We start from the raw sequence: 72,089 nt of genomic DNA on the forward strand, positions 1-72,089 counted from the left end.
TGATGACAGGATGACATTCACAATAAATGACGTGCATATTCCACTGTACTGCTTCATCTGAGGTTTACTATGACCTTCAGAGTAATGAGTCGTAGCCACTTCAATCAATCAAAGTTTACTTTCTTAAACTGACTTCCATCCAGGAACATTAACACCCAGAATTATAAAGACTGTAGACTGTTTACTGTACATTCAGCTTCATTTTCATACTCAACAATTCCAGTTTTTAGTCACAACACTTACGCTTTGTAATGTGTATATTTTTAAGTTATATCACAGCTTACATCCCTTTTGAACAAATGGTGTATAATGGTTGTAAAACTACATTTCCTGTGTCTTACTGTCAAGTGTATAAAGTGTCATCCTCAATATCACGCACAGCCGGCATTAAGAAGCTCTTAATGGCGTGAAAATGCACTCTAAAGAGGACATCACATGTACATTTCCAGGTCTGTATCTATATTCTGGGGCTCTACTGAAATATCTTTGCATGATATACAGTTAAAAACTCCTTATTTATCTTATACTGGTCCTTTATGCAGCCCCTCAGTTCAGCCTCTGTCTGAAAGAGGCCATTTTAGCTCCTGTTTCTGTAAGGCCCCCCCTCACAATGACCCACTCTGTACTGATTGGTCAGCTTCAAAGGCTACGTAAACAAACAACAGTAGTCAGATTTCACTTATTTGTCTCCTTCTTTACTCAAAATGGAAACTCCTCAAATATTGGAGCCTGAATCCGATCCAGAACAGGAGAGTGGACGATGTGAATAACCTTAGCAACAGAGATTACAGAACAGATGGCCAATTATGGACAAGTAAAAAATAACTTTGCAAACGGAGCATTCAGAGCAGGCTGAAGCCCTGGATTTTGTCTTACAGGGAGCATTTTTGACATACATACACCTCAAGATTTGAAACTGACATCACAACAGTATGTAAATGACAGGAAATCACAAAAAGCATAATATCTCCCCTTTAAACTGACTTCCACCAATTCAAATCAGAGTAGAAAACATTTATTTGCGTCGTTTACAACACTTACACTTTGTGATGTATATATTTTTAGTTTATATCACCAACATTAAGAAGCCTTTAACGTTGTGAACATGTACTTGCTCTGAAGAAATGTGTGTAGAAATTTAGGGTTAGGGGTTAGGGTTAATGTGGGTGAGCAAGAAGACAACTTTTTATGGGGGGTGAACCCTAATTTCTATGTTTTACATCTGCATTTGCTTGTAGATGCTCTGGTACATATGCAAAACAGAAAAAATTCATAACTTCGTAGATCGACTGAACCTCAAACTCAAGCCATCAAGGTTGTGAATGGACAGATGAAAATAGCAGCATCACAGCAAATCAACACTGTCGTGATCATGTGCCTAAATAACATCATGAGCTTTGGATTGATCTATTTTGGATCTATTATGAGATTACTCAGTGATGCAAATGAAAGCGACACAGCAGCATGTTGTAAAGCAGCGTCTGGTTACTTTCTGTCTGATTACTTGACATCATAGTGCCCTTCCCAATCAAGGCTTTTGTTCTACGACAAGAACCATGATCCATCTCAGGACAGATACATGCCCATTAGAGGAAGTGAAGAGGCAAACCAGACATTTAAACATCACTTTATTGAACTTGCTGACATTGGTATTGTGTTATAAGCAATATTGCTGTCATATTTTATAAAACTCTATGTCAACAAAATTACATTTAGTCAGTCTGTTACAACAGATCCTCCCGTTCAATGATGTAAAATATTTTTTTTGTCATTTACAAAAATCTAAGACAATAAACAAGCTTCATCACAAATAAGTTCATCTATTTTTGTGCAAGATGGTTTGATGAACCAGTTTTGAACAGCTCGACTTCCTGGTAATGACCAAACAAATGTGACTCCACCACCACAGACAGGGAGCAAACTTAACATGTTCCATGTTTTCCATATAAACTCTGGTGACTTCTCTCAAAATAAGGGACATTCCTGTTGTCATCCCCATGATCCCTGTTTATTTACTGTCAGCAGTGACTACACTTTAAACTTTACATTAAGAAAATGGTGAGTAAAAGGTCATGTTACTGGAGGAATAAGATGCAGAGACCTTTTTTAAAAAAAAAAAAAAAAAAGTAACATACACATACATAAGGAGTTTGCCCAGTTGTCATGGAATAGTTCGAGCACTTGCAAGACTTTTAGTCCATGTCGGCTTAGAAGTTGAGATTCAAAGTTCAGTCTTGATCTTGGTAACAGCAGTTGACTACACAATCTCACCACAAGGTCTATAAAGTATATCGTAGAAAAACAAGTTTTCACCCACTGAACTATGCATCTTATATTGTTTTAACTCAAGTCTACAGAAACCTTACTCTGAATATTACAATAACCTTATAAAGAATTTATGTATTTCAAATAATGTGCTTCTATTATGTTACAGTGTTTGACACTCCAATCAGTATCTATATTTTATATCTTGTATTTTGTGCATCAAATACTCATCTCTTTTAGGCTTAAAATGTTTGTAGTTTCATCATTCAAGGACTACAGCTGGAGGTCAGTTTAAATCCATGTCACTTATGGTGGATTTCAATAGTGACCAAGGAGAAAAGTATCAAACCACTCCAGCGGTATGATCCACTTCTCTGTCCCTCTGTAAGCTCAGTATGTTCATAGCACTCATGTTTACACCAATATATGGCTAAATACACTCTCACACAGTCCTGCCAAGCTTGTAAGCATGGCTTCCTTACATACAGTATATTGGTCCTGTAATAGTTTACAGATTGGCTCTCAAGTACGTCGCTCTAGTACTTCCCCAATAAGTTCTCCTGACCAGTGAAAGAGCAGCAGGTTGGTGCTCAACCAAACCATAGTTGTATTAATAGAGCTGGCTATTGAGCGTCACGCCAGCATTGCTACCAATTTATGGTATTACCATAAAAAAGTACCCATTATTACTCCTTGTATTATTAATTTTAAGCAGCCATAGCAGACCAGGGAGACAAAAGATGATTGATGTAGCATAGGGAGACTGTTGAGGGACCGCTACAACCTCCAGGCAATGGTCACATGACACATGAAGGCAGCAGAAGTCATCTGTAGGCTACACATGTTAGCACTCTTGCTAGTTGAGCTTACATGTACTGTAAAGCCTGTACTGTACACAGTTAAGGATTCCTTCAATAGCCCACATGTAGCTGGATGAGCAGCTTTCATTGGAATAAATGGGCACCATCTTTCAAGCCTACAAGGGTTGAGTGTTTGATACTAAAAAAGACAAATTTCAGATGGAATGATACTTTAAACAAATGTTTAAAAAAAACAGACAGAACTTTAAATCTTCTTACAGTAAATAGGATTCAGTAGCATCTTTAATATTTCTTTTTGCCTGTTCTTACATTTCTGTACTTGTGAGATCATTTGGCAGAGTCAAAGTGTCTTGATGTTTGTCTTCTTGAGCTGTTGAAATGGTTGGTTCAGGTTGGCTGTCGTTCACGAGTTCCACCATTACTTTTGGAGGTTTCAGAAAATTTTCATGATTTTGCCGATGTGACCTCGGAGAGAGCCGTGGAGTACCGTGAGGCGAATGTCGTGGGGAATGTCGAGGGGAGGGCCGCAGCTGCTTCTTGTGTTCGTACTCCTCAGCGCTCACCTCGGGCACCAGCACCTTCGCAGTTTGATTGAACAGGATGTAATCCACCCTGTAGTGCCTCCTGCTGACCCTGATCATCTCCTGGAACAGCTGACCCCAGAGGATTTCAGCTGGAGTGTATGAGGTGCGGGTCTGATGCAGTATACCTGTGCTGTCATCTGTGTACGTGAACGAAACCACCAGCTCAAAGTCTGCTTTCCGCAGATCTACCAAACTCATTTTGTACAGAGGGCTGCCGGGCTCGATCCTGTGGCAGATGGTGGTAGGTGTAACCAGGATGATGTCCCTCTGCTGGATGACCAGGTCTTCATAGGTCACATCCATTTTTCCCGTGGCGTGCGCGGTTGAACGGACTATCTGAGCACGAGCCATTCCCTCCACCAGGTGGTGTCTGCGGAAGTCACCGACTCTCCAGGAAAGACACAGGTAATCATCGCGAAGGTTGATGACAGCACAGTTACTGAAGCCCACTGTCTGCGCCCTCTTTCTAGCAGATGCCATCTTGGCGACGGCAATTCCAATCACAAAGGTATCGATGACGCAGCTCATGACATCTTGGATGGTGACGATGATGATGGCAATCATGCAGTTCTCGGACATTCCCCTGAAACCGTAACCAATGGTGGTTTGAGTTTCAAGTGAGAAGAGGAAAGCGGCTGTGAAGCTGCGCACCTCGTACACGCAGGGGTCAGTTGTGTGGTCTTTGATGTCACCGTGAGCGAGAGCAATGACCCAGAAGAGGATGCCGAAGAAGAGCCAGGACAGGATGTAAGACAGGGCAAAGATCAGAAACATCACCCTCCATCTGATCTCCACCAAGGTGGTGAATATGTCATTCACAAAGAGCAGCCACTCCTCGGGAACATGGCGGAACACAACGTCACAGGTGCCTTCTTTACGCACATATCGGTGTTTCCTTGGTTGATGTCCATTCTCAGTCGTCACAGCTGTGATGTCATCGGTGGGGCTCACAGATTTATATTGTTTATGCATCTTGTAGAGTCTGTAGGGAAGACAATAAATAATGTTTAACCATTTTATTCATCAGTGTGGTATGTTGAGTATCACACATTATCAACACACTGACTCTGTGCCTTTCCCGTTAAAGACACAGAAACAAAAACGTCTGCCACAGCTTCTTTTTTTGTACCAGCACTAGGGGGTACCAGAGTTGGAAATTTTTTAATTCCTCACATGGTAGCTTTACTTGAGAAAAATAACCTCACTGTATAGTGGACATAGGAACAGTCAACACTCACATTGTCTTTGTATTTCAGAGATTTTGGTTTGGTGAGTTTGATGGAGTGAATGGGAACCATTATTATTGGTTGATTAATTAATTAAATATGATAATCCTGAATCATTTTTTAAGCAAAAACTACAAAAAAAAAAAATCATTGTTTTCAGCCATTCATATTGAATGTTTGTAAGTTTTATTAGTCTTTTGTGATGGTAAACTGAATATCTTTAGGTTTTGGATGGTTTGGACAAAACAAGCTGTTTAAAGTTTCTCTCTATTCTCTCTATTTTTGGACATTATACAAACTAAACAATTGGGAAAATAATCAGCAAATTATTCAATAATAAAAATAATTGTTAGTTGCAGCTTTAGGAACCAGAACACTGAAGCAATGAAAATATTCTCTACACATTTTCCTAACTATTTTGGAGAACCAGATGTAGTTTTCAATCTCAGGACTCAGATTTCTGGGTCGATGTCTATACATCTGTGTAATTTGTTGAAATTTAACTGCATTTACTTTTCAACCAAGGTGTAAACCAACCCCTGACCAGAGTCCTAAATCTGCAACTTTCTAACATTTGTCAATTTGGACTGAGTAGTTTGTTGCTGTCTCGTTCAACTGACCCAAAACTGAGAGGTCACTAGAGTAATGCAGGTCATGACAGCAGGAGCAGACAGACAATACCACCAACAATACCAAACAGCTACTAAAAGCTGTCTGATCTCTGACCCACATGGGACTGTAGGAGTCCACAACAACAACACAACACAAAAACACAAATCTAACATGGTAATCTGGATTTGTTATGTCCATAATTAGGCCATGGCACCATATTAGAGGAGTGCTGTAGAAACACAAGTTCTATCACTCCTGCTGCAAAAATTAAAATTGCTAAAATTGCAGATTAGCTGTAGCATTTGACACAAATTAATTCATGGTATTGTTTTGCAGAATCAGTACTTACAGTTCTACTTCAGTGACCCTAGTCCTGATTTTTGATTGATAACCTGTGTCTGCATGTTTACAAATGAAAATTTGTGACCAAAGCAAACAGTAGAAATGATGCAAATCTCAATATATGTGACAATATATAAAGATTTTAATGAAAATTGTGTTTAGCTCTTGCCTTGATGCTGCAACTTGTCATATCTTTCAAAATATTCCTAAAAGGCTGTCCCTGTTGTTCTGTGAGAGAAACCAGTCCACACAGTCATTCACCTAAACCAGTCTTCCCCATTTTCTGACTTTTTTGCCCTCAGTCGCTGTTGTAGGAGGAAACAATTAATAATGGAGTCTTCCATGTATAAAAAACATTGGCTGATCACTTGAAAGCTCCAACCTCTTGCTTACCCTCCTGTAACATCTAATATAAAGACTTTATGAGGAGCACTGTGTTGACAATAAGAACAGTAAGACAGGACTTAAAAAGTCTTGTTGTATTGCCTGTTTTTATCTTTTGTTTGTTTTTTCCATCATGGGTTATCCTTATAATTTCATTCACATGTTTTCTTTCATATTTTGTCTCCTATTTGTTTTTTTTTTCATCTGTGCTTTGATTGCTCTGGGATCTATTTATAAGATAGCAATCTGGGAATGTTTACCATGTATGATTCTGTTTTTCCTGCCTCTTTGTACTGTGTCAATACATTTAATCATAATGGGGCAGTTGCCTGGAGATACAAAACTCATCGTAACAGACCTCGTTTGGGCTGCTACTTTGGCTTCGAAGTTTTTGGATAAACTTGTAAACCGAGGATACCTAATGTGCTGCAAATACTTGTGGAAATATCTCTACTCTTCATTTAATGCATCTCTGCTGATGGATTTTACAAAATTCTTTTTTTGGCAGTGGTCACAATGGAATAAGCACATTAAAAGTCATACTTTATTTGTTTTGTCAGCATTGGACAGCTAAAATTATGGAAATGCGTCAAACAGTTCAGGTACAGAAGACATTTTGCACTTGAATTCTGCTTTAAATATCAGTTTAATGATGAGCGGTCTGTTGTTGAATCACAGTAGGATGGCTTTTGCCCCAGTAACTCTCTGTAAACATGCAATAATGTTTCCATGCAAAGGTTTGCTGTTGTCCACAGCAATGGCCCAAGACCTTTTTTTCTGGGTGGGGTCCAAAGAATTGTCAGAGGGCCAATAATGGAAGCACCACAGGACCGAACTGGTCTAAGTTAGCGGGGGAAAAATGAATGTGGAAACTGGAATAGTGTCATGGTGCGATCACGGGCAGAGGAATGATCAATCACAGCCAAACCACTGAGAGCATCCTCTACGCCCAAAACAAATGGGGTTTGAATCACCGCTATCTGACTGAGTGAACTGGGCTCCAGTCACAGACTCCACTTCCTCCTGGCTAGAGCTATCTGCCATGCTGCCAGATTTTGGAGCTCACTCCATGAGGTCATAGAAATAACGTCCTATTAGCTTCCCATAATCCCCTCCTAAATACCCTGATATGAACGAAAGGAGAAAAACACAACATCCCACTGGAAAATTAAAAGATGCTGAGTTACTGTAGCAGTCATAGGTTATCAGTCTGAAAGCTGCCATGCAGATATCACGTTTTAGAGGAATCAGTAGCAAAATCAGGCATGGCAAAAAGTTGCCGTTGAGACATTTAAGCAGGCAGAATACTACACCACTGATGTTTATGGAACAGAGCATAAAGTTGTGATTTAACTTATTCCTACTTTTTCCTGCAGTTTTACGACTTTGGCTGGTTGTGTAACTTTCAGTTTCAGTAAAGCTGCTGATTAGTCGATGGACAGAAAATGAATTGGCAACTATTTTCAGTATTGATCAATTATTTTCAGTCATTTTTAGCTAAAGCTAGGCTCCAGGGATGGCAATATGTGCATTTCCATCTACCAGTTTTTATTAGCATTTTCAATTTGTGCTTAAAAAAACTGAGTGGAAATGCTGAAAATTCGAAAAAAAAATCTAATCTTTTTACGCTGGGCTGAGGCGGAAAAGTCGGCATATCTACAACAGCAAAATGCAACAATGTGCAGTTGAAACAGATAGCAAATCATCCCCCTGAGGATGACTCCTACTCTTCTTCCGTGATACCCTGCTTTAACCTTTATTGCCACCTGCAGATCAGTGTTTTCACTTATTCAGTGAAAGATCTCAACCTTTGCATAATGCATTTGCACCAAATTTTGATATACATTGCAGGTTCCTTGATGATGAATTTTAATTGATGATGAATTTGGTGACCACTTGACTTTTCCTATAGTGCCACTGTGAGGTGAAAGTTTTGAGTGAGATGTCTCAACAACTATTGGACGGATTGCCATAAATTTTGGTACATACAATAGTAGATTGTAATCATTTTGATGATACCTTAATACTCATCATCAGGTCAAAAATTTCCATGCAAAACTAATGACATTCCCATCAGCCTCAGCTCTACTTCTTTTTGGTTGGACCACAGGGACCAGCCCTAGAAATGGAATTGTCGGTCACTGACTGAGTGACGAAGTTACACCATTGGTCAGACTGTCAAGTGTTGGAGTTTCTCCATTGGCCACTGCTCTTTCAAAAATGCGTGAACAGTTTTTTATTATGTCATCAGGGGGTGTTTGCAGCACTTCCTGCCCACAGGCACTCAGCCTCTCAGCGGGACAGAATGCAGCCCAAGCAGGTCGCTCTGGGTCTGAAGTGAAGCCAACATGTGTGCCCTAAGCCTGCATTCTTTCTAATGGCCAGCAGAGGGCGACTCTACTTGCTCCAAAAAGAAGTCTGATTGAATGAGAAAATGACCCTTCTTCTCACGTGATTTATTATCTCAGTAAACAGTTTCCTAATGAGTTTATGGTTTCAATCGCTAGTTTCAAGTTTTCTGCAAAACAGCATGATGTTCATTTTGTAAGTTATGGTTCCATTTAGAGTAAAATATATGATAAAGCAGGGTATGCATTAGGGTGTGGCTACCTTGTGACTGACAAGTCACTACCACGGCGACAACGTTAGTAACGTAACGTAACCATGGTGTAACCCCAGATTCACAGAGTATAGACATAACTGCTGCTATTTTACAGTGTGTTTTCAGTTCATGAAAGTTAATTGTAACATTTTGGTCACCTAAAAAAGTCTTGTTCAGCGCTTGGTTGAACTAAAAGACCATCTATGGAGTTGTCTGTTCAGGTTTTCCAGTAAGTACATTTTGTTTTAATGGTTTTAAGCCTGTTTTTTGCTGGCAAAAATTAGCATTAGCAATCCAAGATGGCAACAGTCAAATCGCCGAACTCAAGGCTTCAAAACGGTAGTCCGCAAACCATATTTTTTTTACAGTCTATGGTGCAGCCCTGACCGCAGCTCACTCCCTGCAAGACTGAGAGTGAGTGCGGCCTCGAAATAAGTTTTAAAAACACGTATTTACTGACTGAGAGCGCTAACCTGCACAGTCACGTTTCACATGTTCTTATTAGTAAACAGGGTGCTGTAGGACTGTTAATATGTCACTTAATTAAGTTTTAATATTTTTCAGGCAAGAAAGTAACCATTTAGATTCCCAGTATGTGGTCAGTTTATCCAAATAATGCCTGTTTGTGTCGTGTGACATTTACGTGAGAACTGAGGATCTGTGCATCGTCTTACTGTCAAGACGACTGTTGCCGCATGTTACATGTGGCTAGTGTCCTTTCAAAATGAAGCACTTCCATGTTCATGGCAAAGAAATTAAAAGCAATATAATAAATACATTTATGAATGCAAACTTTATAAACATGAAAAACACTGTATTTACACTTAGCATTAATGATTAACTTGCTACAATAACCATGTCTGATGGTAACCAGGCAACGTACTAATTAAAGCCCTCTAGCATTTCATACATGGTCCAGCTATACACTAGGTTATAACTTAGTCTTATTCAGTATTAATTAGCAAATGTTAACATGCTAACATGCTAAATTAAGATGGTGAACATGGTAAACATTATTCCCGCTATACAGCACATCAGAATGTTAGCATGGTCACTGTGAGCATGTTAACATGCTGATGTTAGCAGTTAGCATTTAAGTCCAGCTTCTGCACTGTGAGGATTTTCTGCTTTTCTTTGTCATGTGTGATCTCATATTTCACAACTCTTTGATGGAGCTACTGTGCAGACAGTCTTGCTGTGATAAAGGCTATAATTTTATCTTCATGCATGGGGGAGTCAGGAGTCACATGACATAATGAAGACAAATGCTCTGGCAGTTCATGAAGACTTTGTCACTCCAAAAAAGAAAGTGAAATAAATGTCTAAAAAAAAAAAAAGAAAGAAAGAATCTCAAGTATCTTAACACTGGCAGGAAATTTAAATTTGAATACTCCCATCTTGTTTCATGTGGTAAGCTCAGAAACTCAACTTCAAAGACACAATTAATCCACTATTAATTCTGCATTTTTCAGCTTGATGTGACTGTTGTCAGAGTGATTTTGATCATATTAGCATCTGGAGTATCAGGCCTTGAAAAGACGTTTTAATCAGAACTGAACGTCTTTTAAGTAGTTCAAGATACTGCAGAGGAATTTATACCACATGCAGTCTACTGTATGCACTGAAATATATGGGTTTTTCTGTCTTACAGCCATGATGCTCAAGCATTATAGAGGTTTGATAAATTAGTAATTTGCATTTTTATTGTATCATGTGTCTTCACTTCCTGAGCAGTACATATCACACAGCAGCCCCTCTGTGTTGTTGACCCACTAGGTTGAGCTGTTTTCTCCACATTCTCTCTTCCCATTTTTGGAGCTTATGACCTGAAACAAGCAGCTCTGTGTACAAAACAAGACATCACACTGAACAACCACTTACAACCAAAACACATCCTGACCTTTGGCATAAAGTTTCCACTGCACCCTTTATGAACAAAACAAAACTTTACTTCCTTGGGTATGAAACTTTATATTTTTGAGGTTTCTACAACAGCAATTTATAAAAGTGTCCTTTTGTATTCAAAATGGTTCATCATCCATTGCCAATAATAGGATTCATGGGATGAACTCTGGAAACAACTTAGGCAATTGGCTTATTTCCTCTCCTGCTCGGGGCACTTACAACTCCATTACATGCTCACTTACTGCAAATGACATTGTGCCACCCATCTGTTGTTCACTAGAACAGAACCGTGTACATGGGTGGCTAGTCTTAGCTCTGCCCCGAGGGTTTCTGCCACCTCTAATGACCTTCAAAACCTCAATGCTGCAACATATTTCCATCTTAACAAGTCACTTAGACTCACACTCAGTGCGTCAAATGAACCGTGTGCCAGCGGTGGTGAGATCACAACAGTTGTTTCAGGAGTTGTTTCAGACAAATCTGTTGACACCGATCTAATGTCCAGTGGCAGAGTTTTTTAAAACGCAGTTTAAATGCCAGAAGACATTTTTACAGAAAGTCAGGAGTTGTTCTTACATTTAAGCAGTCGGTTCCTGGAGGTTAATGGTTTATCCAAGCTTCAAAGTGCTAAGTGGACCAGAGCATGTGTTTGGTTTTGTTTTGCTTCATCAGAAATAGCTTAACGTTGCACTTGAATCCAGACGCAGGATTTACTTCTTAGTCAAGGATTTCGAAACATTTCTATCACAGATTCAGAGTCTATTTCTGTGTGTATCAGCGTCTTCAGTTTTCTCTCTCTGACTGTAGAAAGTGAATTTAAATGAGTCATTTGTTAGTCTAAAGCAGTGTCTGGTCATCAGGTTTTGATTATCATTTGCGTCTACAGCAGTGTGGTTTTTCTTCAGAACCAACATGACCTTCAGAGTCTCCATTCTTGCGTGCTTCACTGTTTAAAAGATCAATAGACGCATATTTATGAAACAGTCGGCCCTGTTATGTCAGCAGTGATACCACCTCTCACATTCACATCATCTTTTTTATAGTGTTCCTTGTCTTTCTTTATCAAACTGCATTAAACATATTCATAATTTTGAGTATTTTTTAAAAAAAAAATCATCCAATTTGTTATTTGCAAAAGATGGCTCTGTATTTGATCAGATTTAGTATTTTAGTGTTTTTATTTGCACAAAAGGTTACAATAAAAATATTTCACGGTAAAAATTATATTAAATTGTGCAGGAGAGGAAGGAAACCCAGAGGGCTTTTACAAAGTCTTCCCCTTTGTTTCAACAATTCATAAAAACATACACTCATAAAACAATATAACATCAAATAGACAATAGATTTCACTGTGAAACATGATCACAAACATTACTTATCACCTTGACCACATCTTGTTTTGTTTTTTAACCATTCAGGCATTGTGTTACTGCTCTTAATACTGTATCTCAGATTACTGATTGTTCTCCTGTCCACAACCTTTACTTACTTGTTGCCTCTGATTTTTTCATTTTTTCAGGGTTTTTTTGTCCTCAGTGTTGAAACTTTAACTGAATTGACAACGTGTCACTTTAAAAAGGACGATTAATATTTGATGTAGTTTTACATGCATTTTTATGAGCATGCAGTTCATATCATTTTCCAGATAATTTTTTTGAGTAGAAAGTAAAATTAGCACCTTTCTTAGTTTCTAAATGCTCGTATGAGACCACTAAACTTTCCCTACATGTAGATTTCAGAGCATTTTTAGATCTTCTCTGGATTTGACATTGAAAAAAACAGTCTGACATTGTAATTTCTGATCTGCATAAGTGTAACAGCTGAAATAAAAGCATAGTTTACAGATCAACTGATACCTATTTGTAAAAATAAATGCTCAGTAAGTTGTATTAATGTCTGTACCTGAGTTGGAAGTCTCTCCGAGGGGCTGTACAGTAGCACAACAGTCACCTGCTGGAATGAGCCAGCCCACTTGTCACTGCAAAAACTAAAGATTAACACCTCCCTGCAGGATCACATGGTATCATGCAGGCAGGTGAGTTTTTGTTTTTTTCTGAATGTGTGTCTGTGCATGGAAACATGAATATGCAAGAGTGTGTGTTGTTGGTGTTCATGCATACATGCAGGTGTTTTATTTGGGGCTTTGGTGCATGATTGCATTCGATACTACTTCAGTATTTACTATAGGAATAAACACTGACCACCTTCATATCATTTTTACATTTGAAGATAAACTGATGGATTACATGATTATTTATATCCTGAGAAAATTCTTCTACCTCATACGTTTATAGACACTTTCATAACCCAGTGTCTGTCCATCCAAATGATTTAAAACAAATATATTTTATGACTCACCTCAAGTCATGCACATAATCGTGGTTTTTTTATCCATGCTGAGATATAATAATAATCTTTATTTATAGAGCACTTTTCAAAATCCTTGTTACAAAGTGCTTCACAAAGGCTGCATAGATTTTTTTTCCCTTTATTTATTCAGGGGTGTTTCTCTGAGAGCAATGCTCTCTTTTGCAGGAACACGCTGATAACATTCACACAGTCACACATTCACAGTGGCTGCATAGTACAGCCACAGTCTGATCTGTCAGCCACTGAGCAGCTCCCCTGGAGCAGTTGGGGTCAAGGGCATTGCTCAAGCGCACCTCAGTGGTGCGCTTGAGCAATGCGCACCACTGAGATGAGGGAAGGGCAAGCCATGGGCAGTGGTGGCCTAAATATACAGTATGTATATACAGACAGGTGATAAATTAAAGGAAAAACTAACATAAAGTGTCTTAGTAAGGTGTTGGGCCACCACATGCCACCAGAACAGCTTCAGTGCACCTTGGCATTGATTCTACAAGTCTGAACTCTTCTGGAGGGATGAACACCATTCTTCCAAAAGATATTCCCTCATGTGGTGTTTTGATGATGGTGGTGGAGAGCGCTGTCTAACATGTTGGTCCAAATTCTCCCATAGGGTTGAGATCTGGTGACTGCAAAGGCCATAGCATATGATTCACATCATTTTCATACTCATCCAGCCATTCAGTGACCCCTCGTTCCCTATGGATGGGGGCATTGTCATCCTGGAAGAGACCACTCCCATCAAGATAGAAATGTTTCATCATAGGATAAAGGTGATCACTCAGGACAACTTTGTATTGATTTTCAGTGATTGATTTCCAGCAAAATGCCCCCCACAGCATAATAGAGCCACCAGATTCCCTCACTGTAGGGGTCAAGCATGAGGGCCTGTACCTGTTTTTCCTTTAATTTGTCACATTTACAGTATGTCTATGAGATTTCCGTCTCCACCCCAGTACAACGAAGGTGAATGGGATTTTGCTTTTGGTGCTCACCACTTTGAAAAAATGACTTTCAAAAACCTCAACTTCATCTCGTCTTCCCAGAAAGTATTCCTTATGAGATTTTGTTCAGTTATTATAACACAAATTTAATCCCATATCCCTGTTGCTCTGGATGACCCATGGACCTCACTGTGAAGAGATCTCAAAGGGACTATGTCTTTTGAAAGTGTAGTTCCAATGAAAACTTTTCACAGTGGGTTCTAGAGTAACCAGGACATTGTTTCTGAATTTTGTAATTGACATTTTTCAATTCAATGAGCAGACCACAAATTAAATTCTATTTCTGGCAGCAGAAATATGAGGGTGGATATCTTAAAACCTCAACAAATAAAACCAAAAATATCTGCATGGCAATTTAATGATGTCAGCTGGGGTTTCAGGAAATGGTGATAGGCATTTTTCACTATTTTCTTAGATTTTATCAATCATTTAATTGAGAAAATAATTGTCAGAAGTGCATTTCCACTCATTTTAATATGCATCTCCAATTAAGCATTTAAAAACCTGAGTGGAAACACCAAGCAATTCAAAAACAATCTTGAAACATTGCAAAACCATTTGGCACTGAGGTGGCTGAGGTGGAAAAGTTGGTGCATCAATAAAAGCAAAATGCAACAAAGTGCAATGTAAACAGACTTGATGAATAAATCATTACATACATGAAGCATGTGACTTCACTGATGAGACAAAAACATCAGATCAGCATGGAGTGATGAGGAGACTGTACCTTCCTCTAATTAATACATGAAACAAGTAGAAAATGCCATATTCCCATCATATTTTCTAGATTGTTTTTCCCAGTTTGTGGTTTGACTGTCGCTCTTTTAATGACATGATCTTGTTGTCTCCTCTATCGTCTGCAATGGTTTAATGGCACCGACTGGAGAATTAGCGCTACCAACTGTTTATCTTGATAAGCAAACTCCTAATAATCATATAACAGTAGTGGCTGGAAATGTGCATTAAGTCACATTTTCTTTTCCGTTTTCTGCAAATTTGCACTACATTCGTGTGTAAACCTTGCCAATGAAAATAATCGTTAGTTGCAGCCCTAGTAGTTACAGCCTCATGTTACTAGGGGTGTAACGGTTTGTGTATTCATCCTGAACTGTCACAGTATGCACATTACGGTTCAGTGCATGCAGTCGTGCAAAGAATACGCTCCGTGACCCAAACAATTACTGTCAAAATAGTTAAATAATCCTTTTACTCCATTGCAGAACAATAATTCTAGAGCGCTAGTTCCACCTGGAGCATTTTGGCAGCGCGCCATTAGCATGCTCATGGGTATGTTACCCGGTTTAGCCAAGGTAGCCTGGATTACCCTGCTGTCAGAATGACAAATGAGACCTATAACACTGACCAAGTGCAACAGTATGATTGTAATATGCTCTGTTATCTCCTTAGTGAAATGATACCATGTCTCCCCATCCCCCTCCCGTCTCTGTGATGGTTGGTTTTTCATTCCACCTTTGAGTGAAGCCATTCAGAAAAACCATTTGATTTCTGATGTGGTCAGACAGCACGTCGTAAGAACCAGTTCTGGAGAAAAAAATGTAGTTAAAAAATATGAAAGTAAAAGTAGTGGTTTGATTCCTCTGAGTGATGTATTATTTTATATGACATCATTAGATTATTAATACTGGAGCATCAGTGTGAAAGCAGCATGTTACTGTTGTACCTGCTGGAGGTGGAGCTAGTTTCAACTACTTTATATACAGTTAGACCATAAATCAGCACAAAACAGCTGTCAGCAGGTGTCCTGACTCCTTCCAAGAAACAGAAAGGTTGTTTTCTTTTTCCACTGCAGCACAACTAAACTGTTTCAGTAATAGTTACGACCAATGAGCCATAGATGGATGTTTACATTTTTACAAAATGAAAGACCAAAATGTTATTTTCTACCTTTATTTATTTATTTTCTTCCTGCTGTACTGAAATTGTACTGAACCATGACCCAGAAACTGTGGTACACCAAGTTCACGGTTCGGTACCATGAACTTGGTGTACCGTTACACCCCTACTTGTTACCATTCCTTTAATCCCATCAGTTGTTCACAAGGAACATTTTAAATTTAAAAAGAAAAAAGAGATACAGTTTCTGTATCAGAAGAGATGAAAGTAGGATTCCTAAAAACAAGCTAGTTATTGAAAAGTTTTAAAGATAGGTGACCTTGCTGTTACTCTGTTAAGTAATCTGTTCAAACATCAGTTTAAACAATAAATAAACAATAATCCTTTTACACCTTCAGCTCATACACCTGAGTTCACAGCAGCAAATTACAAGTTGGCGAACACTCTCCCTCCTTTGTACTTCTCTTTTTTGTACCATGTGACTGAAAATCCTTTATTCCCAGCCCGAAACTCCTTAGAGAGCTTAACTCAAATATCTCTGCCTCTCTCATTTAATAACTGCTTTGCAACCAAACTCTTTTCATTGTCTCAAGCCAAAACACCTAACTCAGGTTTCAAACATGGAAACCTATTGGCTGTCAGCCTGTATGCAGTGTGGAGAAAAGACTCACAGGTCATACATATTGTGATAACATGGGCTGTCTTTCTTATGTACCTACAAACAGATCTGGGACGATGGAAATGGGAGACTGCTGTCAGGTCAACGTGACTTTTCAATCCTGGTAGTGCTAATGTTTATTGTATGAATAGTGTGTAAATGACTGTTATGTGCTTTCAACTCTACTTGTCATAAAAGACGGAGACAGATATAGAGAAAAGGTAGTGTGGAGTTTTGGTACTGCAGACCTTTTTATTGTCTGACAATGGAAAATACAACTTGGTTTAATTTAAATGTGGGTGTATGTATATGTAAAAGAGGCTTTAGTTTTTATACACCAGAAAAAACTAATTGTTTGATAGATGAACATTACTAAGTCTACAGCCATGCTAGTGACTCTGAGGTTCTATTTAGGCATAGAGGTGCTTTGAGCTGAATGCTACAGCTGTCAGTTGCCATTTGGGTGTCCTAAGCATAATTGCTTTGTGTTTTGTGGTTAGTTGTTGTTTTAGTTAACCTCATCCTGTTTTTTGTTAGATGACTAAAAGTCTGGGCATTTTAGTCTTATCTTAGTCAAAGAAAACCATAAATGTTTTAGTCAAGAAAACTTTAGTCTTTCTTTGCCATTAGATTACATTGAACATTTCAGTCAATCTAATCAGCTCCAGTCAAACTTATTTCTGTCATGAATGATGACAGAACAGTCACATGGAGGACCCAAATGCAGACTCTCAAGCCAGGCAGGTGAAATGGAAAAGGAAAAGGAAATTTAATGCAAAAAAGCGAAAAAAACAGGCTTACAGATAGCAAAGGGAGGCAATCCACAACAGGTAACCAGTTCAAAGGGGCAACGGGTAATAAACAGGCAAAAGGGATCAAACCACAGGAACGACAAGAACAGGTAAAGTCCAGGATCAGACCGGGTCAGGATGGCTGGAATGTGAGAGTCCATAGAAGCAACATTGACGAACTGGAAGAGAACAAAGGAAATGGACCAGTATAAGTAGTGAAGAGCTGATGAGGGAATGGGCCGCAGGTGCAGACAATTACTGAGTGGAAACAGGTGTGTAGGTGGGAAGAGGAGGGAAAATCTGAGGGCATCTGGTGGACCACTTGAGAATGGCAGGTCTGTGGAGGTGGAAAAGAGGACATGGCTGGGGAAAAGAAATGCAGACAACTGGGGATGAGAGTGTGGCTGAAGAGAGGGACTGAGGAGCAGACGGTAACAGAACCCCCCCTCAAGGGACAGATGACATCCCACCAAGCTGATTAGGAACACTGAGCAAGGTGGGTGAAGGGGGGGTTCAGAGGCAAGTGGCCTGAGGGCAGGACTGATGGGTGTAGTCGCTCAGGAGGGTGACTGGGGGCAGGAAAGATGGGCAGAGACGCTTGGGAGGGTGACCGCAAGGCAGGACAGATGGCCGTCATTGTTCCAGAGGGCAACCAGGAGGATGAACAGACCAGAAGATCTGGCAGGGCATTGGTTGCCAACTGCTGAAGGTCTGGCAGGAGATCGGTGGAGATGGGTTACTGCTGAACATCTAGCAGGTGGTTGATAGAGTTGGCTGACTGCTGTGGGTCTGGCAGGGTGTAGACAGGTATGGCGACAACTGGGGGTCTGGCAGGGCGTTGGCAGGTGTGACCGACGGCTGGGGGTCTGACAGCGAAGCAGGCTGTGTCAGCTGGGAGACTTGCAGGTAAGCTGGAGGAGCCAGGGAAACCAGAGGCTGCTAAAGCACAGCCACAGGAGACTGCTGCAGCACAGGAACAGAGGACTGCTACAGCACAGGACATAGGAACGGTTGCAGCTTGGAAACAGGGGACTGTTGAGGCTCAAAAATAGGGGAATGTAGCAGCTCAGGAACAGGAGATTGCTGCAGCCCAGCAAGGACAAGAGATTTCTGCAATCCAGCTGGGACAGGAGATTGCTGCAGATCAGCAGGGAGAAGAGATTATTGCAGCATGGAAACTGAAGGCCGCTGCAGCACAGGAAAGGGCTGGGCCCAATAGCGGCACTGGGCAGTGGAGACTCTGTGGCATTGAGCTGCTGAGAGAGCCAGGGGCATCAGGAGCCTTGGGGACCATGCCTCCTTTTTGAGACTCCACAGTAGCCCGTGAAAATGGCAAGGCAAGTCCCTTCAAAGGGTGACCACTGGACATCAGGGTGGCTCCATCAATGATGCTGATCAATACGGCTGATCAATATTCAGCTCCTGAGGTTCAGGGAAGGCAGGATCAGAACAGGGGGATAGACTGGAGGCAGGCTAGCCTTTCCAGAACAGGCAGGCTGTAGGCTCACAAACCCAAACCTAACGGAGAGCAGGCTGGTTGTGAGCAGTCCAGGGTGCAGGCTGAAGGCTAGCAGACCCAAAGCTAGCAAATTGGGAGACAGGCTGGTGGCTAGCAGGACCATAGATAGCAGACTAGAAGACAGGCTGGAATGCAGGCCAAGATGCAGGTTGAGGTGCAGGCCGAGGTGTGTGCTGGGATTCATGAGTGCTGAAAAAGTCCCCTACCCACCCAGGTAGTGAGTTCCTTAAACAAAGTCTTGAAGTCGCCTCCCTGCATGCCAGGTAAGGCTGCCTCTCTGTCCTCACTACTGCTCTGCTTAGGGTTTCAAATGATATTTTAATGCACGCTGATTTCTTATCACTGCTATGCAGATGATACACAGCTATACTTTTCTTTCAATTCAAATCACCTTAGCAAACTCTCCACCTTACAGGACAATCTAACAGCTATCAAGGACTGGATGCAACTTCTTCCAACTTAACCCTGACAAACTAGAATTCCTTATAGACCCAGAGAGTATTTCTGAGAAAACAGCAGTGTATTGGTCCTTTTAGAAGCAATTGTTAAGTGAGCCTCAAAAAACCTAGGAGTTTTCTTTGACCAACACATGAATTTTGAGTGGCACATAAAGAAAGTGGTCCAATCCTGTTTCTTCCGACAAAGAAAAAATGTGAAAGCTATACTATCCTCTCAAGATCTGGAAAAAATCATTAATGGTTTTGTCTCCTCCCATAATGCGACCACCAGACTGTTCAGTAATACATAACGTCGGTCACACATCACACCAGTGTTGGTCAATATACATTGGTTACCCATAGAATGTAGAATTGATTATAAAATAAATTATTTTAATTACCTATAAAGCACCACATGAGCTGGCCCCACTTTATATTTCCAAATTATTGTGTCCCCTGGCCACGGTGGGATCACTGAGGTTTACTGACCAATGTCTTCTGGCTCTCCTGAAATCTAGGCTTAAAACCAAAGGTGACTATGCTTTTGCAGTTGTGGCCCCCACCCTCTGGAACCCTCTTCTCCTAGTTATAAGAAATGCTGAGTCGGTCAGTAGTTTTAAGAAGCTATTAAAAACTCACTTGTTTTGTCCTGTAATGTGTGACTGCCTTCTCTGTAGCTTTTATTGTTTGAATATCTGACCACTGTGTTTGCCCTCTGTGTAGTTTTATGGTTTTTAATATTGATATTTCCTGTTTTTAACTTTCTATTTTTTTCTCTCAATTGTTTACATTGTGCAGCACCTTGTAACTCAGGTTTTGAAAGGCTCTTTATAAATAATGTTTACTTACTTACTTACTACTGGAAGCGTACTTCCAGTCATTGTGAAAGCACAACAGATTAAAAGTAACCTTGTGAAGTTTGTCTGCTATGCCCATGACTTGCCAGTTGGTACTTTCACAAATAGGGACACGAAAGACAGGTAGCAAAGGGAGGCAGTCCACAACAGATAACCAGTTCAAAGGGGTAAGGCAGGTAGGCAGGCAGGCAGGCAGGTAATAAACAGGCAAAAAGGTTCAAACCACAGGAACGACAAGAAAAGGTAAAGTCCAGGATCACGATGGTTGGAACGTGACAGTCCATAGAAGCACATTGACAAACTGGCATAGAACAAAGGAAATGGACCGGTATATGAAGAGATGAGCTGATGATGGAATGGGCAGCAGGTGTAGAGAATTACTGAGTGGAAGCAGGTGTGTAGATAGGAAGAGGAGAAAGTCTGAGGGCATCTGGTGGACAACTTGAGAATGGCAGGTCTGGGGACTTGGAAGAGAACTGGCTTCAGAGAGGGACTGAAGAGCAGATCATGACTTATCTGATGAAAAACATAGGTTGAATGATTAAGAATGCAGCTTTGAAGAAAGTGTCTGGTCTGATGATATCAATTTAAGAAATACATCTAGACATGGAATATGTTTTGATTTCCATATTTATTTTGAACCAACACAATTCAACAACTGGGGCCCAATACTCTCTTTAAAACTATTATAAAACAATGAGAGCCCAACAGACAATAAAACGTTTTGAAACTAATTTTTCGGTTGCCCAGAACTTTCTGTTCTGAACAATAGACATAAAAGTAGTTAACCTAATAAAATTAAAAAGAATACTGTACATGCACCAATTGCAATCTGCTTATATTAAAAAAATAAAAATAAGTGAACCTGAGGTCATTAATTTAGATGCGCTGATGATGTTTACATTAGCACTTTAGCATCTTAGTTTAACATGTCAGCATGCCACCATTTGTTAATGGGAATGTCATTAGTTCCAGGTATTTGGTCATAAACCACAGTATTGGACAAATTAAAATTTTGAAGAGATGATGGCGCTAGATGAAAACTCAGGAGATCACCAAAGTTATTACAATTCATCCTGTGGAGAACATGACTGCGTGACTGTCTTAGATTTCATGGGAATTCATCCAACAGTGGTGGAGAGATTTAATTCTGAACCAAACCAAACCAAATCTGCTGGTAGCAGGAGAAATCATCAATGGGAAACCATGAATGTCTGTACCAAATGTTGTACCAAACCATCCAGTACATGCCAAGATATTTCACTGAATAAAACTCTGACCTCATTGGCACTACAGAAAGGCCATTGGATTGACAAAGTCACTAGACTTCATTCTCTAGGGACATTAAATATCTGAACAAAATTTCATAGTAACCAATCCAACAGTTGCTGAGATATTTTAGTCTGAACCAAAGTGGTGGAGAGACTAAGTGACACTGCCATCCTTAGAGCCACGCTGCATGCATGGCTTACCAATAGTGTGGCTAAAATACTGACCTAAAGGTGGCGTCAGATAAACAGCTATGTTGTTCCCTAAATTAAAAGGGTTTATCTTATGTACGGTGGCCGTTTTTAGATGGACATCTCAGACTCAGCTTGTCAGGTTCAGTTCTACACTGTCAGCTTTCATTAGTCTAAGCTTTGCCTCATCTTGCTTTAATTGCTCAATATAATCAGTTATAACATTTTATGAGGCTGAAACATCTGTGCTTGTTATTTTTCTTTACTGTAAATGAATAACTATGCAATGAAATAGAACTCTAAGATTTACAAGCTTTCATTTTTAGGTGCGCACCAGTTAGCTTCTGTTTGGACATACTTCAACCCTTATGCTAACATTAGCACAGAAACGTGACAGTGCTTTTTACTGTTTGGTAGCACATGTGAAAACATTTGTCTTGTAACATTTAGCATGCTAGCTGACAGGAATTCTGAGAGGTATCCCATCAAGAACCGAAGTGTTGGACAAGTTTGACCTGTTGGTAATGCAAGATGAATTTGAATGTAATCACTGGTGTATAAATGTCCATATCACATTTCATGGCTATAGTTGTAGGGATTTCACTCTGGACCAAAATGTTGGACTGAATCATAATCTACCATAGCAACTAGTGTGGCTAAAATCAGCTGTATATAGAGGCAGCTTTAACCACCAAGTATGTTTCAGAGTTTGATGAGATTTTGTGGGCCACTGAGTCATGAACCTTTTCCTTTCAGTGTTTTGCTGTGACAGCACTAAACTCACTGGCTCTTGCAGCAGGAAAACATAGTAATGCAAGCTATTTGACACCTTTTTAAAATCTGCGGAGAAAGAGGGCAAATGACTCAATGGTTTTATTTTTCTAGTTGGAGCGCAGTGGGGGGTCCTCACAGTAAATTCCTCTGGGTGTCTAAGAGTATGTCTGTGAAAGAACGCCAGTTTTTATGTTTATGAACCTGACTACATTTTTTAAAAGTGAACGAATTTGTGTGTGTACATGTGTGTCCTTGTATCCATGTGTGTCTGTGTGCATGCGTGTGTTTCGTGTGCACACAGTTGGTGGGTTAACAGGGGTCTCAGCAAAAAGTGGACCCATAACAAATCACCTCATTTCCAGGAAAAAAGAAATAATTTGTTCCCAATAAAAATGATCCACAAAAATACATGAGCACAATGTTGTACACAGAGCTCTGATCAAACGTTCAAATACAAAGCCAAGGCACAAAATTAAAGAGGCCAGAAAGATTTCAGGGTGTGAGGTGCAGACACTGGCCCCTTTCTAAGTGCTCATTCTTCCAAAATTTCAAGAAAAGAGGAAGACGTTTTAAAATAACAACAACAAACTTTAAACATACAGATGAGTAGAATCACAGGGAAGGTGAACTGGAGTAGTGATCGTTATCTGTTTCAATGTATTGTAAGAAAATCCTTATTTTTAAGTAAGGCACAGCTGTCTTTGCCAAAAAATAGTTGCATGTGCTTGAAATATATAGCATGATTTTCAACTTTTTAATTTATTGATTGTACAATTTCACATCACATGTTTGTTTCATCCACAACTCAAATATTTGCTTGTGAAATGTATTTAAAGCAACTGGATTATTTGCTTTTTGACCCTTTTCTATAACCCAACAGTGGACTGTCGCGGGTTGGGACAGTTTTTTAAAAACCGTAACTACGATCATCCCCTAACCTTAACCCCATAGTTATTATTGTAGCCCTGATGGTGAAAGTCACCAAGCTTTAAGAAAGTAGTAACTTCAACCCACACCACATGTTTCTCTAACCTTAAAGTGATCATTTTAATCCAAACCATGATATTTCCCTAAACCTAACCAGGTGGTTTTTGTGCCTAAACCTAACCAGACCTTCACCACAGCGTTGTCACATCATAAAACATCATTATTTTTTAGCAGTGATCTGTAATAGTTTTGGAAAGCACAGACAAATGCTATTGTCCTGCACAATGCAAATAGAGGCGCCACATTAGAAATTGTTCCTATGTGTCATTCTGGAGTCACAAGGTCAAACAAAGAATTTGGTTGTTTAATTGGAGGACCTGTATTTGTACCATCTACTCCTGTCCCTTGATTGACTGCAGACCATGCCATACGTCTTTGTAGAGGTGTTAATTGTCCAGCAGAGAAAGGTCATATAAAATGGGATGGTGCTATCTCTAGTTGTGTCAGTTCCCTCAAACATCAGCACTGTCAAAGCGGTTTGCAACAGGTCAACTGCATTAATTTGCATGTCAAAGGTCACCAAGTTGGACTCACATTTACTGTAAACAAATCAACTGATCATGGAACTCCCGTTGAAATTAAATGATCTTTTTGAATTGGTTGATTTTGCATTTAGATAGAAAGCAGAGAGAAAAATTTGCACATATGTAACCGCTGGTGTTTATTCTCCCCCAAACAATCAATGTACTAACTGTACACAGACTGTGCTTGGGAGTGGCTCTGTGTGTGTGTTAGTGTTCAGCTCAGCCTCAGAAACTCAATTTCTTTCTAGTATTTCTCCTTTCTCTTCTTGATTCATAATGGCCTTGGAATTGCTTGAATTCTTTGACTTTCGTGCGAGCGGACACATACATTTTTATCTGTTTATCTGTGTAAAAAAATCCTATTAAACACCGACTCTTCGTATAGCAGCCTTATTAAACAATGAAGCAAATGCAGGTCAAATTACTTTTACTCTTCAGGTTTTTGAGTAATATGCAACTAAAATATACATTATGGGGTGTTCTGTGTTGCATAATTGCCATTTGTACCAACACCTGTTAGTAGACACACTTTCTCAGAATAGTTTTGACCTTTTTTTTTCCTTTTTCGGATATAGTATGCCTGGGCTCACTTCCATGCCCCTGGGTGTCCACTCAGGAAACTGGTGATAAATCCGGCCGTGTCCCAGTCCCACATTTGTTTTCTGTGTGTGCGTGAGCATGTGTGTGTCTATCTCTTGGCCATCTGCGCAGCGTGTGTGTATATGTGCTAGGGGAAGCGTGTGTGTGAGCGATTGCATGCACATAGACTGTATGTCTGTATTAGCGAGTTTAATGTGGTTGGCATGAAATGATTCAGACTGCATCTTCTCCTAAAAGGAAGAACAAGCAAACAAACAGCTTTGCAGTAGGAAGCTTGTCGGCTGTTTAACAGCTGCTGAGGTTTGGTTCACTGCAGTTCAGCTGCCTGATAATGACTCTTAACAGAGCAGGGAAACACTGTACTGTACATCCTGCCTCTAGTTTCACCTTGTATAGGCCGACCTGCCTTTCATGTTCATTACACAGTCCACACTTCAGCACAGGATACAGCCGCTCCCCTTGACTCCCTTCTCAGTGCTCAGCACAAAGGTGGGAAAAAATCTAAAACATTTCTGAAGGTTTTCTCAACCTGTAGAGAAGCACCTGAAAGTATTTTATGACTTTATTGGAGAGTAGACAGTAGAGGCAGACAGGAATATAAGGGAAGACAGTGATGGGGAACCAGGGATATTGTGATTACATAGTCAGCGCCATAAACCGCAAGGCCATCAGGGAGCCCCGGGATGCAAGGTTTTTTTTGACCTCACAGGGTGGAAATTTGTGGGTTTTTATTATGTCTTTATTTTCTGTTTCGGGGGATTTTCACAAAAGTTTTCACAGTTACTGAATTCTCTGTTTTGGCAGGCACAAAAAGATTCACATTCAAGAATAAAATAATTAAATCTATAAGCAAAATCAATCCTTCAAATGATCTGACAGCTTGGTGATATGATACAGTTTTCACATGCAAAACAAAACTCTAAGTTTGTAATGGTTACTTTTAAATTTGGATACCTGAGTACACTTTACTGCTATTTGTTTTGAATGCAGGACTTGTAATTAAGTCTATTTACAATGTGATACTGATTCTTAATGAGCAGCTTTTACTGTTTTGTTATGTCTTGATGGAGAGCATGATGGGGTTGGAATGAGCTGTTGCCTTGTGCGGCATGGAGCAGACGGCAATAGCCAGGTTTCCATCGGATGCAGCTCAAATTATAACTGAATTTCCAGAAAATCGACAAAAGAAAAATTGTGAATTAATTCACATTCCCATCCACTACTGTTATGTGAATATTGGAGTTGGTTCATAATAAACAATTGTTGGCACTAATTCTCCAGTCTGTGCCATTAAACCATTGCAGACGAAGAGGACGTCACGACATGATGTAATTAAAAGAGTGGCAGTCAAACTTCAAACAAAAATGTGGAAAACATGATGGAAATATGACATTTATATTTGTTTGGTGTATTAAATTGAGGAACATTACTGTCCTCATCGCCCTCACAGATCTTCCGCTTATTTCTTTTCAGTGGACGTTTAAGTCTCATGTGCCTCATATATGTCATGATTTTATTTGCAAAGTCTGTTTTTCATTGCATTTTTGTCGCAAAAAAGGTTGTTTTTGAGTTTATTGATACATTAACGTTTCCCAGACAAGCGCTAAAAGTATTTTTTGCACAATTTCATGTTTCTTTTTTTTTTTTAACTTTCCACGTTACCACTTGTTTTTCTATGCACAAATTGAAAATGTGCATAAAAACAGGTGGTTGGAAATGCACTTATAGTTGTAGACTTTCCCTGGAAAAAGGCAAAGACCTGTAGATGCAATGAATGCCAGACATCAGTCAACAGTTTATTTTACTTTTACCTAAAGATGATATGGAGCCCAGGACCCAATGCCCTTCCATTTCTTTACTTAAAAGATTTGAGTAGTTTCATACACACTCTCTGTAGTTGGTTATGTTTGGAGCCAGAGGTATACTTGACACCCGGCTTTGTTCTCTTCATTCCCTTCATCACTTACAGTATCTAGGCAGCACAGAGTTTGTTCATCTGTGTGTGTTCATGTTTGTTCAGGCCGTCTTTGGATTCCAGAAGATTTAGCTTAGCCCTTGTTACTCGACTGAATGGGAAACAGCTGAATTTTCAAAATGCTGTTGTTTAAATCTCAATACTCTTAAATAACAGCACACACACACATGCACATACACACACACGCTGTCATGTACAGACCAAAAAAGCGATCAATCAATCAGGAGGGAATTTCAGGCTCTCTGCGCTGGCTGGGGATCCATGAGGTTCCAGTAATTTCACTGTGTCTCCTGTTTCATTCAGAAGCAACTGCTATGTGTTGCGTGTGTGAGTTTCATAAGCATTCTTATGTCACGGCTCATGAGGCTGTGATGTGACGCTAATCTAGCCCAGCACCATCAGGGGAAACAGCTACTTTATACTGGCTCTCAACCACACCGGACCATTTGGCAAACTTTGCAGGTTTCCATCTTCACTTGTTATCCTTCTCTCACTGCTTCTCAGTTCCTTAGTGTCTCTCCCTAATTTCTCTTACTTTCAATATTGCTGATTTATACACAAGAAGAAATAAAACAACAGGTTATCGGTCATGATAATAACAGGGCATCGTTGTGACAATGACGCTTAAATGTCCTGTCATTGTGACATCCATGTACCCAATAGTCCCCATTAAAATAAAGGGCACAAATCAGTTTTGTCACCTGGCTTCTCATTTTTACATGTTAGCAGCTGTATCAACAGTCATTTTGTCAGCTGACTCAGCTACATAATGAAAGTGTTGGCTGTTATCTTGTAAATATGCATCACAAGTTGGTGGCCAAAGATGGTTTGTCACAGAAAGAAGAGTCATTTTGTCATGTTTTGACACTTAAAACTATAGCAAGGACTGCATCTTTTTACTGTTCATTAAAGAAAAACAAAGTGGGGAGTCTGTCTCTACGTAAGTCTTGCATTAGTTTCCTGTGAAGGTCATTTTACAGCCTCATACCTCCTAGCTTAGATAGCAGTTGAGTACCGACCAAACGGCTAATGCTAGTGCAAGAGTAAGAATATCACATCTATAATTTAATCATCTTCATTTGGACATTTGGAGCGTTCAAGACTGAGAAGCAGCTACTCCTGTCAGTCTGTGAAACTATAACATTAGCTAACGTAACATTAGCTCAGCAACCAAAGTCAGACGATAATATCTTCTATGACCTCAACACTTGAGCTACTTTGACCTTTTAGCACTTAGTACTTCTTATGCACTTTTCTACTTCCAGCTGTTTCTTACTTTAATAATAATTTTAAAACAACAACAAAAACTTCTGTCTGCTTTAGAATTAGTCTCTTTCTGAGTCACTGTCCTCTAACGCTTGATTGTCTTGTCTCTCTTGCAAGTTGCTTTAGATAAAAACATCTGCCAAATGACAAAATGTAAATATCTTCACCTTTAATTGTGAGAGGTGACTTTCCAGTTTGTCATTATTACCAGAACTACATACAGTAGAAGTAAATATAATGTCACTTTTGATTTTAATAGTTTTAAACATGAAAATGTATCTGTAAGTAGTGTAAGTTATCATCAATTAATATACAACAAATGGTCCGGTTTTCTGGATACATATGAAATTTAGGATTGTTTGAAGTCGACTTACAGGTAAAATATTTGCACAGTGATGAAAGAAGTGTACTTTCTCAATCACTGTATTTTTCATTCATATAATTCTATCATTTCTTTAAAATTCTGATTTCTTATGTCTACTACCAATTCATATATCATTTTAATATAATTTTCTACAGTATAACGGTGTTGTTTATCCTCCTTGGATGAAGCAGTGACCCACTAGAAAAGTACTAAAGTGCCCATTTGACCACCTCCCAGACAATACTGGCTCAAACACTGCAACAATCATTTCTCTGCAGTTCATCACAGCATATGCAGCCTAAGCCTCATTATAAAGCTATTATTGCTTTAAGGCATTCATTTGATCAAACTGAATCATTAGTATTAAAATCTATTAACTTATTTGGTTTTAATCACCGATTAAATGGTCTATAAATCCTGTTTTATGGTACCATACTTAGAGTTTGGATCTATAAAATTAAGGTGTCTGAAATTTACCAACAAAAAAACGATTTCCTTCGTACTTTTGTGCTATTAACTGGCTATTATACAGGCAGTGTAAACAGCCCCTTGGTACCTCAATAAAAACAGGCCTGTGTTTACTCAGCTCACACTATATTGTCAAGAACGGAGCCTGCATTCAATAGTTACATCATCTTCACTGCTGACTTTGTTCTGATTTGGTGTTTCTTTTGCAACGCATCTGATCCGTTACTTGCACAATTATGTCATTTCTTTTTAAGTTCATGAAACACGATCACTGAGTTAATATGTTGATCTGCCAAAGTTCATGTCTTTGTACTGGATAAAATGATTCAACCTCTTAGAATCTCTTGGAAATATTTTTGTTGAAACAATCGAATTCCAGCTGCGCTAAAAATACCGACTTCCAGTGTTGTCTTGCGGCTTGGGCTACACGAGTTTTGGTTTGAACATCAACTCCAAAGTTTCCAATCAGATTGACAGCGTTGTACAGGGCGAGTGTTCAGATCTTAGCATGAGGTCGAAATTCAATGATTTGACTACAGCTTGCTTATTTAGCTCCTAATTCAACCACAATCTCCATCAAGAAAATCTTGGCTTTGTTATACAGTGAACTATGTGCTAAAGTAAAAATAGTCTTTAACACGTCCAAAGAGTTTACAGTCAGGAAAACTGCATTGTTTAGATAGCTTAATGAGACCTGAAGCTCATTCACAAACTGATTTTTAAACTGATGCTAAGAGAGGGCAATCAGTAAACCACAAATGTATTTTCTTATCTTTCTGAGACAACATCACTTAGTTGTACAATAATGTGTGTGAGGCAATCACTAACTTTTACGAGGTGTTCAACTATGGAAAAACAGGCACTGTGACGACGCTCAAGGTTTGTCCTCAAATTTTACTATTAAAAGCTAACGCCAGAAATGAAATCCTATCAAACTAATAGCTAAATTCTTGGCTTGCAGTTCATCACGCTTGTGAGTGTTGTCTTACTTCTAAAAACATATGGTATGAGCCTGGACACTCTCATTGCACATTAAACAGCACTTCAGAAATGACTGACTCAATGGCATGTGGGAACAAAGTCCCAACTGACCGCAGAGTCCTCAATAAACTGTTTTTGTAATCATTTGTTTTTTAAAACTACTGTCAGTTTAGCACAAAGATCACATGGAAATATTGCTGTGAAAACAGCCTCTAGCAGCCCTGAAAGATCTGCCAGCTAGTTCAACTTTGTACCAGGTTCTGGCTGAACAAGTTGTGGAAAATATTTAATTGTGATTTGTCTGACTAATATTGTGATTGCAATTTAAATTCTGACTATTTTCTATAAACTTAGCTGCAGGCCTGCAGTCTATTAAAATGAATAGAATGAGATAAAACAATGCAGCTGTTTGTTATTGAGGGGTTTTTTCAACCAGTCAGTCAGAGAAAAGATGTGAAGATGACGTAAACGTGGCTAATTTTCTATTGAAAAATTGACCAGTTTAGACTGAATTTTTAAAGATATATTACATTCAAATATAATCATGACATTCAAAAGTGGTGATATATCTATTGATAACAGCTGCATTGTTGCTAACATATGTTGATAATGATAAACTGCTGTTAAATCACGTCTGATCATGTCTTCATTGAGGACACTGTATCTGTATGTATGTAAGACACTGTTTCTGTTTTAGCTAATGTTAGTGTTAGCTTCCCAGACTGACAGGACAGAATTACTCATGTAGCTCTTACATTCTGGTGGTTCAGATTCAGATTTTTTAAGGTTGTAATGAGTCTGAAATGACGATATGATGTGCTTAGTAGTTTAACTGGGAGATTCAGACCTGCCAACACTCACGTTTTCCCCGAGTTTCTCCCACATTTTCCCCCAAAAATCAACAACAAGTTACTATTAAATCTTCTCTTAAATCTCTTGCAATTTAAAAATTGGACTTTAAAAATGTGATTTCAGTGTAAAAAAATGTTAATCATCAGCCCGAATGGGTACCATGATGGCTCTTCTCATCGCATGCAGCACTTACACGTGTTCTCGTAGAGTCTTTGTCACATCTGCATCACTGCTGCTCATATGTGATAAGGTGCTTTTAAGGTGAATGCTCACAGGAGCTGGGTAACAAAACAGAGCGCTGGATAACCCACTTAACCCCGCGCTATTTTCAGACTTTCTTTTATTGACATTATGCAACACTTTGACCACAGGCTGGATGTAAGGTTTTCCTAATGGAGATTACATTATGAATGATTTCTTTTTTTCTATACCCACATGCCTTCGCTGCCACGGTCCACAGGATTTGTCATGCACCTCTGCAACGATCACACCAGTCGTCTCACAGGAGGTTGTACATGATGTGAATGTAAATGCACATAGCATGAGAAAGACAAATTAAAGGTCAGTTTTTCTTTCCTCCAATCTCCTTCTCTTTCTCTTTTCATTTCTACACAGCTTTGGAAAATTCTCTGGAGTTTATTTGTAGATTGAAACAGTGGAGGAGAATGGCTTGTAAGTGTTTCCAGCCATTTGGGTTTTTCCACGGTTTCCACTCACTTTTTGGTCTAGTCAGCACTTTTAGGACATATACCTTTTTTGGTTGTCAATTGCAGATAGGTTTCTTTGTTTCATTCCCATTATGCAGGCCTTTACTGATCAGATTGTGAAATTGCAAATAATGTCGGCTATAACTAATTGTTGCTTCTCTCAGGCCGCAACGGCGATGACAAATGGAAGGAACTAGGATAAGAAACAGATAATGGTTATTTTTTCTGAGCAGTGCAACATCAAAGGCAGGATTAGGAACTGGGTAGGAGAGGATCTGACAAGAAGCACAGTAAGATGAGAGGTATTGTGGGACTCGAAGCATTAGGCAGCTGGATAACAAGCAAGAGAAACTCTGTGAACCCAGACACTTGAGAGTCTCAGTCAAGTTAAAAACAGAAATAAAGGGAATATATCTTCCCATTTTGGAAACGCTGAAGTGGGTGTTGAGTCATTTGACTGAAGAGAGGATGAGGAAATGTCGAGAAACTGTGCCTGTGTGAATACATGTCCCTCAAGGGAATAGTAATAAAGACTTTGCTGAAAGGCCTCAAGATTTATGGGCCTTGGACAACTGATCGGCACCGAGATGCACAGCTGTAGGAAAGAGTAGAATAAGAAGTGGAAACTAGCTTGTTGCAGCCACTGTCACAGTGGATAAAACCACTGCAGCACTGTCATTGAGTCCCTTGCCAGTGTGTGGTGGTCTGGCAGGAGTCAGCAGGGCTTGACCCAGGGCAAACCGCAAACGACCACCGGAGAGGGTCACAGTGGGAAAAGCAGAGCAGCTTTCAGGCCAGCACAGCACAGTACACCACAGTAAAGACAAGCTGTTTTACAGTCGCTTCCCCTTCATGTCAGTCTTGAACTCTGGTTCTTGGCAGTTCCCTTTTTTTCATGATTTTCTTTCTCTCTCTGCTTTAAAACTGCAGTCTGCTGCACCAAATGGTAGTAAGAGGTAACTGCATGTGTTTTAAGGCTTTTTTTCACTGTTGTTGCTTTGCATTTTTAAGTTGACAGTCCTTTGACCTATATACCAGTCAGCACTAGTTTTTTCTGAACTGTTTTCAGATGACAGGCTGAAAAAAATTCACATCACAGCAGAGCTGATTATGACATTTAAACAACACAATGTCTGTCCAAGTAAAGATTTTTTTTCAGTATCAGTGAATCTATTGATTTGTTTTATTTCTTTAGTCTATAAGACTTGATAAAATAGTGACAAATGCCCATAACAACTGACTAGACACCAGGGTGACATCTTCAAGTTGCTTGTTTAGTTTGACCAACAGTTCAAAACCCAAACAATGACTATACAGTAGGGGAAAGTAGCAAATTCTCTCATTTGACAAGCTTAAATTTGCTGACATTTGCCTTTTTTCTTTGATAAATGATTTAAATGATTGATCAATGATTCATTTTCTGTGGATGATCAACTTATTAATCAGCCAGTTGTTTCAGCACTACCTATTACTTAACAGATGATATAGATGTTCCAACAATAATAATAATAACCCTGCAGTGCATCCCACGTTTATAAAAACTGTCCCACCATGTACGTAATTAGTTGTGGACAAAACATAACAAGATATCTGCAGGTCTTGAAAAGTCTTAAAAAGCATGGAATTTAGCTTCCTAAAAGGGGCCTTAGAAGGTATTAAAAAGTCTTAATAAAAAAAAAAGTTGTGCAGTCATGGTAATATTTTCTCTTGCCTACCATATACACCTATAAACTACAAGTAAGATTGCTTCAATTGTTTCGTTTAAACAGCTTGTTGGAAGCTGTTTAGACCTGCAGCAAACACTGTCACTACTGTTAGCTACAGTAGCTGGGAAGCTCATTGCCTTATAATGGGAAAGTGTTGGTTTTACCAAAAACTTACATAACCTTAAATAAAATTTTTCTCTGGTTAATCCATGTACCCATTTTATGGTGCTTATGCAGTACCGTGGCACATTAATGTAATAAATTGTATCATTAAGAATCATTGTTATTACTGCTGAGAAGTAATGAAAAAAGTGATAAAATAGTAAATTATTCCAAGCCATATCACCCCTACTGGTTTTCTGTCATACTTTTATACTTTGGCGATATACAGGTATTAAATTGCATTCTATGTGGTATTATAAAAGGTCTTTAAAAGTTTTAAATTTGACTTGGTGAACTCTGCAAAAACCCTGATCAGAGAAACACCCTTTAGAAAACTGATAATTTAATTACTCAGTTTATGTTCAGGTGGTTGGTATTTGAGGAGTTACACATTATAGGGGAGGGTGCAGTTGATATATTTTTATGTAGCAGCTGGAAAGTCAAGCAGAAAGTTATTTTTAAAACCACTAACAAGTTATTCCTGACTTTTTTCAGTAAGGCGTCATTGTACAATACTTACATGTAAATATGTCAAGGAGAGGGCCCTCAGGCATGGCCTGGATAGGGCTTCATTCTGAACACTGCTGGTTCCTCCAGCTGGGCCTCCAACCTCAACAGCATCACACACTCTGCCCCACCTGTGACAATAAACAGCTTTATTACCTCCTCCCGTCCACTGACGCCATTTAATGCTTTCTCTGGGATCATCCTGGGGACAGATCCAGCCAGAGATGTAACTACTCTCCCATGCATTTACACCAACCGACTAAAGCTGACCTGGTACTGACAGTGTTATCTCTGCCAGGCGTATGTTTAATGCCATTGACTGCTCTCTTTTATACCACCACTGACTACTGACACCTCAATCATCTTAACTGACTGGTAGGGGCTGCAAGTGATCAACAACTGCTTCAGTTTGGAATCTTGTTTCCACTAGGGACAACCAATCATGCATTGTTGCCACATTGGATCAATCAGTGCTAAATTTCATCAACTTGAGAGCGGGTTGTGTTATGAATTCATTAAGATTTCTGATGAGCCTATTGTAAAGCTTAGACTTTTGTCTTTTCAGCAGCCCTCACCAGTTTATGATATGCGTTATGAAATAGCAAAAAGTATTTCCAACAATTGGCTAGGCTAAAAACAAGGCTTACCTAGTCTGTTGCAGGCCACATTTTGGCCTTTGTCATGGTTCAAAAACTTACATCCATAGAAAAGTTTGGTCTCATCTTGAACTGGAACATCTGCAGATTAATTCCATACCTGATATGTTATGATCCACTAAAGTTAGGCGCAATACTAGATGAATAAATCCCTGTTTTTGTTATCTTTGCCGTCATCTTGACTGTACACACCTGGAGATCTGTACACTACTGAGTTCAGTCCTTTAGTTTCTCAATGGTATGCAATCAAACTGAAATACTTCTACTTTTGGAGACGTTTGCTTGGTTAATTGTATTTATTGGACTTTTTCATTGATACATTTAATATGTTAATTTTACCTCATTTGGTGCCAGTTAACCAAACACCTTTTGACCTATAACCCAAGTTACTACTGCTGAAAGTCAAGTAGCTCTTTGCCACCCTCAGGTAGAGATGATTACTTTTACCTTTTTAATACCACAACACTGAATATCTGCAGATCCTGTTGCCAATCTAGATTTTGTCCTCTGTATACTCAGCTGGTAATAAGACATTTACATGCATTTTGCTTAAAGTTGTCAAACACCCGAATCCCATAGATAAAGAAATAAAGGGTTTGAAGCATGATTTTGCTTTGCATGTTTAAGCTCTACAGTGTATGTGTGTACATGTAGTGTACATGTATGTCTGCTGTAAAGCTCAAAGCTGACAGCCTTTTTGGAAAGGATTTTACTTACAAGCTTGTACAGATGTGGAGCAGCTATATCAGAGATCATTTTGGCAGCATGTAGTGAGATGTTCCAGTATGGAGCACAAAAATGACATAATCATAAATAAATAAAAACATTTTGGTAATGAAAAAGGACAAAATTGAATTAATGTCTTGAATTTATTTCTACATTTCCATACATCAACTTTCATTTAGGATATTTCTGTATTTCTACATTTATTTATTTATTTTACAATCACATGTGTAAATTAATTGTATATAGATTAGTTTGAGCTCAATGTAAGTATATGTGACCTCTGAAAAACAAAAGATAACTAACCTTCCTCTTTTGTACTGTATTATTATTATTGTCCCTTTACAATAAACTTAACTGAAGTTCAGAAAACAATTGTTCTTCACACTGAACAGACGCTTCATCGCTGTCTATCCCTTGACTGTCTAGTTTATATGTTAATTACAAAGCTTTTCTAGCTTAACTATGGCTGGCTGATAATTTCAATATTCACATTAAAATACTATTTTGTGGGTTAAATACTTATTGAGTAAGGTCTTGCCAAATCAAAATCTAGTTTATAAACAAATAAGTGTTGCTCTACCAGGCTGTGAGCTTTACAGTAGGCTAAGGTTAGCTAGCTAGCTAACACAGGTTAGCTGATGACAATGATAAACTTACTGAACAAAAAGCAAAGAAAACCCCTCAGTATATGTAAAAACGGTCATGTAGAACAGAAATTCAAGACATTAATTCAATTATGTCCTTTTTCATTACCAAACTCTATTTATTTTTTAGTTATTTATGTATTTAATCATTTATTTATGCATTTACTTATTTATTTATTTATACTTGTCATTTTTTTGTGCTCCATGCAGTGTTAAAATCAAACAAATTTTCAATCACAGAAAGATTGCTCATTCAACACAATAAATTTGACATTTCAGCTCTGCTTTGTTGCTGCCTGGAGGGAGTTTCTTGCATCTGTTGCTTTGGCAACGCTTCTCTTCATGGTCTGTTTGCTTGTACAACTTAATTTCATATCTCTCCATGATGCTTCTACAAGTGTTTTTCAAGTTTTATCATGCTGAAGCTTCTATAATTGAGGACACCACCTGAAACACTTGTATTGCACACTCTGAAGTCTGTATTTTTCCTCTGTTAGCATACACAGCTGCTGTTGTTATCACATTTTCATGTGTTTCTACTTCTACTTTTCTATTGCTATATCAGCATTTACATTACATTTCAGGGTATATTGTCCATTTCTTTCCGATACCATATACAGGGTTGTTGGGTGCTATTGTACCAGCTAATTTTTGCAAGTTCTGGGTGACAACAATCTACATAAAAGACAGTAAGAAAGTACCTGCACACTGCTATATTGTTCTCAGTTCTTCTTTAATTCCACATAACTGTTTACACCATTTCTTGAGATGAGCTGCTTATTGTTACCCAGCACCTCAGGTCAATCAATCAATTTTTTTTTATATAGCGCCAAATCACAACAAAAGTCATCTCAAGGCACTTTTCACATGTGATATATAGGTGACCTGAGGAAGACCTGTGGTCGAAATATTTGTCATGTTCATGAGGAATTCAGGGAAGACTAAATCAGTGTGCAGCTTTTTTGTTGCTTTATTCAGAGCCAAGCTTCATGATCTTCATCACATAAGATATAGTGAGTGTTCACCATACATCAGGTCCTCCATACAGACACACAGACACACAGACACCCCCTGATATACAGTAGCTTCATCCCCCTTATAGTTCATTGAGAAGTAAATGAACGGTCAGACAGATTAATTGATCTCAGATATGCGAATGGTTCCAGTCCTAGTGAGAAAAGTTAGTTTTAACTCTCTATTTTACAATCAGGGTCTTATTCCTGTATTAATATATTTGTGTTTTTGTGGGACCACATTCTGCCCAGTCCTCATAACTCCTTTAAGTCACACAGACTCATTAAAGTGATTGATTGGCTGCTCAGGGTTTTGCTTTTTCCATCAGTTTATTTACCTGTTTTGGAACGTATTCGAGTATGCACCAGCGTAATGGTAACATGATCTCTTTCTTTTTTCCGTTGAAAATTTTATACGACATATGTCACTGTAGTGTAATTGGAGTTCAATGTTGGCGCTTTTCCGGGGCAGTGTAAAAGACGGCTCTGTAGGTTAAGGAGTGTTAAAGAGCCACACACATGGTTTTCCTAAGTTGTAAATTTTATGGATAATTTCTGATGTGGTTACAGATTTATACCCCACAACTAAGCTCAACAGCTGCAGGTAATTACTTACTCACCCGCCTTACTCTGCCTCTCCTTTTTCTTGTTCACTCGCTGCGTCTCTTCCACTTCGTCTTCCTCTCTGATTCTGTTCACTTTGGCCTTTGATTCATTCAGATGAGCAGAAGGGAAAGTGACACACGTACAACCGCTGACACGGAGATATCAAGCTTGTGAGAGAGAGAGAAAAAATTGTGGTTTAATCGACTGCGAATCAAAGGTGTAGTCTCTAGCTTTGAGGTTCTGGTTCTTACAACATGCAACAAGAGATTTATATGGCTGCCGCTGAGTAAAAATCGTGTGTCTCCAAAATGTCAGTATTTCAGGCTCAATGAGTCAATAAATTCTGGATATTAGATCAAGAGTTTTTGAAACAAGAAACAGTCATCAAATCCACAAAACATGACAGGGTGGAAAATATTGTAAAATTTTATGTTATTTTGTATGTCTACTCTTAAATATTTTTATTAATTCATTATCTGGTTGTATGAGAAAAGCAATCTCTTTTTACAGCCAGTTCCGCCTCCGAATTACAAGGCGACGTCACCTCAACCCCCTTCCTCTGACGTATAAATACAGCAGTCAACTGACTGCAGTGTGGATAGTATAGAGTTAGACAGATTGATGGCATGTAACAGAGTAGCAGTAGTGGAAATACTGCCTCTACTACTTGAAAACTAGTAGATTATCAATGTTAAAAGTTCAGTGGCAAATTTACAACTTCACCATCACACTCATTACTACAATACTCATTCACATCCCCTATTCTGTCACTCTTCACTGCCTATGTCTGCTGTAACCCCTCTAAACTAACGTTAAGCTAGCTGTTCAAATGACTGTTGGCTGTCGAACTGAAGTGACACTAACTGCTTTGAATTTCAGCTGATAAAAAGGCGCTTTCGGTGATGGAGTTATGTATGTAACTACAGTTCTATGAATTCTTGATGAATGCCAGATTGGAAATGTGTTGATTTGACAGCAGGAGCAACGATCTGACAGAGCTTTGAGGGTGTCAGGGTGTGTATCGGTGTTCAGAATGCAGTTTTTGACTTTGTAAAGAGGGTGTGTTCAAGATTAAACGTTTTCTAAACCTCTTTAAAAATCTCCAAAACAGGAGATAGGCAGAAAAACTAAACTCTGAATTCTTCACAAATGCATAATTCTGTTCTGGATATTCAAATACATCTCTACAGTACTGCTAATACCTGTTTTCTTTTACTTGTGTGTGACTTGTAATTGAGTGTTTTTTACACTGGTATCAATAATTAGGTAAAGGATATGAAAACTACCTCCACAGCTGCTTGCAGTCACATCACGGCACCCGTCTCCAAACTCACCCATGTCACTTCTGTCTCGTCAGTCAACAGTTGCCGGCTGATAAATCAGTCAGTTCAGGACCTTGGCAGCCCGTGGCGTTAGGTGCACTCAGTACGCTCTCCCAGGCTGCACTGGGGTGAGGTCCCACCATGCGCTCATGCCCGTAACTCAACGGCAGCCAAACCAACTCATTAGTGAAACAATCCTCACCACGTATGTGTGTGTGTGTCTGAATGAGCAAATGAGAGAGTAAAGGGTGAGATTTCATTTTGTTCTGGAAGATTTGTCATCACAAGCTCAGAATGCATTATATTGTTACAATATCTCTTGTATTCCAACTACCTGTAACATTTTCCGATTTGCTAATATTTTCCATGATATTTTCCCACAATCGCTCAATCACTCCCAACACATTATCCAGTCTTTGCTTGCACAATATTTATTCATGTTACACAATATTCCAAACGAGTGCCCCTATTTAATGTGCTTATTAACCTTTATAAAAACAGACATGTTATGAAAGCGTGTATATAAGCAACACCTCAAAACTGACTGTGAAGACTTTAATGAGGAATGTTAGCACTTCAGTGAACTCTTTGGCAATGCAATCTGGTAATCCATTTTTACACACTTTGCCTTTCAGACGTAGTGGTTAAATCATTAAAACATGTGCATGTTACAACTCTAACACTGTGTGATAAAGTGCTTATTAGCATCCACATGGCCACATGGTCCCATGAGCAAAGCCATGAACAAAAAGATCACAGAAACAGATTGTCAGATCTTTTTATCCCCTACATCAGACAAACAGGGGTTTTATAAAGGGAATTATCTTTCTGACCACTGACAGTGAACAAAAATGTTGTAGCTTGGAAACCCATTTGTTTAGTGTAACCAGATTGTTTGACTCTGGCTATAACCTCAAAATGTAGTACGTAAAGGTGTATAATTATAGAAGAACTAGGGCCTTCCTGAAAATGAATAAGCATTTCCAGCAAACATGAACAAAACATGTTAAAATAAGTGAGTAAGAGACAACTTGCCAAACAGAACTTTGTATTACATTGTACATTGTAAATAACTTTAGTACAAAGTAACATGGTTGTGATATATAGCACGACAAGCTAGCAAAGCTCTGTAAACAAAATCACATCCCTGCACATGCATCTGCCTTACACAGAACTAGTCTCCAGAGATTGAAAACGTGATCGCTATTATTAGTCTTTGAAGCCGTTTCTAAACAAACTAACATGACCAAACCCTTCATAATGAAGGAACATGTCAGCCAATGCAGCAGTGTGGCTCATTGATTTGTTTTTAATAGTTTTTGGACAACAATGAAGGTCTACGGCACAGAGGATTAAGATATATAAGGCTTTGGATACACACACAATACTTGTTAGTAGACCAGTTGGTTTGGTTCTGCACATGAGATTTGTTGACAATAAAAACAATATGGAAAATCACCATATCCTTATGAACTGAAGCCCAGAAAGCCCAGAAAGGTTCACATATATGAGGAAAATGTTTTGAAGTATATACATTAAATTTAGTTCAGGACGATTTTTGGCATTAGGCATGATTTTTATTAGTAGAAGCTTCTCAGGTGAGTCTCAGAATGTCTTCAATGTCTTTTTCTTTGACTCTTAACTACTAGATAACCTCTGACCTGGGTGTCTCACACATACAGTAGATGTGAGTGCCTTAGGGTTCGACAAACTAAGCTTTATAGAACATTGGCACCATTACCTTGGTACCTAATGATTCACCTGATAAGCAGGTAGGGTGGTTAATATAAAACTACATAAAAGGATAACAGTTAAGCATATTCTCCAGATTTTATCCATTTACCACTAATACAACTAATGATGAGACTTCCAACCCCTTGTTCCCATGGGCTTCAATTAGAGGGCTTATCATTAGACGCCAGTGTCCAGCATGCCGTCAGAGCCTTACCTCTCAAAAATCCAATTTATCATCTTTAATTTCTTTTTTTAGCTTTATGGGATGTGAGGTGCAGAACAGTCAGGGCTGAACTTTGAGGGTGTTCCAGTTGTTCTCTTATTAATCTGCAGCTATAAAGGCAATAGCAGAGGAAAATCAAGTCATAACAAGGGTACAGTTCACTTTTCCTGTCCTGTCTACGTGAAGAATTTACTGCTATGACTTTGAACTAACAACCAAATAGTAAATCTTACCCACTAGAACAAAGCAGAGGACCGCTGCAGGCAAGAAAGTAAGTGTTCATCTCATTATAAAGACCTTATTAGCTTGTGTTTCTTGTTAGGCCACAGGCACATTATTGTGTGGAGTAATACTTCGCAAGGGTGCATTTTAATTGAATCCTTGCCTTCTGTTGAAGCTTAATAGCGACTATTCAATGATTATAGATGTTTCAGTGTATAAATCAATTCAGCTTTCTCTCCCTCACTCACACACATAGGGCTGGACTCAATTATTTGGCCCAGTTGGGTTGATTTTGATTGTTGAACAAGCAAATGAGACATGACATGGAAAAACATATCCCTTTTTATATGAACCTGAAACTCCTTTAAGTGTGAGCTGTGCCTGCCCATTTGACTTGATGTATTCTTTGGGAAATTGATACAACCTTTTTATTCTTTTAAAAGTCGTTTGAGCTTCCTCTCCACCCCACTCCCCCCTTTATTCATTGTTATGTATTTCTTGGCATGAACAGAGCTGAACAGCAAATACCTTGCTGATATAGTCACCAGACAAAAGCACACTAACAGAATAATGAAATGATTTCTGGTTATAGTTATAGTCTGCAAAGGCTATGTTCATTGATCTGTTGGGATACTGAGACTCACTTGTAACACATTTAAAAGAATGTGCAGCTGTTCATGTGCACACATTTCACAATTTCATAAGGATTTTGTACGTAGAGTGTATTCTATTATTAGAGAGTTCAGAGAAGAGTCCCAGGTGCGTTGGAGGGATATTGGTGGTGAAAAGCGCACCCTGTGAGTTGTTCTGGGTCTCCTCATCAGCCAATCCAAACACCAGTCAGATGCTGGGACACTTTTAGATTCAGTTTATACAGACTACATGACAACTGACAGCTCTGTTTGGTCAAGCAGTGACCTGACTTCCTCTGCTGTCCTGTAAAGCTGCTATGAGTAATGTTCTTGAACATAAATGTGTCTTTGTCGAGTTAATAGTGATACTTTGGCTTAAGCAAACAAATCCCAGCTAACAGGGCAATTAACAAATTTTACTAAGGGGGAGCAACAGAACACAAGCTAACACCAAACTAATGCAACATTAGCAAGGCTGAAGCTTCATTCACATCATGTAGGATGGATGGTAGCCAACAGATTCCCATGTTTACAAGCAAGCATTCACACCAGCAGACAGCTCAAGATGCCAATTACCAGTGTTGCCAATAACAATAATAAGTGTATTTAGACACCTAAAGAATTATCCACTATTGACTTAGAGTTGTACAATCAGCAGGGTTGGTCAAATTAGCAATGAATTAGGGTATAGTTGGGTATAGTATTCATGTTTGTTTGCTTTTCGGACATGTCTGTATCATTCATGCCCCATTTGCATCACATGGGATGAATGGTACAAACTCAGTCATCTCAAGATGATTGTAAGACTGCAGAGTTGATCCTGAGGGTGGAAAATATTGTGCATTGTCAATATAGCACCACATTCATTCAATTTGGGTTCGATTACCTTGAACAACAGACTCTGGCTGACAGCTATAATCATTGCTTATTCAAGGTCTTCTGTATTATTAAGTGTCAACTCCAATAAGTCATAGTTTTCCCAGTGGTAAGTACGACTTGGATATTGAGAGAAACAATATTTAGACATCAGAGAATGGTATTTACGGTGATGCCATTAGACATGAATGTGGCACATATACACATCACTTGGAGCTTTCTGGAGATTCACTGTTACAATTGACAACTGCATCTTAGATGTTGACGTAAAAAGGTAAATTGGAAACTCATAAATACACTTAATTTTATATCACATTAATAGCATGGACCAGGTCGAGACAACTAGGCACAAAGCTAGCATAAAATAACAGCAGATCAAGATAGGGTAGCATAACATTAGTGAGGCTAAACTACCAGCAATCCAATATCAGCTAATGGTGCCCATACCATGCCAAAGTTACTAGCAGACCAACATACTGTAGGCTACCATAACACATATGGGGCTAATGCTGCATTCAGATTATGTTGGTAGAATTGGAAGAACAGGAAAATCTCTTGTTGTTTCGACTTATATCCCTGTTGCTATACTTGCAATCAAACCAGATAAATGATAATTTTGATAACATGTGCTTTTTAAATCATTATTATTACCTGAATTGATTGTATTACTGTTAAAATTGGATTTTATTTTGATGTAGGCCAAGTGGCCAGTCATAGTGGCTTCACAATTGTTTTGTTTATACTTACGGGGTAGCAGTAGTATTAGTTGTACTTTTCACTAGGTAGGAGATACCGTAGCTGTCAGAAATACATGATATTTCCAACTGAAATATAGCTAGGAGGCTAAAACATATTTTGCCAGTCGGCTGTGAGTAATACAGTCTGAATGGTATGAATGCTGCATATGATATTTGAAACCTAACTAGCAGGGCAAGCTGTCAGCATTTATAACATAACCAAATCAAGCAAATAATTGTAACAAGAGGTGGTGATTTCAGTCTTGGTGTTGCTTTGATGTATACTCTGATGAATCTGACCTAGTGACAGTAGATCTCAGACTCAGCTGGGATAATGCACAACTCTGCTGGTCACTACTTTGTTTGGGCCCGTGCCTCTTGGCAAGTGTTGCCGGGAAGCTCATAATGTGATGGAAATGTGCCAGCATCCAGAGAGAGCTGACATGGAGAAAAATAGAGCAGTAAGTGAATGTTTTCATTTTCTTTTTTACTCACAAAACATCTCAATGTCTTCTGTCTCAGTTAATGGGATATATTGCGTATGATGTATTTAAATGATTGATACATTCTAATTTCTGATTTTGGATTTGAAAAAGTAATCATGGCTCACTTCCTTTCTCTATTGTTTTCTTAATATATCAGTTTGTCCAAGAAGTGGAGATGCTGTGAACAGAATGAAGCAGCTCTTGAGGCTGGGTGCTGTCCAGGCAGAACAAAACTTGTGGTTTTCTATTCGCATGAAGTGGAGCTGGTCCACATTCTGGTGGGTAAATATAATGAGAGGCTGACCGGGACAGAGTGTGCGGTGAAGATGCTGAGGTGAGGAAGGGAGGGGAGCGAGGGAAATAGAAAAGGAGAGAGGGAGTGTGGAAAAGGGAGTGGCAGAAAGGAAAGGACACGGGGTGATAGACCGGCCACACACTCACCATGATGTAAGGAGTGAAGTTGTAGGGAAATGAAAGCAGACGCAGCTAAAGGTGTTATTTTGTGCATGTCAAAATAATGTTTCTACAGGGGTTTCATGGGGTTGTGGACAAGAATTTGACAGAAAATTAATCAACTACTTTACAGATTAAAGGCGTCAATATGCCTCAAACAAAGTCCTTATCAGATCGTCAAACAGCATCTCACACACACACACACACAACTTTCTGACATCAGAATTGGGGCACTGCAATCAGCCGATTCTTACTTTCTTATCCATTCTTCTTTCCGAAACTGACAATCCAACAAGCAGGGCCACTTAACACAAGGATTGGTCAGATGAGAAAGGAGGCAGAATTATTTTAATTTCTCTCGCAACCTCCCTTTTTTCATTCATCACACAAATACTTCCATCACTTTTTCCCATGTATAAACATGTGCAACACAAATAATTCCTTCGAGAAGAGACTGAATGAAAGAATTTAATTTTTTTAGTTAATAATATTTTTGGATGACACTTTGTATGAATTGACTAGTTTGCAGCACACTGAACCGGCATCACACCATAGAAAACCAGAGACAAAGTACACAAACTTGCACTGTAGCTACATGTCATGGGCAGACAGTGTGTTGCTAGTAGTGGTACTGAGTAAGAAACACACCAGCATCTAACGAGACTGAAGTGACATTTGCAGGTATGTTTAGCCTACATGCTGTTTAATGTGCTGCAGCTGAGCAGCTACTTAGCTATTGAGCCTGCTAACTGATGCTAGCGGTGCACTTTTCCCTGGTGAATGTTTGTTTGGTGGCTTGTTCAACAAGCCAAGGTGCAGGACAAGACGTGTATTCATGTTTGTAAGTTAGATAAGAAGTAGACTTAAGCAGGAAAGATAATGTGGGTTGTTGTTCAGAGTCTCTTGTGTTGTGTAGCAGGATGCTATCAGGCTCAGTGTGACCGTCTGCTCTGCCTATGATAGAAGGACATGTTATCGCTTTATGCAAAGATCTCTAATGCAAAACCAGAGGATCATGAAACATTAAGTATTAATTTCTCACTTTTGGTTTTCATTTTTTTTCTCAAAGGAGAACATAGGCCAGCTGATTTACAGAGGAGATATGTATGCTGTAGCATTTTCCAACTATTCTGTGGTTAAAGCTTCTTAAATGTGAGAATTTGCCAATTTGTTTTATATCTTGCAAAGTGATTATCTTTGGGTTTTGTAATGTTAGTCGGACAAAACAAGAAAGTCATCACTTGGGCTTTAAGAAATTATGATGGGAATTTTTCACTATTTTATGACACAGAATCAACAACAATAAATAATAAAAATTATCATTAATAGCAGCCCTAAACACAACAATTACTTTGTCAGCTGCTGAGGTTTTTAGCTTTTAGACCTCATTTTCTGGTGTTTTGGAACAAAACCTCCCGTGACATTTCAAGACACTACAAATCTCCTCCCCGTTATAAATAAATGAAAAACCATTATTATTTTATTTGCATAGTGATGCAGTATCTCTATATTGGGTCTCTATTCTGGAAATGTGGCTTTGCTGTTTGTATTAAGAGATGTGAGGGTCAAGGGGTGTAAGCTGTGCTGGAACTTGAGCCAATAAAGTTTGATAAAGGTCATGAAGTACCTTTAAGAGACTATATAATACAACATAAATGATGAATAAATGTATAGATGACCTGGATAGGAGGGTCAACAAGTCGGCTGCACCTGGACAGCCCAGTGCAGCTCAGTTGTTTACACTAAAGTGTTGGCCTGAACCTCATCCTTCCCTCCTGGCCAGGCCCCTCTGATGTGTAAATGTATCCTACCCCATCGCTGTGCCACAAGCTAACAGCCTTGCTCCCCTGCAGAGGAAGGCTGGACTCCGCATAGTTTCCACTCACTTGTTCACTTACACTTACAAAAATAATTAAAGGGCATGTTTTTAAGGGGCTCCGGAGTGGTCCTGATGTCTTCTTGACGAGACCTGCTGTCTGATCTCAGCTGGGCTCTAATCAAAGGGACCACCGAGTCAGGTCACTAACTGTTAAAGGAACAAACAGTGCTGACCCTGTTGCAATAGAGGCCACTAGTTTAGATCGGACCCTTTTGAGGGAAAAGGTATTAGATTCCAAGATGTTATGAGCAGGAAAACTTCGTCAGATACAGTTTCATGATGATGGGAAAGTCATTTTCTTTGTTTTCATTTTGAATTTTTTTTCATGAGCTTGGAATTGTGATCATAGGGCCCACTGTTTACAAACTGCTGTTAAGTCTCTGCTGTATAATGTGCAGATGTCACAGCACACAGGATTTGTCTGCAGAGCATCATGGCCTAGTTTAAGAACCAATTATACTGCAGATCACCGACTCCCTCACAAATACCTGCACCCATTGGGAACACATTAGGAAGCAATGTGTTCATTCTTTCCGAACAGGGGTGATGCACTCGTCTGGTATGGGCGGTTGTGTTTGGTGGGCGGCCTCGGCCAAACCCTTCTTAGAGGGGAGAGAAAGAGAGCTCTGCTACTAGTTAGCATACATCTGTAGCTCCGGTGGACAAGAGCTGGACCTCAAAGGCCATAGCACGAGCAGATAAATGTTGAAAAATGAAATACATCAGCCACTTACAGACACACACACGCACGTCCAGGCATGCAGACGTACGCCGGCATCCATTTGCGTGTCTGGTTTCTTCTAGTTTCATAAACTTGTGCGAGCGAGCCAAGGCGCGTTGCTGCCATGTGTTATCCCTTCATGCCACACATTAATTAGTGAAGATATCAGGGGCTGGGAGGCCACAAAACTGCGTCTGAGTCACAGAAATGTTTAACCCAGCTAACTTGGCCCCGGCTTGCGTTCCTGCGTCTGTTTACATGTGTTCCTACTGACAGCAGTGAACTCGGTAATTGAATTTTATTCTCCAGTTCAACACATGGGAAAAGACGGCTACTTTACCCACAAATATTTTTTCTGTCTCCCCTGACTGTCTTGTTTTGTAGGCGGACAGTTTTCACTTTAAATTTGTTTTCAGTTCTCTCACGTCTTCCAATTTGCCGTCAAGCACAAACATCGGAGTCATCGCTGCTGAAACATGTTGTGTTGTTCTTTGTCATCTTCTCACCTTGTGTTTTTCCAACGAGGCATGTCTTTATACGAGTGTGGCTTTGATCTATGCGCTCCCTTTAGGATCCTTATATAAGTGAAACTCCCCAGAGAGCCATACAGATGGACAACTTACAGATGTACTTATGTCACAGCACTTCCATGAACCACATTTGGCTCCTCTGTTGTGCACTACCACACACTGTATGACCACACAACCAGGCAGTTCAGTGGGAAATGCTGATCAAATCCAGATGCCTTTGCATGCACATAGAACCTCTATTTCATTCTTTCTGTCTCTATCTCACGTACACTTATACATACTGTACATGCTCTCACACACATCTGTGATAATGTACAGTGTTATATGTTTCCATTTTCCCCCATATTGCTATCTCTTTAGTGCAGCCAGGTGGGGTTTTCTATCAGGCTGCATCATTTCCAGGGTCGGCTTAGATCCTGTCTTGCTTTTGAAGCCATAGTATCTAATATTGTATCAGTCTTTTTGGAATTTCAGTTGAGTAGCATGAGATTGTTTTATCACGAGATATTGAAACAGCTTGATTTTGTCCACCTGTGTTATTCATTTCAAATTAAACCATAAGAAAACTCTATAAGGTTAAGTAAGATAAGTTCTATAAGTTGATATAGGTGCGTTGTGTGCTTGATTTTATATGTTTGTTCGCTGAAGACCAAGAGCTCCTCCTACAGGCTCTGTAACGGAAGTGACGTCAAAGACTAAATTCTGAACTTCCCCTTTTTGTTCTAGTCTTCATTTGTACGAGTTGCATTCAAAACAGACTGAAATGCTGTGCACATTAGTACTCTGACAGTCCATAACATTGTGTGACACAATGTTTTTTAAGCATCAATGAATTTCTGTGTGAACATTCAGCTTTTCTCAAATAGTGCATTACAATATATACTGTTTTCTAAACAGTCCATAAATCGTAGACTCTCATGCTTTGTATCTCAAACAGTTCATCAATGTATATGTGAATATACTCAGCTTTTGAAACAGTCCATGAAATGTGCATGATTATTCTCTGTTCTCGGAACAGTCCATGAAATGTGTGAATGAGTGTAATCTGTTCTGGAAACAGTCCATGAAATGGTGAGTGTGCCAGTATACTCTATTTGAAAAGAGTCCATGAAATGTGTGAATGAGTGTTTTCTGTTTTCTCAAAAGAGTCCATGAAATGTGTGAATATACATTTGCTGTTCTGGAAACAGTCCATGAAATGTACATATGAGTGCTCTGTGATCAGTATCCATATAAGGACACTGGTTGGTGGTGGAAGAACGGCACATTTTTCCTCCACTGAGTCCCTGCCGTTTTGTGTCCATATGCAAAGGCTGTTGCCAGGATGTGTGATGAGCTGGTGGTCCAATGCTGTAACAACCTGGTTTTCCCAGTTCATTGTAGGTGAAGACTTTTGGTGCCCATTTCTCTCTCTCCTCAGCCTCCCAGTCTGCACAGCCTTGTTGTAATTTTCACTTAGACCAGGTGATGAAAGTGCTAGTATGCTGTCCTCCAAAACAACCTCATCTGGAAAGACAGTTTCCACTTGATTTGGTGTACCCCCTGTTGAGTCTATGTTTTCATTTGCCTGAGACTGCATTGCTGGTAGAGGTTGTCCTGGCAAGTAGCGATACCAGTCATCTTCATCGTCACTGCTGCTTTCAGGTTGTGCTGCAATGTTGACTTCTGTGTCTTTCCTGATGCTCTTTTTCATAGATTGGAAGGTTGTTTACTTGACGCACAACTTTGTAGATACAGTCTTCCCAGTGACCACGGAGCTTGCCAAGGATGCCCTCTTGCAACACAGAGCTCCTGACTTTGTAGTCATAATTCCTTTTGCCTCTCTCAGCAGATCTCCTTGCATGCTCTCTGGTATTCTCATATGCTTCCTGCATTCCATTTTCCATTTTTTCATGTATTGCTCATGGTCTGAAGTTCCAGTCTCTGGTGTTAGCCGGAATAGTAAATCAATAGGAAGTCATGGGACTCTCCCGAACAAGAGGTAGAAGGGGGAAAACCCTGTGACCTCACTTCTTGTACAGTTGTATGCATAGTTAAGCTTGTTAAATGACTCCTTCTAGTTAGCTTTCTCCCTCTCTGTGAGCATTTTGCAGGAGTGTCCTGTTGAAATGCTCAATCTGACCATTACCCTCTGGGCGATATTGTGTTGTCCTTGAGCCTGCAGTGCCATAGTTCTTTGCTAGCTGAGCAAACAGCTGATTTTTCAAATTTGCCCCCTTGGTCATGATGTATTCTCAAGGGGAATCCAAACTTCAAGGCATAGTCATTACATATCTTGTCAGCCACTGTCTTGCCTGATTTTGATGTTGTGGCATAGGCTTGTGCGAATTGCGTGAAATGGTCAATTATGACCGATATGTATTCATACCCTCCAGAACATCTGTCCACATGCAGAAAATCAACTGACACCAATTCAAAAGACTGAGTAGTGACGATACTTGTGAGGAGTGCTCTGGTTTCTCTTCTGGGCTTCTTGCTTTTCAGACAGGAGCAGCTCAAAGACACATAATGTTCAATCTCCCTCTGCATCTGCAGCCATAAGAATCTGTCTCTTACCAGTGAAGTTGTTCTTTCTACTCCTTGATGTCCCATCTCATTATGTAATGCTTTTAGCACTGTCCCTATATTTTTCAGGAAGGACAAGTTGTGTTCTTTTGTGATGCAAAATACCATCATCATCCAGAGTCAGTTTTTCCCATTCACACAACAGTCATCTAGACTGAATGATTTCAGCTGTTGACTTCCAGGCTTGGTACCAGACAGCAAACAATCAATCACAGGACCAATACATTGATCCTCTCTCTGAGCCAGACAGATCTCTTCAGGAGGGATGGGTTGATGCTCTGATTCAGTTGTCACTGCACACTGGGCTGACAGGGCCATAGACCATATGATATTAGAGTCCTGCGCCTCAACAGACTGTACTGTGGCTTGCACTGATCGAGATGAAAGTTTCTCTGAACACTTCTCCATCATAGTCTCAATATCAACAGGCATTCTGGAAAGGCTGCCAGCATCTTTATTCTCTCTACCTGGATGGTACTTGATAGTGATATAAAAATCCACGAGCTCAGCTACCCACTGACATCCAGTAGCATTAAGTTTGGCTGTTGATAAAACATAAAATAGCAGATTGTTCTCTGTGTGCATATGCAACAGGAGCCGATTAGATAGTCAGGAACTCCAGTTTTCCAGAATAAAAGTGAGCATATGTGATGCATATGCGACAACTCGCATTTTTCCTGCCTGCTCCTCAAATAAAACTGCACCAAGGCCCTGATTGGAGGCATCTGTGTGTAGAGTTAAAGGTTTACTATAGTCTGGGAATGCAAGGATTGGTGGCTCTACCAGATAGGCTATCAATATTTCGAGTAGCTGTTGGTGGTTTTCAGTCCATGTAATGGGCTGATGAGAGGGAACCCCCTCTTTCATCTGTTTTGTCTTTCCCCCTTGGTTTTCTGACATCTGCGTATCTGGGGAGGCGTTCAGGAGGTTGTAGAGGGGGCCAGCAATGCAGGAGAAATCTCTAATATATTGCCTATAGTGGCTCAGGAGGCCCATGATAGCTCTCAGCTCTGCTACAGTTCTTGGTCTTTTTTCTTTTAGAGCTCTTATTGCAAAGCATTCAGCTGGGTCCACCTTACTGCCCTCTACTGATACAATATGCCCCCACGTAGCGTACTTCCCACCTAGACAACTCAGATTTACTGGGCTTTAGCTTTATGTCATGCTGTCTGAGCCGCTTGAGCACTGTCCTGACATCATCCATGTGAGCTGAAATAACTTGGTGAACACTATTGTGTCATTGAGATATGGCATACATCGCTGGAAGGCAGCTGGCACATTCATCAGGCCAAACAGTATCCTGATCCACTTTTACAAACCCCAGGGGGTCACAAAAGCAGGGGAAAACAGCTGTGCAAAGAGGCACAAATTTCAAGGTGAGACCGACATGAAGGCTTTTAGGCTTATTAGTTTACACTAGACTGCTATTACATCTTTATTATTATGATGATATTAAAATGCATATTTGCTTTTTAGATTAACATTTTGCCACTATGGAAATAAGCTAGCATTAACTTGCAAAGGTGAGCTAACAGTTAGCCAGGTTGCTACCAGCCAATACCGATGAGTATTGCTATCTTTCTTGCTCAAACTAAAACAATCTGAAAGTGATGATGTTGATACCTTTATACTGTGCCTAGTTAAAAAAGAAAAAAAAAGCGCTAAAATTTAGTTAGCTAGCAAACATGAGCTAGCTACAGACTGTGAAAAATATGGACATAGCCACTGTGATGTCACCCACTGGTTTTTGAAGAACGGTTTTGAAGCTCAAAGTGGGCAGCAATTTAAATGGGTGAGTTATAAAAACATTCACCCCCGTACAGTTGTCATGAAAGGGGAAATTAGCTATAGAGGCCAAAACTGTTTCTTGTACCTGTTAACATGTTTATTTCAGCTGTAAAGTTGGGCATTTTTACAGGGCGGTCTATGGGGATTAACTCACGTTTGGAGCCAGCCTCAAGTGGCCATTCAAGGAACTGCAGTTTTTGGCACCTCTGCATTGGCTTCATTTTTCAGCCCTGGAGGTTGCCGCTTGGAGCTAGCTAGCTAGCCACAAAGCCAACACTAACCAAACCCTGAATGTGTACTGTAAATATTAATAATATTTGACTCAATCTTGACTCAAAAAGACATTCACGTCCACATTACTTACTGTGGCGGAAGAGGCAGGGCGAGGCTGTTCAAAGACTGAGGTAGGGTTAACAGCTTGGATTGGTTGTACTGCTCCTATAAATTTTTCTCCCAGCTAGTGCAATATCATGGTCAGTGGGGTTCTGTACATCAAAAATAATGAATGGCTTCACTCTCTTCCTCACTTTTACAAGGGTGTTGCCAAAATCCAACCCCCTTGCCCACTGTGGATTTACATCAGGCTCAAATATGAGAGTTGTGTCTTCTTGGAAGGGGAATGTCTGCACACAGCATTCTACTTTTACAGATATCTGCTTAGGTACATTTAGTTTCTTCTCTCTTTGGTAGTTTTAAGCATTAATTCATATGTCTGTTCGATACTCACTTGTTCCACACAGGCTTGGATAACACTCGTCTCAAAACCAGGAAAAGCTGACATGACAGTCTGGATAAACTGGTGCTTGTCAGTTGTGTTGGAGTGTTTTAACTCAGTGTCAACAGTGAATCCTATTAAATTGGAGCCAAAGATGGGTTGGGCAAGGCTGGCAACTTTCTGACAAGTGTGGGTCATCTGGTGGTGTCATCTGCTGAATAACATTGTTTTGTACCTGATTTGGATGTTGTGAGGGTGAGCACTGGGTTTCTGCATGAACTCCTTAATTTGAGCATCTTCTGCTTTCAGGTAGTTCAGAAGAGCCATGTTGGACTGCATCTCTTTGAGCTCAGACTGAATATCTGGTTGCCTTTTACTGCTATTCTGTTGGATTGATATTTTCTTTAGTCTGAGCAGAATGGATGGCTGCAGACCATTGCAGTGTTAGCATTTTCCTCTTTTCCCATCTCTCACTCTCATAGGCACAGGCAGTGTTGAATTTTTCCCATAACAGTTCATCAGAAACATTTAGCAACTCAAGATATGGTTGTAGGTCATGTTTATGTTATCACACTGCCAGCCAGTCAACACTATGTGGAAGAACATGTTTTGGAAAAGCCCAGGGTCATATTTTAATCCTGACTCTGATTCTTATGAGGCAAATAAGATCTTTTATCTCAAGTCCAATGCATGGATGACAAAATTTTGAGGGGTCTCTTTGGCAACTTGCACCTCAGAACTTTTTTTCTTGATGGTGACACCTGTGAATCCGTCTCAGTGTGGGTAGTGTCAGGTTAGTTTTCCCCTCCAGGTAACTATGGAGTTGTATGCTGGGAGTAATAGCTCTTATCACAGTGTCCACTATCTCCCCCTCTAGGAAGCCTGTGCTTAAACCATGTTCTATGTGGCGTGCTAAGCTGGAAAAAGTAAGGCGCCCAGGCTCACCAATTTTGCCAGATATTTTAAAGTCTTTCCTTCCATGAAGAAGGGGCTTGAGAGGGGGCTAACATCCTGCTGTAAGTGGTGGCTATCTGTGCTCCATTTTCTGATTGTTCACTCTCATTTTGTTTCTGCATCAATGACAATTTAAGGTTCAGGGCCTCAATTTCCTTGGATAATTTTGCCTGTTCCTCATTTTTTTTCTTTTGCTTGACTTTGTTGGCTTTCTTGCTCATTGTTCTGTTTTGCCTATTCATTTTCTTTTTGTAATATGTTAACTTGTTCAGTGGGTTGGGACACATACTCAGTTGGAGGTGACTCACTAACAATCTGACACTCATTTATTTGATCCCTGAAGCAAAAAATTTCAGCCATACCTTTATCCTCCAGTTCCTCTCACTCCTCTCTGCAGGGAGGACTGCCCATTGGTCCAAAGCCCCATACTTCTGAAACCCCAATGGTTTGAAAAATTTCCCATTAGACCAAAAGCCCATAGTCCGATGGCCTGTTATCCCGAAAACAAAAGCCCACGGCTCCAAAGGCCCATTGCTCCAAAAATACACACTCTGGGGTTGTTGGAGTTCAGTGACTGCCGGCCTCACTACCTCCCAAGACTGTTAACAACACAACATATGACTTTGTATGACTCCTAAAGAAAGACTATTCATTTCAGTTGATATTTAAATCTACTGACATACTTGTTGTGAAATTTAACAGAGCTGAGCTTACCAGTAAACATCTACTCCTTCTAAAAGATAATTTATGGTTTCTCACAATTCATAAACAGACACTAACTTATTCAGTGAACATTTAACATAATTCGGTATTCATTTTAGCTCCATGTAAAGTGAATAAACATGTTGTTTCCCAGATAACTGCCTTAACAATGCAGTTTACACATTTTTATAACTGGTGATTTCTTAAATTGGGAGTTCTACTGAGTGAAACATGATGCCGAATTTAGCAGAAGACCTTAACGATATATAAAAAGTCTGTTTTGTCAGGTAATAAACATTATCAGTGTCTGATAACCAATAATGATGTACTGCAATTATTTATGGCTAGGCATTCCAATTAGGCTACCTCTGTCATCTTTTGCCCTTAATATCTTTTGACGTACTTGTTAAAAAATAATTGTGTTTTTTTGGTTGACAACACTGGTTAAGGTCTAGGCCTAGGCACAAAAACCACCTGGTTAGGGAAAGATCATGGTTCGGGTTAAAATGATCATTTGCACGTCAAAGGAGAGTGTGTATTTTAAGAGCAATGGACCTTTAGAGCAGTGGGCTTTTGTTTTCGGGATAACGGGCTGTCGGACTATGGGCTTTCTGGCCAGTGGGAAGTTTTTTGAACTATTAGGGTTTCAGAATAATGGGCCGTCTTCAGGCGGCTACTTATCAGTAAAATAAGTGACATTCTGCTCTTGTTACACAATCAAATTTTGGACCAGCAATCGTCAAAATCAGACAAGTCCACAAGGCACTCCTTTGGCAGAGTGCATAATGCTTGTATCACCTTCAACTGCAGTTTTTCTAGCTGTGATGACTCCATGTTCCACATGATGATGGGGTACCAGTAGGCCATGATAGCGTTAGCTCCAAGTAGCGGCGTTAGCTCCCCTGGTAACTTTGATGTACCTCAGGTCACAGGCAGGCTGTGCTCAGATATCTCGTAGCTCACTGTTGCTACTTTACCACCCATTGTTGCCAATGTTGCCAATTGGGTAATTTATCGGTGACAACTGGGTTCACTTTTGATAAAAGCTATCCCATGTTGCAATCATCCCAGGGGGACTACAAAATGTTACACCCCTGAATGGGGGAAGACATAAATTGAGTAAAAAAACAACAGCGACTGTTCAGCCCTCAAGTCAGTATTTTTAATGACTGAGACACAGACCAAGAGTTCCCCCTACAGGCTGTGTAATGGAAGTGACATCAAAGTTAAATTCTGAACTTCCTCTTTTTGTTCTAGTCAAAATAAAATAAGACAGTAAACACACATAATATCGTATATAACAAAACTCAAGAATACATTAATATATACTTTGTATAGTACCCACTAAATCAGCTGGGAGCTAGTTAGAAAGAGTTAGAGCAGACGCTGGCAGACAGCATGTTAAAAGTCCTTAGAACTCTTGTTAAAAACACATACGCACACACATTTGAACACTCAGAAATAAAGAGACCACACTCCAATGGAGCCAAACTCTGTCTCAGTGGCTAGTGTCTTATTCCCCATCCATCCACTTACGAGAGCTGTTTTAAAAATGTAAAGGCCGACCCTGCCGCTGATGGCAGGATGTTCGAGTCCTGACTGTGATCTATTTCGGCAGCTGGAGCTCCATTTTGATTGGCAAGAGTATTGTTTTCCCTTTTATTGTGAGCAGGCTTATTATAGTGCAGAGAATTTCTCATGAAAGAAAATTAGCCGCTAACTTGCTCAGGTTTCTTTAAATAAATCGAATTTGTGGACTAAATTGAAAAGTACAAGTGAAACCAGGGGATGGGGGGGGGGGGGGGCATAAATGCAGAATTTACTTCCCTGGCTCAGAAATACGCTGTTCATTCTGTTGTAGTTATCTATCAGTGATTACACAGTGAATACCAACAGTAAAGGGAGAAAGTGACAGACAGGTCTACTCCACATTTTGCTCCCACATGGCTCACCTGTGCTCATCTTCGCCAGGTTGGACCACATGTTCAACATCTTGGCGTCGCTCTGCAGCTCTCAGTGCATCTACAGTGTTTACACAGCTGTCAGTGGCTATGTGCACTTGCAACCCCACACGCAGACAATACATGACACACACACTCTAAGCTTCCTGCCAAACTTTCCCAGTATGCACAGCAGAGAGCGGAACTCCAGTGATGAAGGAAAGTAGATGTTCTTTACAGTGTTCATAGTTATGAGTTAGATTTTAATGCTTTAAATATAAGGTGCTCCATTTAACTTAAAATCCTTAATGTTTTTTTCATGAGTATATTGCTCATATATCCATCTGTATGATTAATGAAAATTACTTATTTACCGCATAATTTCATAAATGTGACACTAGATGCTACGTCATCTTTACTGCAGTTTGGTCGTGCAAAAGGTTACAATTCAATCATTCATCAAGGGTTCGGTGTGCTTGAAACAAACTTGCAAAAGTGTTCAAACATTCTAAAAGGACGAAGCAAAAAGAACTGTCATAACTCCCCAAGGCTGCATCCCAATACCTCCTTGATCTCTCTAAAAGAACTCTCTGTAAGTGTCTTTTTTGAGTGTCTTTGTAGTCTCAAAGCAATTGATCATATTCATATTTCTCAGAGCTCAAGGTTGTCATACTCATATTTAAAAAGTTGGAACCGGGGATTGCATTTTTCCTTGACAAATGACTTCAAACACAAACTAACTAGTTTGTACAAAGTGTCCGAACATTTTTAAAGGCAAGTGTTCCAAATGCCCATACTCAAAGGCAGGGTGAAGGAGGTTTCAGACCAGCACTTCCTTTGAAGCATTCTGAGGCCCTTGGGCCAGGTTATGCTAGAAAAGAACCTTCTCGTATGACGCACAATGTCGAAAATTGTTTAAATACAGGGATAACGGCGCACATTTTCAAACAGTCTCTCCTGACAGATAGTATTGCACTTGGTTGTCTACATGATAGTTATAGGAATAGTTGTGTAACAAATGAAAAAAAGAGAACTAGAGCTGCTTGCCAGTCACTGTGTGAAGTGGTTGTGAAGGTCGGATTGTTGGTTTTGGAAAGTCACAGGAATTGTTGGACAAAACCCCCGCAATTCCAACATCAGAAAGGTGTGAGAGGAGGGGGTATCCACAGCTATTCCACTATTTGACAAACAATTCTGATGGAGTATACTGGTGCCTATAGAGCAGATATAATCACATTTTTCACTAATCATGATACCATTGTAATTGTCATTTAGTTTGTATCCTGACTAGTTATGCAATTACAATCTATATCCTCAACATACTGTGCAGTCTGAACAGGTTGAGTGAAAAACACCAAAAGCACCTGATAGCAGATGTGTTGAGGACAGGAAAGTGTTGACCTGTTTGTGTTAAGCTCTAGTACAAGCATGAAGCCACATTCCAGGGAGCGGCCTGGTTTAATTTTGGACCTTTATAAGCAATCTGATTGAGAACAGAACGCGAACGGATGAGGGACATTGTATCCTTCCATGCGAGTTGTATTTGTCACAGTGTTATTTCATGCTCCTGACTGGAATAATCTTGAAAAAGTCTTTGATGTCTTGACCCTGCATTTTCATGGACTGTTATGGCTGGGTGGCCAAAGCCACTCTGTGGGGAAAGTCTTGGTGTAAACACAGTGAATCACAACCACACATTCGACTGTGAAATGTTCTCAAGCACATCCTGAAAAGAATTTGGAAATGCCCTCTTTGATGTCACTCTGGGAAGAGAAAAGGGATTCCAAGTTGTGACATTTACAGCCTCTGCTCCTAGTGTAACTGATGAAGATGAAGATAATAGTATTCGACTGAAAGCCTGCCATCACCTTTGCTTGTAGGTGTGTTTATGTGGCTGCATGTGTGAGTGGGTGTGTGGTATCCAGTATGCATTGTATGCAGGAATAGCTCTGGAATTCAAGCCTCACTCATAGGAATGTGGCTTCAATTAGACCCGTCTGATTTAGTCCACAGTACTGCATGAGTCAGGAGCGTTCGGCCTTCTGATATCCAGCTTCCTATCGTTTTGAACCCAAACCTTTCCTGTGTATTCAGTTAAATGTGGCAATCAGTGAATCTGCAAAATAGAATCTGACAATTAGAGCTTTTCCCGCCAGAGGTAATCTTTACCTGCAATTGAAGTGCAGGAATCTACATCCGAGTTTGGTCACAGGGCCCCAGAAGTGTTCCAGAGTACTTTACCTACCAACCAGAAAACATCTGAGTGGAGTTTACAGTACTGAACATAGCTGAACATAGAGTGGTCAACCACAAACCTTGAGACTGAGAAATTGTTTTGTGGAATTCATTCAGACTGCAAAGAAATACAGTTTGTCACTAGAATCAACATTGGGACTAGGAATAGGAATTTCCTTTTTTAAATTTTTGACATTTACCCATACAACAACACAGACTGACGCAAATTGTTGGGTCAGCATATTTCCCAATTTAGAGATGTGTTGATGCTCAAGAAAAACAACGACTTTGTTACATTTGGTCTTGGGATTGACACATCCCAGCTACTGTACCTCAACTATAAGAGAGTCAAATGAGGCGATGCATTCAAGTCAGAAATAAGAGAAGAAGAAAACTTAACTGTTTTTTAGTTTCGTTGTTTGGAGTTATATAGTAAACCAGAAAGGTTAGCTAGCTACATCTATGAAACAAAAGCATTAGAAAAATGGAGACTAATGTAGATGACACTGACACAGCTGCACAAGTCACTGTAAGTCAGAAATAACAGAATGCTAATAAAATATGCTAAATTAGGATGTTTGTTTGATTGACATGAAATAGGTGGTTAGTTGTTCCATCCAGTTAACAGTCCAAAACCCATTTATATTCACTTTTTTTTTTATCATGTACAGCAAAGAAAAGCATGAAATCAGCTTTAACTTTGAGCATTTTTGCTTAGAAAATGGCAAACAATTACTCAATTATCAAAATAGTTGCCATTTACATGACTGACAGGCCTGGAGTTACTTGGTTTCACCTCCATCAGTCCCCTAATAATACAACCAAATGTCAAAATATGATTTAACCACATTGCCCCTCTCCAATACAATGAACAGTCAATTGCACTGAGACATGAGGGAGTGCTATGAGGGGAAAATGGTCAAATCCACTTCCCTCAGTAAATCCTCACAAAACATTATGTACTGATTTGCAGAATCGATACCACTGGCAGAAGATGATAAAAAAGGAGGAGAGATTTGTCATCCAAAAATTACACTCCATTTACATTTTCTCCATTCAAACATCAACACTGCATGACAGGCCAACGATATGACCAGCCTCTAATGGCAGCGGCCCCAGTGTGGATGCGGAGACCTCTGCATGACCGCACTCTGGGCCCGTCTGCATGCAAAGACCTCAGTCTCTCACCTCAACATAATCCCACACAGCTGAATCCAGTCACCGGGAGACCTCTGATAACACCGGTGCACAGAGCTAAAAATAATTCCAAAGGATTAAATCTGGGCTGTGATAAAATCAAGATGAGTCTGTGACTTTGGGCATGTCTTCAGCTGTCCATTTTTAATTACTGCAATCAAAACAAGCAGTGGTGTGAAGCCGGCTTCAAGAGTGCACTTTCTGACCCTCCTTTCGTGTCTCCTCTTGCCTTGTTTTCCATCATCCAATCTCACTTGATCGGAATAATTTCAGCACTTTTTCCTGTTTCCTGTTTGGATATCTGGCCTGCTGTGTTGACCACTACAATTACTCAAGAGTGTTGTTGAGAATGTATTGGAAAAGCTTTGGGAGGATGAGAACAGGAGGGGGGAATGGCTGATAGCATGACGGAGGTGCGTAAACGGATGATTCTGTTGTTGCCTGGGAAAATACAACAAACAAAGCGGTGGAAAAAGATATTGTTTACACTCACAGACAAAACCCTTTTTTCTTGTCTTTTGTTCAAAATACCAGCAGAAGTGTTATATGACAAAAGGTGTAAAACCTTGGATTGCCTGGTAGAAGGGATATTTGGAAAGTGGACATGGAAAATGGGCCATTTTTTCCGTTCAGCTATCACACCTGATTTATTTGAGATATTCCTGGAAAGTCTTGCCACTGCTGCTGTCTCTGCCTACCCACGCGAAGGCCGGACTTCAGGCTCGCCAGGCGCCCTTAATCACACACCACGCAAACACTTCTGAGTGATCTGAGGCTGCGGGAGTGTATTTCCAGATATTAACATAACCGCAAGAGGAAACAGTTATGATTAAAAATAATAATAAAATTTACAGAAGGGGGAGAAAAAAAGCCGCCAAATTAGACCCAGCTGGAATGTCAGTGGTGTAGTCCACAGTCGGCTGCTGCTGTGTAGACAGTGTGGTCAGGGAGGTGTAGTCTCTGCATTTAGTGTGCAACCAGCCTTGTCACTCTGGCTGTACTGCCACCGCTGTACCGCCGCCAAAAAGGTTCATTTTGTGGTCCTGATGTTTCTCTGGTTTTTAGCAGGATATCTTACAAAAGCAAACATGTTGATCAATTTTTGCCACCAGGGGGCAGAAGAGTGCAAAACAAGCTGACAGCCACAGCCCTGTTAAATTAACAGCTCATACAGTTGTTATGGCTAACATGTTAGCAAATAGTTGCCTTCTTAAACTGGAATTACGCTTCTTCAAATATACATGTAAATGTCTTTGCAAACCTATGCAGAGAAGGGTGTTATGGGTACTGTGCATAGGAACCAATGCACAGGCCTACCAAATCTTAACAACGTGTCATGTGTACCTGCATGTCAAGCAAGTTGATTGGTTGATTACATTTCTGTTGGGATCCAGGTGTGAAACAGAGGAAAAACAAACATGAATCTACTACATATAAGTATAAAAGAAACAATCATGCCAATCATGTCTCCGAGCGACCGTTTTTCATGTTCGCCTTCATGCAGCCTGGAGAAACATAATTCTAGCTTTATACATGCAGCAGACACAAAACAATATTATCATCCATTTGAAGTAATTTTGGTTTCCACCTGATGAATGTAAGTCCGATATTCATTCTATTCATTCTCTTTTTAGCTCTGTTTTGGTCTCCACCAGCTCCTGAGAAAAATATTTGCTAAATGCTCCACTATGTTCACCAGGTAGTCTCTAAATTGGTCTGTTGGTGCTGGACAGGCAGTGTACAATGGGTTTTCAGAGCATATTTGATGCTTGAAACAAGACTGATGAGAGCAGTGAGACTGAGCCAAAACAGTTAAGCTGCAGGGCTTAAAGAATGAGCTGGAAAACGCTTTAACTCTTCACAGAGCTGAGGAGAAGTGCGGCACTGGGGATCACTCTCTGCAAGTTCATCACTACAAGCATAACCTTTCACCTTACACATAGTAATCTGATCCATTGTTTGTGTAAAAATATTGATTAGAGCAGATTTAATAAAATTTGGTGGAAGGTTAAATTGAGAAACAAGTGAAATGTCTTAACACTATGAGCATGTACATTCGTAAACATTGTTTCTAAGCATCAAAGTTTACTTCTAAGTTTAGGAATAGTGATTTTGACAAAACCCAACAAGATCCCAACTCAAGGTCCACTACTAGTCTTTCCTTGTAGCTTTCAAGCATATCACATGGTCAGATTGAGTTAGCTCCAGCAGATGGAGCCGGATGATGAAGACCTTGTGATACGGTTGAAAGCTCAGAAAAAAGCTAGAATGATGACCTTACCTTTGTATTTATGTCAAACCAACATTATTGTCATTTTCTCATGAACTTCTGCAATTATCTGAATGAAAAAGGCCCATGGTCATCTGTCACTGTTTGTATCTTGATGCAGATTAAAAATTTGCAATTTGATTAAACATTTTCTATTATAAAAAACCCAACAAATACAGAAACTCTCTATCTAATATTCCACAGAGCAGTATTTATAATTTATGGTAACCATCTAAACCACCTTTTTTGGTATTTTTCTTCTCTTCGTCTGTTAAAGAAAGAACGCTGCACACTTTTTTGAAATTGTCTGACGGTCTTGCTCATTGGGACACCTTTTTCACCTAGACGATATGTGAACGCATGCTGGGGCGTGGGGGCCTAATTTACACTCTGGAGGAACTTCTCTCATGGCGAACGGCGACTGCCCCCGAGGAATACCACCAACATATTCTGGGTGAATTAAGGAGCAAATGCTGTGGCTGCAGAACGGGGATTAAACAGCGAATGAAGAACAGAAGATACAAGCTGTATCTCCCTTCCATCATTACGGGAAATGTGAGATCGCTGGCAAATAAGATGGACAAACTAATGGCACTGGGGAGGGGTCAGAGGGAATTTCGGGAGAGCAGTATCATGTGTTTTACAGAGACACGGCTCCATGACGATATCCTGGACTACAACTCCACCGTCACCAGTTTCGAGACAATACAGGCAGACAGAGACCGAAGGAAGAGCGGTAAGAAGAAAGGAGGGGGGCTTGCCGTTCTCATTAACAACAGATGGTGTAATCCAGGGCCTATTACTGTCAAGGATAGAGTCTGCAGCCCAGACATTGAACTTTTAGTAGTGGGCCTACGTCCCTATTATTTGCCAAGGGAATTCTCACATGCTATAATGGTCACTATTTATGTTCCATCATCGGCCGATGCGACCACAGCGTGTGACATCATCCACTTGGTCATAGCAAAGCTCCAGTCACAGCACCCCAACGCTTTCATTGTGATATCTTCAACCACATGACACTCTCCTCCACCATAACAAACTTCACCCAGTTTGTTGACTGCCCAACCAGAGACAATAAAACCCTGGATTTACTGTATGCCAACATCAAGGATGCATACAGCTCCACAGCCCTCCCCCCCAGTTGGTAGATTGGATCACAACATGGTCCACCTCCCACCCCAGTGTAAGCCTCTAGTCCAGTGGCAACCTGCAACCACCAAGACATTCAGGAGATGGTCACATAATGCAAAAGTGGTTCTGATGGGCTGTTTCGAGGCTATGGACTGGGAGGTTCTGATCGAGCCACATGGTGAGGACATCGACAAGTTCACAGACTGCATTATGGGTTCATCCCTACCCGAACAGTACGGTGTTTCCCAAATAATAAACCCTGGATTACTAGAGACATAAAGGCCCTCCTTAATGATGAAAAGAGGGCCTTGAAAGCAGGAGACAAGGAGGAGAGGGTCCAGAAAACACTTAGAACCAAGATCAAGGAGGGCAAGGACGCCTATAGGAGGAGGATGGAGTACAGGCTGCAACAGAACAATACAAGGGAAGTGTGGAACAGCATGAAGAGAATCACCAGCTACAAGCAGAACATAATGTGATAGATTCATTAACACATACAGTATATGAAAGTGAATGAAGCAAAAGACAGAACAAATGTAACTTGTGTTGTGAAAAAGTAACTCACAAACTAGCAAGAGGGAGCTCTGGTCAGATTATTGAGTGAATCACTAAATAACATCACTTGAATAGCCACCGCAGGTAAAAAAAATCACCATTTTAAGTTGGATGCACCACTCGGTATAAAAGTGTTTGTTTAATTCATGCACAGGTATTCTGAGTGTCTGGAGTGTAAAAAACGAGCGTTATTTTAACCCAAAAAAGGTTATTTTTAATCTGAATCTGTATCCATATCTGTATAAAAATACGCACAGATTGACAAACAGATCCCATGGACACAGAGATGTCAATGGAATACATGTGTCTGATTTCTTTCCATTCAAGTACAAGGATGTGAATGATGGCCCTCCTCCATACCTTTAGAGGACAAAGTGTGTCAGGTCAGCGAGAGGTGACACACTCAACACATCTATTTAAAGAAGCTTCGTGAAGACATGAGTAATGTGTCATCCCTCCTAATCCACCTCAGGCGTTATCAATCTTCTCAGTCACACCAGCAGAGGTTTGGAGGGAGAAAATGTTGCTTTGATGACTGTCCAGATCGGACACGAGGTTCATCTGTTACCTTACCAACAGTGTATTTTTGTAACCAAACAAAGTCTGGAAGATGACAGTTTTTCTGTTGTCCACTAAAGAGACCAATGATGTGAGTTTGGCCCGGATTGAAACGGAGGTGTGGAGCAGATCATTGAACTCAAACAGTGAAAATGTCCTGAATGTGTTGATCATTAGATTGAAACCCTGAAAATGTTCTTAATGTGTGGGAAACAATGTGTGTCACAGGTGATCTGATTATGGCTGGATACCACTTGAAAAATGAGGATTTGTTGAGAAACAATCATTTTTTTCAATGGCAAAGTTTGAAATTACCGCTCCTCTGTCTACATCACCAGTTACTGAACACAACCGTCAACACAGTCGTGGTGTTTTAAATTACAGCTTGTACTCAAAACTTTGGCAAAGCTTCTCCAAACAGAGGAGTGACACAAAAATACAATTTCAGGAAACAAAGGAAGTATGCCTAACATGAACAGGAACTTCCTGAGCTTGATATCAAAGTGTTTTTGATGTCCCCAGCTCTATTCATAATGTCCCTGAATCAGCTAATGATAAGATTTCCAACTCAAGCAAAAACAAAAATTAAAAAAGACTCATCAATTAGCTTGTCAAGCTATTTAATGACTAATAAACGTATGGCATCGGGAATGAAAATCATTAATGTGTGCGGTTTGTTAGTGGACAATAGGGTCCAAAAAAATCCAGTTCCAACAAATCATTCAAACACAATAAAATATGCTTCACAATTGACTTTGTTCCATTCATTTGCAGTGCCTCGCTGAATGGCAAACTAATGAGCAATGTTACTGTACAATTTTTCCATCCACATTATAGTGTTGAATCCAAAATTCTTCTACACATCACTTCTCAAATAGTTTAGTCTCATGGTTTTCTGTTCAGCACAGCTCGCTGGTTTTCTCCACTCTGCTTTAGCAAAAAGAACAATAGCCAAGTTTACTACTAAGGTAATAGGGCATGCAATAGTTCAGAGTCACAGTGCTTTATATGAAAAACAGGAGTACAAGACACAGAATTTTATTTAATGTTTTTTTTGAGGTTACTTTTTCATATTTCGGCCTGTTTTTATAAGATTATTTTTTTGGTACTTTTTGCCTTTATTGAAAGGTTACTGGCAAAGAGTCTGACCGGAAACAAGGGGAGAGTGAGATGGGTATGACATGCAATAAGGTCCCTTGCCGGACTCGAGCCAAGGATGGTGCGGATATGTGGCATGCACAGTAATTCTTTGGCTACCAGGGCGTTCCCTTTTTGCCTTTATTTGATAGAATCAAACTATGGACATTGCAATTATGTCCATCTTTTCCATTTGGAGCCAGGACCTTCAAAATAAGGAGCGCAGGGTGATGCCTTTCACCCTCTGTAAACACGCCCTGCTACCTCAGACCGAAGCTAAAGCTAATTTACTGGGAACACCGAATGCTCCACACTTGGGTTAACATTAGCTACTTAGCTAACTAAATTATGCTAACAGGGCACGTATCGTAATCAAGTAACATTAAACTTTATTGAAATATTGTGACAATAGACTGACTCAGTACAAATCCCAGAGCCGGGGAGAGCAGCGGGTGAGACGACTGTCAATCACAGCTGTCAATCAGCGCCTACATGGCAGACATCAAAGCTGCTATAAGTCTTCAAATCTTATTAATGGAGCAATAATTTCCAAAATGACCACCAGCACACTTATTAGAGGGCCTGAATTGAGCGATTGAGACCAAAATGACTCAGTTAATGATGACTTAGTATTTCAAGAGTTGCCGCTTAGTGTCAGCACATTTTCAGTTCACATACAACTGTATAGGTGAAATGTATTTGCTCATGTCTAACCCGTTTCTGTACTGTTTTCTTCTGGATTTCACCCAAGTATGATTTAGAAACATTCAAGACTAATAAGTCTTGTATCCAGCTTAATTCTAAATACTCTTAAAAAGGTAGAAATAAACAAATGCAGTCAATCTTTGGTCACATGTGTTTTTAAAAAGGTTTTCATGTGCTAAAAATAGCAACCAGAAACAGAAATTCCTTCATTGGAAGTCAGCATTTCATCATTGCTATCAAACGTCATAAGTAACTACCTGCGCGTTTTGTTGTTAAAGTAGGGAGAGTTTGTTCACTTTTGGGTGTTAACTTTTCTTTGCTGGTTTCCTGTCAGCACTCGCCAAGGAAGGAAGCAGTTTTGTGGTATCAGATGGTTAGTTATACCCTTTTGACTTATTAGGAAATAGAAAGAAACTATGGACATTGATTCCCAGGCATATGATTCGTGCAACTCAGCACTGCACCCTGGGAAATTGTGAGTAGTCCATTGTCCTCATAGATGAGTAGGTTCCTGAACAACATGACCTCATTCCTTCCCAGGGGAGAGGTCCCTAGCAGTAAGGCGAGGTGTTGAAAACACCTTACTAAGCTTGATGTGTAATAATGGGTGGAGGGATCGTAAATAATAGAATATAACAAATCCTTCAATGGGTTGTGTGGCTTTTACAGCTTCCTATTGCTGCCTCTGGACAATGTGAAGACAAATGAGGACTGTAGCAGGAGGACACAGACACAGAGCCCTACTCCCAGCTTTTAAAACACATTGATTGTGCCAGCATGGTTGGTGGTCAATTAAAGATCGCAGCCATTGAGGATTCCAGAAGGCCGACATGCAGCTTCACCGCGGCCGTGCTGAGTGGAAAGCGAGGTGAGTGCTGTGTGTTCAGTGCAGAACATTAGCGCCTATGGCCTCAGGGACTGGGTCATTGACCCACTGTGCCATCTCCCAGGGGTTCAACCTGTTCAGAGGCTCCGTGACGTCCCAGGAGGGCAGGCAGCATGTGCTGATGAAGGCACGTGTTGGCAACATCAGCACCTTTTAGATTTTCAGACATGCACTGTGTGTTTTACATGCTAACTTTAAAAACCAAGTCACTTTTCCATAATCTAAGATAACACCTAAAAACATTTCCACTTCAAACATGGTTCAAGTCAGAATTGAATGTAGTCACATTAAAGTGTAAAGGTAAGTTTACCCAAATTACAAAAAACAAACAAAAAAAAAAACATTTGTTCGCCTACCCATAGCTAGTGGTATCTAGCCAAACTGATAATTTAGCTTTTAATGGCACAGGTTTTAATATATCCGTTCCTTGGATTTCTGGCTCCAATCCAAGACAATTTACGTGAACTGAATTGAATTTGTAGTGCTTACTGCAGTTGGAAAGTATCTATAGCCATGCATGCTAACATGCTCACAATGCCAGTGCTAACATGCAGGTATGATCAGAGCTTTCCATAAGTGCTGGCTGCCGGCCAAAGAGTGTGTGTGTGTGTGTGTGCGCTCAGCTGAGAGGTTGTGTCCTGCCGAGTAGAGAGCGGGAAGTCGTCTTCAGTGTTTGATAAATATTAGCAAAATAATTGATGACAAAACACATTAAGAATTGCATTGATTGCACAGACAGAGGACATCCTCATTAGAAGGGCTACTTCGGAAAACGCTGGAAAACACCAGTGGCAGCAACTTAATGATTGTGAGTAAGTAAGTATTAAAAAGTTCACTGAAAGTGCTGCATTTTCCATATACGCCACACAGACATTTATGGGCTTAATGAATGAATGAATTATCTTTATTTACATTGAACTTTTTACAGCAGAGCCATCTCTCTAAGACGCATTGCAAACACATGTAAAACAGGCAATGTTGTCAAAGTAACAGGCCTGTGTCATAGGTTTATTCTATAAATAATTCAATTTAAAACCAATGCATAGACATTAAAATTAAAAACATGTCCCCCCCTAAAGAGTGCATTTGTGTTTCTAGTAAAACAATACATTAACCATCATTGTGGCATGTCTTGATAAACTTTATGGTGAAGGTGTCAATAAATAAATAAAAAATAATAAATAAGGTCTAATGGTTATTAATTACAAAAGTTCTGATCAGTCAGGAACAGCAACTTTGATTTTCAGAGGCAGATAAACCCACAGACTTCACACTTTACTTTACATCCAAAAAAATATATATATATATTATTGAGTCTAGCTAGATGCTGTACCATGAGGGGTCAGTGGGATTTTTTTTTTAATATAATTTGTAGGGAACTGACCTTTTACAGAAACACAGAGGATATATTCACTCTCTTAAGAGCACTGTAATAAATCTGTTATTTTATTAACATTTCTTTAGTACAAATTCACAAAAAATACTGTGACTGAGCCATTTGTGAACAAAGTTGTCAAGGAGATTCTTGTCAGGTGAAAGATTTTCATTTATTTTATTTTATTTTTCTTTTCCCTCCGGGTGCTGGCCAAACAAGAAAAAAAACACATTATCTGATCATTTGTCAGCCTCTCTGTATTTTCAAATATCATTAAAACCAATTACATAATGTTGGTATGTCATTTCATTTTTCACAATACTTTGGCGCTGTGGGACTGGAAACCAGCACTTGAATGTCAAAAAAATGTTACTTTAGCACAGTGGTTTCCAAAGCAATGTCTACGTGCGAGCCTTCATCATGGTTTATGTTCAAACAAAGACTGATTTTCCCTTCTCAGATAATTCCATTTGGAGGATTTTAGAGGCCTTAAGTATCCAGTACTTTGTAAGAAAAAAAGCAAAACATAGAGATGAGTCAGTAAAAGTAGATATAATTCAATGCAAGTGAAAATATGTTTTTTTTAATTTATTTGACACCTTTATTTGTTTCCCTTTGACACCTCGTATTTTTCTGGGAAGCACTGCTTTCACAGTTAGATGAAGTCAGCAACATTAAAGTTAGCATGTCTGAAAGAGGCTATACTGTATGTATAAAGTGTAAAAGTGTACATGTGACATACAGCTGCTCCTTGATAAATGCTTTGTGGTTCTAATACTTTTACATTATTCTGTAAAATTCACATCTATTTGTACCTGTCTTAGTTCTACTTCAGCCGTCATTTGCATGCAGAATAATAATGAAAGCTGTTGGTGATTGGCCAATGGAGGCTTTGTTTGGCTGAATTACATCACAAAAATAAGTGGCTTTATATTTATGTCTTTAGCATTCAAATTGTCAAACATGACACAGACTAGTAGCCTCAAAAAGAACAATTTGTGTGCAATCAGTAGTTTAAAAAGCAGAGAAACAAGCAACATGGGGGTTCAATCAGTGCCGGCCTCAACCTGCATAATGTCCTGCACAGCATAAAAGTCACGTGCAGCTCCCCTGAGGCTTTTCATCAGACATCCCATGGATGTATGTCCTGTTCAAAGGCTTTGTAATCCAGTGGTGTGAATGTGACATGTAAGGTGACACATAGAGTTCACGTGGCCGTAATCATGGCCGACACTAGCTGGCACATTTCCTCTGCAGCACAGTGTGACACAAGTTCCTTCATCTATCTTCTAACTGCTGCACAGCTGGTTACATTTTGATTTGAGCGACAGAACAGAACAATAAATAGCAGACAACATACAGTGAATCTGTGCTATGGCATTATCAAGATTTCAAGACATCAGGGCAACAGCATGTCCCAACAACGTCGATTGCAAATTTCCAAATAGGTGTTATTTGAGTAATAAATCATATTTTTATTTTGAGATAACTGAATTGTGAGCTCCTAAACCCCCGCTTAAGGAGAAATGAGCAGCAAAAGCAAATGTCATTCAAAGACAAATGGACATTTCAAACAGGTATAAAAACTTCTGACTTTAAACATGGTCAGATAAATCCTAAAAACTAGTTAGTTTGAAGCATAAAGAGCCCTTGAGACTGTAAAAACTGGCAGGTAGGAGAACTTTGGGAAGTTAATGATTTTGACAGAATACAAATTTATATGTGACAGATCTTTCATGAATGAGGACCTGTGATCAGAAAAGCCTCATCTGTAAGGTAAACGGTTTTGAGATTCAGTGATTAAAAGAGTTATAACATGTGGGTAGTGTAAAAAATGAAGAAAAGAACATATAGACTGAGTAAAAATGTAAAAAAAAAATGAAATAAAACAAAATATTTATATTGAGGCATCCTAGAATGAAGTAATTCTATTTTTTCTAAGCCTATAATATGAATAAAATAAATATTTAGAAATTAGTTATTATCTTCTCTCAGTTTCAGATGACAGACTGATAAATGCAGCGGTCCCCCTCTCCTTACCCAAGCAGGGTGCTGTTTTCAATAAATTGAGGAGGAAAAGAGTTGACTTCAGTGAAGCAGCTCCCCAGTATCAAAAACATGATTCATGTTGTCCATATGCACAGCTAACGACACACAGCAGTGGCCTCGTGGAAAAAGCTGCCCTTGTTTTCCAGATAGAAAATAGGAAATCAACTTACGACCTTTAACAGCAGAGGGAAAGAAAATAAAGATTAGGAGGAGAGGAACAACACAAATAAACAAAGCAACAACTGTAGTAACAGTGACATGTGATGTCATGTGATGTTACCAAATCATTTTAGTGAGTGGATCTTCATCACTGATGCTCACTAAACATATTTTTAATACTAAGTTTATGGATCTGGCTGCTTTTTTCATTAATGAGAGCAGCATTGGGGCAGAAAAACTATGTTTTTTATTTTCAAGTGAAATAATACAGCAAGAATAGCACAAGCTTGTAACACTTTGGGTGTATTTGTCTTTATTTGTCATCTTAATATCAAGTAATAAAGATAATCAATGGAAAGAAACCCCTTTTTAGAAATGTTTGTAAAAAAAGACATAAATGTTACCATTTGATGTATTGTACCAGTGTTATCTTAAAGCTAATTTTCATCGGTTTTTTCCACATTTCATGGAAATAGATCCAATAGCTGTTGAGATATCTCACTCTAAACCAGAAAATGTCAACCTCATCACGGCACTAGAGAAAAAAAAATCAGGGGATCATGACAGATATTAGGATTCATCTCTTGAAACCATGAATGTTTGTACCAAATTTTGCGCCGATCCATTTTGTACATGTTGAGATATTTCATTGTATAATTGTAAAGTCTGACCTTGTGATGACACTGCATGGTGATCAGGATTCATCCTCTGGGGAACATGAATGTCTGTACAAAATTTCACGGTAAAGCATCCAACATTTATTGAGATATTTCAGTCTGGACTGACGTTGACCAACCTCGCTGAGCCGCATAGCTTCCACGGCTAAAAACAAAGAGATTTCTCAGATGTAATTCCAGTTCTATGAGTATGCACATGTCCCTGAAACAGACGTGTTTTATCACACCACTCCTCTGCTCCTGGCTGCATGCCTTCGTGCAGCAGAGTCCACATATTAGATCTATTTAACCTTGAGATCAGACTGCAGGGAGACTTTAACTCTCAGTAGCTTTTTCTTGACATGTTGTTTGATCATGTGACTAAGCACCTTCAGCTGATGTCAGAGCATGTTTTGATATTATTTTTCATTTGTGACTTCATGTCAAAGTAGTGGTATTCCACTCAAATAGGAATCTTGTTTCAAACAGCAGACAGGCACCTCTTTAGAAAGTATATTCACTTAAGAAATTGTGCTAAATTCTTCAGTATAACAGCGGGCATGTGCTTGGACTCTGATCTGATTTAAACTCATTTATTGGAAGTGAGCAATGACTCAGATTTTCCTTCATGTGTGAGAGAGATCTACACTACTTCCTCTGCAGAAGGGTGGTCTTGTGTGTTGTGCAAATCCATTTGATTGGTGAAAAGGTTCCATGGCACCCGCCCAGATATATTTGGATGTATTCCTCTATTTCAACATAATTATTGTGATGTAAAGTCTGCTCAGCAGGAGCAATGCAGAATGTCAACGTTCTTAAAGGATAAGGCTGGCGATTTTCTATAATTGTCTTGTTGTCAACAAATCTCATGTTTGGAGCCAAACCAACAATGAATTGATCTACTTACAAGTATTGTGTGTGTAAACAAAGCCTGATATATCTTATTCCTCTGTGCCGTAGACCTCTGTTGTGGTCCAAAAACTATTAAAAACATGTCAATGAGCCACAGCGCTGCACTGGGTGACATGTTCCTCATTATGAAGAGTTTGGTCATGTTAGTTTGTTTAGAAACGGCTCCAAAGACTAATAACAGCAATCATGTTTTCGGTCTCTGGAGAGTAGTTCTGTGTAAGGTAGACGCCACTGAGCATGTGCAGGAACGTGGTTTCGTTCACAGCTTCGCTAGCTTGTTGTGCTACATATCACAACATCTTAATTACAGAGGCACTAGATTGTAAAGTTCTCAAAGAATTTCAGTACAAAGTCAAGAGGTTGTGATATGTAGCACAACAAACTAGTGAAGCTGAAAACGGAAGTCTTTGTCTAAACAAACTAACATGACCGTAATCTTGGGGGCGAAGGAACATGCGGTGTGGCTCATTGGTGTATTTTTTTCTGACAACAACGGAGGTCTAGAGCACAGAGGAATAAGATATATCAAGCTTTGGATACACATGCAATACTTGTAAGTAGATCAGTTCAGTCTTGGT

The 72,089-nt window shown here is 39.6% G+C and overlaps 1 protein-coding gene across 5 annotated transcripts; it reads right to left on the reverse strand.

Moving 5' to 3' along the window:
• Positions 1–3,389: 3,389 nt before the first annotated feature.
• On the reverse strand, positions 3,390–37,367 carry kcnj16 (potassium inwardly rectifying channel subfamily J member 16). Of its 5 annotated transcripts, XR_006092899.1 has the most exons (3): positions 37,221–37,367; positions 33,575–33,692; positions 16,936–17,594 (listed from the first exon to the last, which is right to left on the reverse strand). XR_006092899.1 is itself a non-coding variant. In XM_042397609.1 (2 exons), exon 2 carries the CDS (start codon positions 4,640–4,642, stop codon positions 3,392–3,394), a length of 1,251 nt encoding a protein of 416 aa, XP_042253543.1. In that variant the 5' UTR covers positions 4,643–4,652; positions 12,644–12,656; the 3' UTR covers positions 3,390–3,391. The 5 variants fall into 5 exon arrangements, 2 of the variants coding, with proteins under 2 accessions (XP_042253543.1, XP_042253544.1); XM_042397609.1 differs by lacking the exons at positions 16,936–17,594; positions 33,575–33,692; positions 37,221–37,367 and adding exons at positions 3,390–4,652; positions 12,644–12,656; XM_042397610.1 differs by lacking the exons at positions 16,936–17,594; positions 33,575–33,692; positions 37,221–37,367 and adding exons at positions 3,390–4,652; positions 11,145–11,224.
• Positions 37,368–72,089: the final 34,722 nt, after the last annotated feature.

The sequence above is a fragment of the Thunnus maccoyii genome, chromosome 20 (genome assembly GCF_910596095.1).
Source record: "Thunnus maccoyii chromosome 20, fThuMac1.1, whole genome shotgun sequence".
Lineage (NCBI taxonomy): Eukaryota > Metazoa > Chordata > Actinopteri > Scombriformes > Scombridae > Thunnus > Thunnus maccoyii.

Excerpts from the sequence above, each read along its gene's own strand:
- kcnj16 (XM_042397609.1), bottom strand. The coding sequence starts at position 4,642 with ATGCATAAACAATATAAATCTGTGAGCCCCACCGATGACATCACAGCT.